Below are 72,089 nucleotides of genomic sequence, written 5' to 3'. Positions count from 1 at the left end.
TGATCCACATAACTTTGTACATGAAGACGGAGCTTCCCTATCAAGGGAGTGACTGGCACAGGATTCCCACAGAACATATGATCGGCATCCAAAGCCCTGCCCAACTCCTCCATCTTTATTCCTAGCCTCAGGGCTAGGTCCTCTAATATGAAATTATCAGTAGCCCCTGGATCAAATAAAATTAGCGCTTGTTGGTCTCTGACTTTGCCCCATGATAGCAGCAATTCTCGTTCTTTTGGGTTTGAAACATGACCCAGTATGTCAAGAATTCCTCCTGCCATTGGCTTTTGCGGTCCCCGTGGCTTCTCTGCCTCTTTTCCCTTCGAAGTTGAAGGCTTTTCTGGGCACTGGGCAACCACATGCCCCTCTTTGCCACACTTGAAGCATTTCCCATCTCTACGGAATTCAACTATCTGTTCAGGGGTGAATGGAGATTTGCCTTTACATGACTTTGAAAACTGAGTACCCCTCGACTTCTAAGGCTAAAACCCTTTCTTTTCAACCTTGGGATATTCTTTCTTTTCTGATTTTGAAAAATCTGCTTTCTTTCTTTCGGCATGTCCTGCATGCAAGGATAGTACCGTGGATGGATCTTGTAACGGCACAAGATTAGCTACTGAAGCTGAATGCATAAGGTCTTGAATGTTCTTTGCCCCCAAAGCATTCACTACTGCCTGGATTCTTGGACTGAGAGCTCCTCTGTACTTTCTCATTTGGGTTCCTTTGGAGATCTTTCTTAAAGGTGCAACCTGCAAATAAGCATCCCAAAACTTTTGGTTGTACACATCCACTGTATCTCCTACATCCATATGCAAACTGTCCCAATCTTGAAGAACATGATCTCTAAACTATTTAGGCATAAACTGCTGATAGAAGGCTTTCTTGAAGTCCTTCCACTTCTTTGGGGCTGACCCATCTGTGGTCTGTGCACTCCACCATGCACTAGCTGTCGCTGTCAAGTGCAAATTGACCATTCTTAACTTGGAGGATTCTGAAAACTTTTTTGTACCGAATGTAGCATCAAACTGCCTGACGAACTGCAATGCTTTGTCTGTATGACCATACTATCCATTGTAGGTCATAAACTTGACAGATTTACCTCCCTCTTTGAATTCCTTGGTCTCTCTAGAAGACTTACTCTTCCTAGACTTCTTGTGTTTCCTTCTCTTCCTGGATGGTTTATCTGATAAAGAAGAAGATACAGAAGTCAAGCTCGAGGTAGACGGTGAAGGACTGAGAGATCGGTGATGATGCCTCGATCTCTTCCTGCTATGAGACCGTCCCCTATGAGATCTCTCTTTCTCTGGCTGTACACAAGAGTGTGCCTTTAGCATTGGCACATCATATGGTGCATTAGGCATAGCTTCTGCTTGAAACAAATGCTGAGCCCTTGGATCCTTTCTGAGATTTCCCATCTCTTGTATACGAGTGCGTACCATCTGCTCAAATTCTTGCTGAGTTTGCTACACACTTCTCTGTCTTGGATGTACATCCCTATCTTGTGAATCCCATAGGATAGGTGATTGATCCATTTTCTCACACACACTGTGTATGCAGCTGATGCACGCTGTCTTTGCTTTTCAAAGGGAAAAATTACCTCAACAAGAGATGTCTTGCATTCACAATCTATGCCAGTACCGGGATGTCAACTCAAGGCATATACCCACGAAGTTGCCAAGGCATCAATAACTATATTGCTCCTTTTCTGGCTGTTGCAAAAAAAACATTCAGAATGCATCTGACTCATCTTTTCTTGAGCACAAAGGCATGCATATTCTTTTTCTGCAAATCTCTTATTTTACTGTGTTTCAAATACTCTCTCAGATAGGTGAAGACTGCTAGCAGAAACAGTCTCTATAACTGTCCTCTTTTTTTTTTTAGATAGTAACCAGATGGAGTAACTGGTTGGTTACTCTAACCAAACTAATTGGTTTTGGTCTAGTTATTCTGTGACGACTAATTGGACTGGTCATAGTCTGGTTACAGTGACCAAACTAGTCTGGTTGAGTCAAGTTAGGCCAGACTAACTAAACCAGAGTTAATCTAACTATGTTGGGTTTAACTTAACCTGAGGTCTGCTACCTCAGCCACCTGTCTAGCTGGCACTCCAGGTCAACTGCCACATGTCTTGCCACGTCATCCATTGAGTTGGCTACCATGTCATCTCACTTGTGTGGTCACCACGTCACCTGCCACGTGTCAAATCACACACGTGTACCATGTCAGCTCCTACCAAGACCTCAGCCAGGTGTCCTCCTGTGCCACATCAACCTAAGCTCAGAGACCTTGGTTTGCTGATCTGCATCGCGCGTCGCACCTTCTAGAGACCTCCATCGCGGGACTTCTGTCAGCGCTCAGCGTCGAATACGAAATCCTGCAAAAGTTTTCGTCTACAAAATCCGCTCATAGATTCGCTGTGTACACGAAAACTGGGACGTTGTAAAGGTAGTTGCGCTCACGCCCACGCCCCAGTGACCATTGCTCTGAGCGTGAGCATCTTTAATTTTTGCCAAACATAGGCTATCACCCCCTACCATCGCTTCTCCTCACTTCACGCCTGGAAGAGTTTGAACTGCAGGAACTTTTGCATCACAACGCACTGGACACATAAGTTTAATGGAGCTTCCGTTGTCCGTCACAAATTACACTCAGAGCCCGTGCGCTCCCTCAAAGCCTCTAAACACTTCTCCAAAGCTTCATCGGTGCACCCCTGTCAGGCCAATTATTACCCACGCAAGAAACAAGAACACTTCCACAACTATCTTCGACAACATCTCGTCAGGACTCAGGGCCCCCGTTAGCTTTTTTTTTTTTTTTTGGTTCATAGGTAGAATAACGCCCTATCCATTGCGCATAGCAAACTCTCTCCTTCCTTGCACATCCTTGCCTAAGCTACTGCTTGGATCGTCAAAGGCTTGAGAAAGCCTTTAATCCTGCTTTGATACCAATGAAATACTACCCGTAAAGGACAGCCAAAACACTTCTCATTTGCTCTCCCTATGTAATACTACCCGCAAAGGACATCCAAAACACTTCTCATTTGCTCTCCCTCTCTCAACAGAGACACTAGGGCCCAGGACAATCGTCGGGCTAGACCCCCCCCGAAGGTTTTTATTCATTAGAGAGAAAAATGAGTACAAGAGTTCAACGTGGAAGCTGTACATATCCAAAAATCCAACGTAGAATGAATCATTACATGAGCTCTAAGGCTCCCCTTCTTGGCAACAAGCCACTTGTCAAATTTCTATACTACTTTCCCAATTACATGCCACTAAGGGCAACTCTAGAGTCTTCGAAGCACTTGGTCACGCAAACCGCCTCCTAGACTCTGATTAGGCTCCCGTAGCGCTTAGGAAAATAACTCTTCCTAGTACCTGCAACAATTAATTAAAGCGCACCACCATGGCACCCATTAATTGTTGACGCTTTGCAAATAACACACTATGGACTAATTCTAGTCACAGTGAGCGTCCGCACTAAATACATGTGCACACATAACAAATGTAAAAATATATATTTATTCTATGGTTGACCGAAGTCAACGCTCTTGATCATAATTAAGGAGCTTTGACCAAGGGTCGATGCGCCTTAATTATAGCCAAGTCTCTCCAACCGAAGTTGGCACAACTTTCCAACCGAAGTTGGCACAACTCTCCAACCGACATTGGCACATCTTGGTTAACCGTGGTTAACCCTCTTGACGCATGCCAAGTCTTGTTGACTGAAGTCAACACTCTGTGACCATAGTTAGCTCTGTAGTTCTCTGGTTAACCGTAGTTAACCCTCTTGGTAATAAACCAAGTCTCCTCGACCAAGGTCAGGTTTACTTGACCAGAGTCAAGACTTTGACCGTAGTCAATTCTTTGACCATTAAAAGAACTCTTTGACCATAATTAACACATAAAACTCTTTAATTATGATCAAATAAAAGATCAACTATACTTTGACTTAGGATATTTACATTGTGGTGACATGGAGAAATCTAACGACTAATTATGGACTTACTCAAACAAATGCCACATCCGACCTAGCCGCAGCCTGTTTGGTTCAGCAATACTCCTTATCATAGTCGATGCGACTCTATATTGACTACTGTAGTTTGCAACTACTGAAATGTTCATTGTGTGTATCAAGTTGGCACACTTCACAGTAGAGCTGAGCTCGAAGTATCTCACAGCGAGACCCAAGACTCAAGCAATCATTATAACTTTACATTTCTATTAAGAACTCCAAAGTCTATAATTCATACATAACTCAAATAAGGTTTAAGAGTGAAACAAAAATGGAAAACCACCAAAATTTCATCCTTTTTTAATTTACGGATTCATACCTTGCACCCAAAAATTATGTCAAAGTGAATTATGAAAAAAGCATGCAGAGGAAATGTATGAAAGATGAATTTGTGCAAGGGTATTCTATGATGATTACAAATGCATGAATCATACTTCAAGTATTGTTTCTCATACTTTTGTGGAGTTAAAGAGGTTTTTGGAAACATTAAGTACTATAAAATATTTGTACTTGATTTCCTAAAACTTTTAAAAAGTTTTGTTAGAATTGAGGAAAGGAAAACTATCTGAATGGTTCTTGGAATGTCACATGAGCTTTTAAGGACTAATTTCTTGTGTGTGTTTAAACCTGAAGTATCTATATTCTACAATTTCCTCCTCTCAAGAACCTGGCTTTTGATGTGGCACCTAGGTTTTGACGTGGTTGTCCTATGTTCAAACTACAGCATTTCAATGGCTACCAAAAACAACATAAAGTTTCAACAATTTACGTAGGCACTAACTACAACAGCAGGTATAGCTACTGCAGACCCAAATCTTCCATTTGAGGTTACGACTAACACTTCCGACACTGCTTCAAGGGAAAAAAATTGCCATCCTAGATGAACTACATGCAAAGCATTTGTCAATGTTCCAAAATAAGTTCGAGGCTTGTAGAGAAACTGTCCATATTTGCACATCGACAAAACATTTGAACATGCTAAATTTCAAATACATGTCTTTTGAGGTGAAGGATAGCCCACCATGAGAATGCCAGCCGTAGCTATCTCACTCAACTACAATTTTGTACAAGCACGCACTTCAGTCGCTTCACAAACAGAAGTTGGTGGCAAAATTCAAAGAAAACCTTAAGAGAGACTTGCATGCTTACTAATATGAGAGGGAAAGAATGAGGGAGAAGAAAAACGGGGAGAGAGTGAGAGAGAGGGGTGACACAAAAGATGTGGGTGTGAAGTGTTGAGCCACACCACAAACTCATAGGTTTTATTAGGATTAGGCTTTCACCCTATGACTGTCTTAAGACAGTCATAGGTGTCATATCTTTAATAAAAGGGTGGCAATGTGCCTTTACCCCAACAACCTCCCACCTAAAGGCCAATGTACCTAAAGGGGAGAAAATAATAAAAATTACAGTAATATACAGTTACTGTATACAAGACCATAAAATAAGGATGGTCTCATCCTAATCCCATGATGTGGCGGCAATGTGCAAACCACTCTGTAGGCAAGCTCTTAGTGAGCAAATCTGCAGGATTATCATCAGTATGCACCTTCACAAGCTCAAGTCGCTTGTCTTCCAGTACCTCCCTGATGAAATGATATTTCACATCTATGTGCTTGGTCTTTTGATGAAAGACCGGATTCTTTGCCAACATGATAGCACTCTGACTATCACAATGCAAAACTGGCATATCTCCTGTAATGCCCAAATCTCCCACCAGCCGAGTAAGCCATATTGCTTCCTTGCAAGCCTCAGTGGCTGCAACATATTCAGCTTCAGTGGTTGACAGTGCAACGCATTTCTGCAACCGAGACACCCATGATATAGCACCTCCTGCAAATGTGAAAATATAACCGGTAGTAGACTTCCGGTTATCTGCGTTCCCTGCATAGTCTGAATCTGTAAAACCATGCACCAATGCATCCTGCCTACCATAGCATATGCACAAGTCTTTGGTACCCTTGAGATACCTCAAGACACCTTTCACTGCTTCCCAGTGCCGCTTGCCTGGATTTGCCATATACCTGCTAATGACTCCCACCGCAAAAGCAATATCCGGACGAGTGGCAACCATGGCATACATCAAAGAACCAACTGCAGATGCATACGGAACCTTGGCCATTTCAGCCTTATCATCATCTGATCTGGGGTCCTTACTGCTGAGTTTTAAATGTGGAGGCAACGGGGTACTAATAGACTTCCCCCCCTCCATTTTAAACCTTTGCAGTACTTTGTCAATGTACTCCTTCTGTGACAGAAACAAAAGTCCCTTGGACCTGTCACGAATAATCCGCATGCCAAGAATATGGTTTGCATCACCCAAGTCTTTCATGTCAAAAGACTTATGCAGTTGTTTCTTCAAAGCACTAATCTCCTGTTGAGATTTACTGGCAATCAGCATGTCATCGACATATAGAATGAGTAGCATCAAACTGCCATCCTTTGCCCGTTTGGTGTACAAGCAATGATCGGTCTCACACCTATGATACCCTTGGGACTGCATGAAGGCATCAAACTTCTTGTACCATTCTCTTGGCGCGCCTGCATGAGTCCATATAAGCTCCTCTTGGGCTTACACACAAGCTGCTCTTTCCCTTTAACAGCATATCCGTCTGGCTGAGTCATATAGATCTCATCATGGAGATCTCCGTGAAGAAAAGCAGTCTTCACATCCATCTGACATAAATCCATGTCCTCATGAGCAACAAGAGCTAACACTGCTCTCAAAGTAGTCATCTTGACTACAGGGGAAAAGATCTCATCAAAGTCAATGCCCTTCTCCTGCTTAAATCCCTTGGCAACCAATCTGGCCTTATACCTCGGTAAAGCATTTGAATCCACTTTGACTTTGTAAACCCACTTGCATGGCAAAACCTTTCTGCCTGCAGGTAGCTGCACCAAGTCCCATGTATCATTTTGAAGTAGGGAGTCCATTTCAGATTGCATGGCTTTCTCCCACTTCCTTTTCTCTATTCTTCCCATAGCTTCCTTGAAGCTGGAAGGCTCACCACAATCTGTCAGCATGATAAAATCAGCCACATTATTGGCTCCTGGAACAAACCTGTCAGGAGGCCGTTGTACACGGGTGCTCCTCCTAACAAAGTGTTCCGGATTAGGCTGCTGTCTAGCCTGTTCGTCATGCATGACGGGTGGCTGTACCACCATATTCGGCTGTTCTACAGCCCCATTTGCTGGCATATCCAGTGGTGCATCATTGGCAAAATTGTCTGGCTGATTTTCAGCCTGTATACCCTCTTGAACAGGGTTATCTGCAGCAGCCTGCTGCTGCATATAAATGGGCATTCTTTGCTTTCCGACATCATCATAAATAACCCTCCTGTATTCCACAGGTTGCACGGGTTCTTTGTGTACACTATCCTCTTTAAAGATGACATCATTGCTACGTATAATCTTTCGTTTAACGGGATCCCATAACCTGTACCCCATTTCACCTTCGTCACCATAACCCATAAAGATGCATCTGGAAGACTTAGGCTCCAGTTTGGTGCGCAGTTCTTTGCGTATATGAGCAAAGCACTCGCAGCCAAACACACGGAAGTGCTTATATGAAGGTGGCTTGCCAGACCACACCTCCTCTGGCACTTTCAACTCGAAAGCCTTGTTCGGCGACCTCTTAATTATGTGAACTGCTGTTTGCACGACTTCTGCCCAAAAGCCATGGGGCAATGCAGCATAAGACAACATACATCGAACCTTCTCCTGAATAGTTCGATTCATCCGCTCACTCACACCATTTTGAGATGCATTATGAGGGGCTGTGAGTTCCTGTTTAATGCCCTTAGCTTCGCAAAACTGTACAAAAGCATGTGACACATACTCACCCCCATTATCGGATCTGAGGCATTTCAGCCTGCGACCTGTCCGATTCTCAACCTGAGCGATAAACTTCTTGAAAGCATCTAAGGCATCGCTCTTATGCTTCAAGAAATAGACCCACACTTTGCGTGTGGCATCATCAATAAAAGTAATGAAATACTTTGCACCCCCTAGTGATAGCTGTGGCATCTCACACAAATCAGTGTGCACTAGATCAAGCGGTGCTCTATTCTAGGGAGTTCTCCTCTTATGAGGAGTCATAGAATGCTTTCCAAAAATGCAATGATCACAAGTAGGCAAATCTGAAAATGAAAGAGACGGCAGATAACCCAAACGTGACAGTTCCTGAATTCCTTTAACGGACATGTGTCCCAACCGGCTATGCCACAATGAAACCTTTGGCAGCTCGGTTATAGCAACAACATGATTACCTACACTGGAAACATAAAGAGGGTACAAGGTATCACTCTTATAACCCTCAGCCACTACAACCTGGCCATCAGTAATCACCCATTTGGGGATTCCAAATGTGGTGTGGTAACCACTGTCATCCAACAAGCCAGTGCTAATCAGATTTTTCTTGATTTGCAGCACATGGCGAACACCATCAAGCATAAATATGCGTCCATCAGGGAATACTATCTGTATACTGCCAATCCCTGCAATCTGACATGCATAGTTGTTCCCAAGGTGAACAACTCCATGAGTACCTGTGTAGGAAGTAAACCACTCCCTATGAGGAGTAACATGAAAAGAAGCACCTGAATCCAAGAGCCAGGTGTGCATGTCATGGCCATCAATAACCAATGTATGTGCAATTACAGCAGAAGAGCATAAAACATCATGCCTGTCACTTTCACTATCTTCTGCTGCAACATTCACTGCATCCAAGTCATCTGGCTTGGCCTTGCCTTTTCCTTTGCTTCCACTGCCTGCATCCTTTGCCTCAGCCTTCTTGGCTTTCTGATCCTGTATAAACTTGAAGCACTTAGACTTCACATGTCCCTTCTTGCCACAGTAAAAGCATTCAATATCCTTTTTGCCACGAGACTGACTGCAGGATTTGGACTTTCCAGCAGATCTCCCCTTCTGCTGAGTCCTGCCTCTTTCCTGTACCTGCAAAGCATTTAAAGACTTGCTGCCCGCATTATTCTTCCTGCTCATCTCCTCCATAAGGAGAGAGCTCTCCACATCAGCATACATAAGAGTGACATTTGAATTAGACAGGGTAATCTTGAAAGTGTCCCAACTCTCAGGGAAGGTACACAACAAGAAAGTAGCCTTGAACTCCTCATCAAGGTTCAATCCCTGTGCAATAAGCTGTGTAAAGATGGCATTGAACTCACTCAGGTGTGAGGTCATAGCTGACTCCCTGTAAGTCAAAAAATGACTAAATAAAATTCTGATTTCTCAGAAAAAACCTGCTCTATCAAGAGCCGGGAGCACTCACAATAGTGTTGTTTTTACTGTAAAAAAAAATCTGCAGCAAAACAGAAAATTTCCCTCCAGTCACTGTACCTTCTGACACACTGTACCGTGCTCAAATAGGCATAAAACAGTAACTTCAGAATGCTGCAGCTGTTCCATAAGTGCTTTATCAGTGCATCATCACACTGTATTGTGCTCAAACAGGCATAAAACAGTAACTTCAAAATGCTGCAACTGTTCCACAAGTGCATCATCAGCTGACGAAGCACAAAACACTGCTGTCCTGGACACTTCTCCCACCTCAGATGAGGTATTGCACTGATTTTATATGCATGAACCACTTGTCATACACTGTTTTGTTCACTGAAAAGAGGCTCCAAATACTTCAGCCTGTCACAAACCTGCAACAGAGAATGGGACAAATCCCAAGCAATCACCCTTCTGCCAAGAAGATAAAAGGCATCTGAAGGTCTCAAACAGGAACTCAAGTACTCTCAAGCAAACTCTGGGCAAAAGCCCCTTGATTTGACACCTGTACCAAGTGAAAAACACCTCAACACTGAGGTAGCATACAAAATACAACGCTCTCCTGGCACTTTCACCTGACAATGCAATGCATAAACGGCCCTGTGTACACAATAACAACACAGATCCCAACGTACAAACACTGAAGAGAATCTTTTGAGCACTGTCAACGATGGACAGTTAGGGACCGAGTAAACTAGATGCGCCCTGGCCAAGCGTGGCTCAACTGAGATTTTTCAAGGTGTCGTACACAAAATGTGACCTGCAGAAATGTCACTGAATACACTGCGGAAACAAGACCAATGTGGGCATTCTGGCTCCACACTGCCTCAAGGCATACACTGCATAAACTGCCAGGCAAAAGCCCTTTGATAGTCACCCAAAAGCTGAGATTTGCACTCAGCAAAAGCATAAAAGCCCTCTGCAAAATCAAGGCATTTAACCTTCCCGAAGCAAAATAACTGTGCAACCACCACACTGTGGCACTAGTCACCTCAAGCACGAGGACCTCAACCACACAGTTTTGAGAACTGAACAACCGGGAATGTGAAGAGCAGAGTGCTCTCTTTTTCTTCTTCCCCAAAAAAAACTGCTGTACCTGCTGTACTTACTGTACCCGTTGTACAGGCTGTACTTGCTGTACCTGCTGTACCTGTGCAGGGTACAAATCCCAAAAAAGAGATTCGAAATGCACCTTCCCTGACGCAACGGCCTCCCTGACGCAGTCCGTACGACGGTGTCCGTACGGTACGGCCACCTGTACGATGTCCGTACGGCGGTATGGACGTCCGTACCCGACCGTACAGTGACTGTACGATGCACGAAGTTGCTGCGCACACGCAGCTAGCAGCAGCTAGCTGCTGCTGCGGCTAAATCTGCCCCGCGCTGCCTGCTATGCCTCCGCGCTGCCCTGAGGCTGCCCCGCGCTGCCCTGAGGCTGCCCGTGCGCTGCCCCGCTGCTGCCCGCGCGCGCTGCCCTGCTCACCCGCGTGCTCTGCCTGCGCTACCCGCTGCGCTGCCCCGCTGTGAGCTCGCTGCTGAGGGCACGAGGCCCAAGGGGATAGGGAGGGGTAGAGGGAGAGGTAGACAGGAGTGGAGAGGGAGAGGTGAAGGCTCTGATACCAGTTGAGAGGGAAAGAATGAGGGAGAAGAACAACGGGGAGAGAGTGAGAGAGAGGGGTGACACAAAAGATGTGGGTGTGAAGTGTTGAGCCACACCACAAACTCATAGGTTTTATTAGGATTAGGCTTTCACCCTATGATTGTCTTAAGACAGTCATAGGTGTCATATCTTTAATAAAAGGGTGGCAATGTGCCTTTACCCCAACATAATATAGGGTCAAAAGATGAGAAGGCCTAAGAGTATTGGAGATATCACATCATTAACCAAGAGGGCATGTGCATATGCTTCACGCAATGAGTCTACACCATATCTTCACCATGCTGGATTATACAATTCCCAATAAACAAAATCATCAATCCTTAAGGTAAAATTATTCATTAGTTGTTGATCAGTAAACAGCACAATCCTAACAGTAGGTCACTGAAATTCAACCATGTTACACTTCCGATGCCTGCTCTCATAGACAAATAATAATACTACTGATGAAGTTGAATTCAGAAATTTGTCAATTGAGCACATTACCTCCTACCTCCTAATACCTCAGCAAAATTGGGTGTACTTAGAACCTCAATATCAAGAGCCCTTTATTAGATAGACTTTGACAATTCTGAACCTGTCCACACCCTTTCCATTGGTTGTGAAGACTTTCGCCTACCCCCGTCAGGTCCACCCACTGAACCCCAAAGTTCAAATTGATTTTGTCGAGCTCTGGCCCTCCCCTTTTCGTCCTCTGACTTCATGTGGAAACAATGGGGACAAGAGACTCCGTCTTCCCATTCAGCTGATAGCATGTCCTCATCACTTACTGGCTTTTTACATGCATAGCACAATTTATAACTACCCGGCTTCAGCCCATGCTCAACAGACACTCTTTTATCAAAAACAAAGCACTCTCCTTCCCACATGCTCTCAGAAGCAGGGACTTGTTCCAAGTATTTGAGTATCCCCCCTTCAAGATGGTAAACCTGAATAATAGAGAGGAATAAGAACAAGGTTTTGTTAGAGTTTCACGAAGAAAATTTTTACAATAATTTTACATCTAAAGATAGCATAGATGAAAAAAGAACACCAAAAACATGCGTTAAGTTTAACAATTTCCAGGTGAACAATGGACTCTCCTTTGAAACTCTCTAAGCTTATGCATTCTGTGTTCCCTCAAGGAAGGGTGTTGTGGAGACAGCCAAAACACTTCCCAAACATGTTAGAAATAACCATAACAGGGGGTATACGCAGCAAAGATTGATAGAATAGCCCAGGGAGCTGGGGTGGAATCACAAACTTCTTTACTTTATGTGCTCATCAAACAGATGTGCAAGCCAGTGAATAGACAATGCACCAATAGAGACATAGAAGCAACAAAATATATTTCACACAATTCAGAGTCCCACCAAATCGTGGTCCTCTGTCCTTAACCAAAGGATGCCGTCCTACTACCTCCGTGGCACTTTTAGATCCCTAAGCCTGCGTGCTCCTCGCCGATCTTCAGTAAACTTTCTCACCGTGCCTTGATCCCTGCTCCTTGCTCCCTGAAAGACAGCCAAGGGTGCAGCCCCTTCCTGAGCTATGTCTGCATCTCTTCAGCCCACTAGATCTCCTGGATGGTGGCCCAGATCTGCTGCTCCAATCTGCTGCCTGAAGTGCTGCCTCTGTGGATGCATAATGAGCCCCCAAAGGGCTCCTTTTATAGGGGCTGAGAGCCCCTAAATCAGCCGATTGGCCCGCCATAGTGGGATGCCCGAGTAAACTAACCCACAGCCCTATTCTTGGGCCTGTGGGGACCCTATTTGGGTCTGTGAGCTGGCCGACCTGGTTGGTCAGCCAACCAGCCAGCCCAGGCCCTATATAAGGGCAAGGGGATGGCCCATTGCTGCCCCTTTCCCTGCTGTACCTGGTCCAGAGATTGCCCTGCACCTGTTCCTCTCTGGACGACCTGTTCCATACCCTTTCCATAGCCTCTACAAGACTGTGATCTCCTGCAAACACGCCGCCACCTGTGCGCCTTCTGTTCCGGGTCATCTTGGACCTGCACCTGCCCTTTGACACTTTCCCTAGGCTCCGTACTGCTCTAGACTCGTGGCAGATCCATACGGTCCTAGGTTTCCTTGACAACCCCTTACCATCAGGTTAGAACTGAGGTGTGCTGCCCAAATAGAAGCCCATGTGGCAGCCCCCTCTTCTAGTTTTTCCCTTTGAGTTTGCCACCCACATTGCTGGCCATGTGGTAGCCCTAACCCTCAGGCTGCTCACTCATTATTTTTTTTTTGCCGAAAAAACAGTGCTAATTATATTACTTCGAGAGCAAGATACAAAAGGTCAGCTTGTAGCTGACGGGCTGCGTTCACAAATCGGACACAGCCCTAAAAGGTAACAAAAAATAAATCACTCTCTCACGGAGGGATAAGGCGAGTATGAATGAACAGCCATCGGGGTGGTGAGTAGCGCCACCGAAAGCCCTGCGAAGTCTGCTCGAAGAAGAGGCCCTGTGTGTCCCAAGCCCGGAGGAAGCGTCTCCGCTTCCCCCGACCAGCCCGGGAATCTCCCTGAATCTGGTCCCACTGGCCTCTAAGGGTATGAATAATCTCGCTTCAAATATCAGTCATGATCTGGGCAGTCGATAAGGAGGTGCCACCAAGGATCTGCGCGCAACGTGAGGTCCAAATGTGCCACCCTGCGATGCTGCTGATAATCTCTCAGAATGGCTGCCTCTCCTGAACTCCTGTATCAGCCTCTACAGGGTGCTGCGGGATACCCTCGAGCGGCCCCCACGTCCCCTGTGTGATAAGGAAAGTGGGGTCCTGCTGGCATGCCTCGAATAAGTGATGAAGACCAGGTGTGGTGCTGCACTAACAGAATGCGCCCCAAGTGATCAAACCTAGCTCCGGTGCTGCGCGAGTAAGAATCCCGAAAGTCCACCTCCACACTTCCTGGGCGCGAGTGCTGCTCCACAGGCAGTGTTTTGGTGACTCCTCATCCTCATGGCAGATTTGACAGCATCTGTCCTGGCCTATCTGCCGCAACCAGCTCCCCACTGGAAGACCTTTGTGGGCAAGAAGCCACAGGAAGTAGGAGATCTTCCGCGGCCGCCAGCTCTCCCACAAGGCCTTCCAGAAGGCCTGCAAAAAGAACCTGGAAATACCCTGTGCATACCAGCTGGGCCGCTGGGTGGGGGGGCGGCTCTGCATCCTCCCAAGAACTCGCCTGCCCAAAGTCGTGCTGTAGGCAAAGAAGGAGGTCGGCCCCTGTCCTGTCACAATCTCTGGCCAACTCCACTCTCCTGGGTCCCAATCAAGCTCTGACAAGGCCCGCCCCTCCCAGAGCCAGAGTCGCCAAAGCTGCATCTGATCCTGCTCAATGCTAGGATCGGTACGCCAAACCTTCCCCAAAATGCCTACGACCCGAACCCTCTGCCATGGGAGCAGGGGGTCGATGAGCGCATCCTCTCTCCTGAGTCGTCCATCCCCCATAACCGCGAAGAAGGAAATAGAGGAGTCGTCCATACGTCCTGCGACCACCAGTGGGATGCCACGGGGGGTGAACTGTCCCAGCCAACGGTCGTCACCAGGCATGAGGATCTGAGGCTCAGGTGGAACCAACCAATCAGCTGGGATCGCGCTGTCGATCTCCGTGCGTCTCGCCTGGGCTCCACGTGCACCTCCAGCTGCGTCTGCGAGATCAGCCGTCTCCAAATGTCTGTACGTGTCCCTCCAAACTCGAAGGGACCGGGCTGGCCCCCTCATCCAGCCATCCCACCTGATATGTGATCTCTCCCCCAACTGAAGGCCCTTGGCATCTCTGACCTGATCATTCCAGATAAGCGGCTGGCGATCGATCTCCTCCTGACAGCTAGGAGGGGACTGAATGAGACTGAGGCGGAGCCGCCTCCAAACCATGAGGAGGCTACGAACGAGTGGGGAACGGGGCTGAGTGAGCGGGGCGGAGGTGAAGATCCACCTGAGGGACGGGAGCCACTCTCCACCTCGGCGCGGGACACAAGAACCGACCCCCTGCTGAAGTAGCATCTTCCACGTCTGCCCCCCCGGGGTCAAACCGCAGATGACTAGCTTGCCTAACAAGGCCTGACTCTGAAGCTCTGGATCGATGACCCCCAGGCCACCCTCAGCCTGCGGAAGAATGACTGTCTGCCAAGCAACCCTGGCTCTGGTATCTCTGAGGCCATCCTCCCCGGACCAAAGGAAGTTCCGAACCAGCCTCCTAAGCTGTGCCACGCTGGATCTCGAGAAACACCAACAGGAAGCCACATACCAAGCCGTGGCTAGGAGAACCTGGTTGACTACCAGGGCACGACCTGCAAGGGAAAGCTTAGCAGTGCTCCAGAAAGCCAGCTTCCGTCGGATGGAATCTAGCACCGGGAGAAACTGCTGAGCTGGCGTCATGTCCAGGCCGACCTGAAAACCAAGGTATCTAGCTGTCTGTCCCCGTGGGATCCACCTGAAACCCAAAAACCTCCCCCACTAAGAACGCGCCCCGGGGTCTGTGAGAAAACCAACTGATTTGTTCCAGTTGATTTTCGCACCAGCAGCCGAACAGAAGACCTCCAGGGCCAACCTCACCCTCTCCAGCATCATCTCATCGTCCTGGACATACAGGGCTGTGTCATCCGCGTACTCCGAGTCCAAGAGCTCCGTGTCCTCCCGGAGTGGAAGGCGAACACCCCTGATCCCTGTAGACCTCGCCCGAAGGTAGTAAGTCATATCCTCGGCGAAGAAGAGAAACAGGTAAGGAGCAAGGGGGCAGCCCTAACGCACTGATCTCTCCAAGCTAAAACGCTCACCCATCCTGCCTCCAATGATGACTCTGCTAGAAGCTGTCCTGTACAAAGCTGAAATACCCTGAATCCAACCTGCTGGGAAGCCTAGCCGCTCCAGATTCCCCTCCAGAAAGGACCAGTCCACTCAATCGTAGGCCGGCTGCTCACTCATTATGAGGGGGACACCTGGAAGATGGTGGCATCTGGACTGCTCGAGTTTGAAGGCAGAAACGTGACTGAAGGTAGTGGTGCCATCTAGTGCTACCTTGATGGACTTGTATACCAGGATAATTTGCTTCACACTGAACGGTTCCAGAGGGCTGCAACCTGCAACACGCGAGCTACTGGAGCATCTTCATGGACGAGGTGGCATCGAACCAAGAGGTGTCGGTGAGGGGGGTGTTGGAAGAGTCACCACCCCATTTGTAATCCCCCATATGAGGAGAGCATGGGGGAGGTAGAGCCTTCCAAGCACCATGCTCTCAGAGTCTGTTTCAACCCATCCTCCCTTTGCCAAGGTCCGCAACAAAAGAACTATCTCGAGAAATGATATCCCAAGAATATCTCCAGATAGCATGGACCATGAGCTCCCACAGAGCTCTCAAGCAAGAACTCCTCTGGCTTCAGTACACCTTGTCCATGATCACCTTCCAACAATCTCCTTCCAAATTTGAAGCAGCACCCACATTTCCGCTTCTGCCTTTCAAGAAGGCACATTCCTTCCAATCTCGTATTTCCTGAGACACATGAAGAGCAAATTCTTCCCACAGCATGCTATAAAGGCTCAAATCAATTACATAAAGTATATACTAGAATGTCGTCTTGCCTATGTGCTTGCTCCGAAAGAAAACCATGCACCTCCTATAGGCACATTCAACTACCCTGTGTACTCCCGTAATACACCCTTCTGAACCACAACATCCATCTGACCCTAAAACCCTAGGCCACTCCATGGAATCTTCCCTTGTGTCAATACTATCAGCTAACCACGTGGAAGATTCCAAGCACTCCATTCACCTTCACAAAAGGTTATGACTCCTCTTCTGCCCACATCTCAATGTTAGACATCCTCAATGTGACTTTTGGTGGGTCTGCATATCTTACCGTAGTAATACACAGAGATGTCACCAAGAATAATTCTCCACTAAGTACCACATTGGTAATATCTGACTTCCCTAAATCTGAACTGGACCCCTTCTTGTTCTTCTGATCTACCTTTTTCTTTCTGCAATCCTTCAGAATATGGCTTGGTTCATCATAATAGAAACACTTCTTCTTGTGCTTCCTCTTTTTCTTGTTTTGTATAGTGTCCTCATCATCCTCAGAGTCATACTTCTTGGGCTTGCCACTGCCCTTGCCGACATTATCTTTGGCCAGCAACACCTAGTCATTACTCCCAAGCTCACCCTGTAACAATAAGGGACCCAATTTCTCAAAATTCAGAGGTCTGTGTAAGAAATCCTAGATTTACTATATTTAGAAATGTGCTAAGAAACACAAAGGAGACTGAAATAGCAGAGAACAAGGAATAATTGTATTGCTTGAATGTCTGTAGCGTATCTGTTGTGTGTCATCCATACAATTGGGCCTCTCTTATATAGAGAGTGAAGAGTCACACATGAAAAAGGTGTGTACTCATGAAAAAGGTGTGTACTCCAAAGTGTATGTGCATGAAGAGGTGTGTACTCCTTGTGAAGGGTGTGACCCTTGATGAGAGGGTACATTACAATAGAAATGTCTCTTCAATAGAGTGTCTCTTGTGAAGGGTTGTGCCCCATAGGAAGTGTCCCGTCGAAAGGGCATAGGATTGTGTCTCATAGGAAGTGTCCCGTCGAAAGGGCATAACCTTCCACAGGTGTCCATTCATCAAACCATCCATAAGTCTAGAAATAGAGAAAAGAATACGTCACAGATCGTGACATCCCCTCCCACTCAAAATAAGACCCTGGTGGAGATAATGAACTGATGTAGAAAATATCACTGTAAATTCTGAAAATACTGCTGTAAAATGTCAAGGTACTGCTGTAAGTCCTCATCAGATTGCCAAGTAACGTCGGAGTCGTCCAGATCTCACCAAAGAACAAGGAATTCTGTGATAAGTCGATGTCGAGTCTCTCGTTGTCGATGGTCCAGAATACGCTCAGGAATAAGGAGAACATAATCGTCTTCGATTTCTGGGACATAATCACCTGCAGGAGGAACTGCTTCATCGCCTGGAATGTATGTCTTTAGCCAAGAAACATGAAATGTTGGATGGATTTTACCCCATGATGGTGGAAATTCCAATTTGTAACTTAAAGGTGAATTTTTATTGACGATCCGGAAAGGTCCATAGTATCTTGGTCGCAACTTAGGAAACGAAGACTTAACCGTCTTATAGCGATGTGGGGCTACAAATAATAGCACCATGTCACCAGTGTCAAATTCCAAGTGACGTCTATGTTTGTTAGCAGACCGTTGATACCGCTCTTGCGCTTTTCGCATATGATCCCTGACATGGAGTAGAATGTCTTGCATTTCTTGAACCAGTTGATCAGCTAGGGCCACTCGATGTTGAAGTACAAAATTCGTTGGTACAATCGGAGTGTGTCCATAAGCTGCTTGGAATGGAGTCATGCTGATGGCACTATGGAAAGAGTTATTATAAGCAAACTCAAGGAGTGGTAGATACTCTTCCCAAGCTGCTAGGCGTGACTGAATATAATGTCGAAGCATTTCTTCCAGAACTTGGTTGACTCTTTCAATCTGGCTATCTAATTCTGGGTGGTAGGCTGAACTGAACAATAGAGTTGTACCCAAAGATTCGAACAGTGAAATCCAAAAGTGACTGGTAAACTAGGATCTCTGTCGGATATGATATTCTTGGGCAATCCATGGTGTCGAAAGATGTGTTGTATGAAGAGTTTGGCGATGTCCGGAGCCTGTGCACTGCTTTTGCAAGCAACAAAGTGTGCCATTTTGGACAATCGATCAACAATTAACATAATCTGAGTGTTACCTCTGGAACATCGTGATAGTGTTGTAATGAAATCCATGGAAATACTTTCCCACCTTTCAGTTGGAACTGGAAGAGACTGAAGAAGTCCTGCTGGAAGTCGTCGGCTTGCTTTCATTTGTTGACAAGATAAGCAAGATGTAACCATTTTGATGACGTCGCTTTTCATCTGAGGCCAGTAGTATGTTGCACTGAGTAACCGATAAGTCTTGTTGATGCCTGGATGGGCAACATAAGGAACTACATGATGCTCTTTTAACAAAAGACGTCGAACATCCTTGTCATGTGGTACATAGACGCGATCTTGATAATACAGAAGGTCGTCCGTATAAGAATAGGATGAGAAAATCTTCTGTTCAGAAATCGAAGGTTGATCTTTTGAAAGAACTTGCACTGCTGTGCCAAAGTCTATATCATTGAAATACTTTCCTTTGAATGAATTCGGAACATCCACAGATAATGTAGAGATTACCATAGCTGATGCTAGAGATAACTCGCTGAGAGCATCTGCAACTACATTGCGTAGTCCTGGAATGTACTCAATGGTCATGTGAAAGTTGGCCAAAAACTCAACCCAGCGTGCTTGTCGAGCGTTCATGACTGGCTGAGTAAAGATATACTTTAAAGAGTGATGGTCTGTCTTGACCACAGAGTCGGCTCCCATGAGATAATGTTTCCAAGAGCGATAAGCATGTACAACGGCAAGAAACTCCTTATCATAAACCGGGTATCGGGTTTGAATATCAGAATGTTTATGGCTGTCAAAATCAATAACTCTGCCTTCTTGCATCAAGACTGCTCCTGTAGCGATGTCGGAAGCGTCGGTCATGACCTCAAATGGAAGGTTTGGGTCAGCAATAGCCATAATTGGTGTGGTAGAGTGCTTGCTTGAGTTGTTGGAAACTATACTCTGTTTCGGGAAGCCACTGAAAAGCTGCTGTGCTTTTCAATAATTTGGACATAGGAGCTGCGATTTCGGAAAACTGATAGACCTTGGTATGGTAGAAGTTTGCCAATCCGAGAAAAGAGCGGACATCATGAACATTCTTAGAAGTAGGCCAGTTTCGGATTACCTCGACCTTCTTGGGATCCACAGAGATAACTTGAGCTGAAATAACATGTCCCAGATATTCGAGTTGGGTTTTGAAGAACTCACTCTTCTCAATGTTGATGTAGAGAGAATTTGCGTGGAGAACTTCAAAAACTTGGTGAAGATGTTGTTTGTGCTCATGTAGGGATCTGCTGAAAACGAGGATATCATCGAGGTAAACGATGACAAACTTATCGAGGAAAGGCCTGAAGATGTCGTTCATGAGTGTCATGAATGTGGCCGGGACATTGTTTAACCCAAAAGGCATGACCAAACATTCATAGTGTCCATACTTTGTTCGAAAAGCTGTCTTGTACTCGTCGCCTTCGTATGCGAATTTGACGATAACCTGAACGAAGATCAATCTTTGAGAATTATGTTGCATGTAGAAGTTGATCGAAGAGGTCATCGATGCGAGGCAATGGATACTTGTTTTTTATAGTGAGCTTGTTGAGGGCTTAGTAGTCGATGCAGAGGTGCATTGACTTATTCTTTTTTTCCACAAGTAGTACAGGAGATCCGAAAGGGCTGCGACTGGGCCAAATGTGACCTTTGTCGAGTAGCTTGGTGACCTGTCTTTGGATTTCTTCATTTTGAGTGTAAGAAATCCGATAAGGAGGTTTCGACGGTGGATTACTACCGGGAATAGGTTCGATTGGGTGACCCACTGGTCGTCGAGGTGGTAACTGCTTTGGCAATTCCTGTGGAAAAATATCCAGGTAGGGCTCGAAAAAAGGTTGGTTGAGGTATTCAGAAGGATCCTTTGTTGGTGTCTCCTCTACTACCGTAACCAACAGAAGTGAAGTCTTTACTTGACGTTTACGAACCCACTTCTTTACTTGTAGGGCAGAGGCAACTGGGTTGAAGGAGAGGTCAACAGTATCAAAATACATGCGCATTTTTGCGAGCCATTGGTCAACTGTTCGACGATTGCGTTGACCAGTGTAGGCTTCCGAAGTTTGATGTCAAGTCTTTTAGTTTTGGAAGCTTGAAGTAAACGGTAGAGGGCACGTAGTTCAGTGTTTTCTACCGCTGGTGGGAATGAATCCGCATAGTCGTCTAGGTGCGTCACGTCATCCTCTGTATGTGTGATACTGCGAGAATCTTGAAGTTGTTGGACTTTCTGGACCAAGTAGGAGATGCTGTCCTGAAGCTAAGAAATTTGAAGTTGCAATAGTGATTCGCCTTGTACGTTGACTTCAAGGGTCTTTTTTGGACTGGAGTCTTTGATCGCTGGAGAGGCTTCACGCGAGCGTTGCAACATATCGGAGATCCCTGTGAGAAAAGCGCGAACTTGCGCTCTAGTTTGTACCATTCCTGGAGGAAGATTCGAGCTGCTCCCTGAGGTTGCTCATGTTGGAGGGGATAGGCGAGGCAGGATGGAACCACCCGTGGAAATTTGGTAAAGGAGGTCATGTCTGAGGTAACACTAGTGATGCCGAAAGTAGTGTTACTGCTCATGAGAGGACAGGAGTAGGTTGCAGAGTCCACGGATCTGAGAAGGGGTAAGGAGCTGCTGTCGGAAGTGGAGGATATCCAGGAGAAGGAGTGCCTTCGGAGTGTAAATACTGTCTTGGGGAAGGTACAACCTCTATAGGAGGATATCTCGGAGCTAAAGGAGATGGAGAGTACCCTGGAGATGCCGAAGGTGAGGGGTAAAATTCTCTCCAAAGATGGACAGCAAACTCTTGAGGAATATCGGGTTTTGGGTATCTTCGTGTCTCGTGGAACACAACCTAGACTGTGCTGAGGAAGTAATGTAACCGAGGTGCCTCACGCAGAAGATATAGGATGTGGTCCAAATCACTAGGAGGGGCACGTGACACAGAAGACCAACGATGCAAAAGCTCCGAAATGGGCTGGTTGTGCAATCTGAACACGATATTGTGTGGTAGATGATGCCTGAGGTGTCCTTGAAATGCCGGGTGAATTACCAGGGGTTTCCATGCTTTAAGGGAGCGTCTTTCATTTGCTGTAATTTGATAATGACAAGAGAATCCTTAAAAACAGAATGGAAAGACTCCACCTGGCAATGATTTAATCTGCCAAATTGTTGTGTAGAAGATCGCAGATCTGGGCCTGGTATTTAACAAGTTGTCTTCATCGCGATAGGAGGCTGAAACTGCTGCTGATCTGGCAGGAAAATGTAGCGAGCCAAGGAGAGCAAGCTATCAATGGCACAACAGGCTGCAGGTACCCGATTCTGGATCGCAATAGGGGCTGGCGCACCAGGCTGCTGCTGTCATGGGAGACTAGCGAAACAGAAAAGGGCTGGCGAGGCTGTCAATGGCGAAAATCTGGTTGCAGGCTGTTTTGCGACCGAAGGGCTGGCTGGCGCTGTGCTCACGTTGCAGGCTGGAAAGGAGCAGGGCTGCAAAAACAGCGGGGCTGCAAGGGCAAGGTAACTGGCAGCGAAAAAGGGGCGTGGGCTGGCAGTGAGATGGCGAGGCAAAGGCGGGCAGCGCACCTGCGCGGGCTGGCAGCGAGATGGCGAGGGCTGAGGGCTGCTGCTGCGTGGAAATCCGTACGGTGGAGGCGAACCTGCATGCAAATCCGTACGGAACGTCAAAGGGTGCGCCCCTTTTTCGTTGGGGGCTGCCTAGGTTGGGTGGTTGCCCAAAAATTAAATGGTGGGTTTAATTAACCCTAGGGTAGCTAGGATAAACCTAAGGTTTGGGGCTGGGTTTTCCTTTTTAACCCCTCTAGGTACCCTTTTTATAAGTGCTTGGTGCCAAAAGGTGTGCCTATTCGAAGGGGTGTGACCCTTGGAATAGGTGCACCTTTTCATGAAGGGGTGTGTCCCTGTTTTTAAAAGGGGTGTCCCTACAGGAATAGGTGTGTCCTTTTGTCCACGATGGGGTGTGTCCCTTGGGTGAGGAGTCGAGACTCTTCATCAAAAGGTGTGTCCAATGGTGGAAAAGGTGCGTCCCTTGGTTTTGGGACAGCCCAAGCACCTGAAAAGGCACAATTTTTGTCGTGTCCATTCACATCAACTCATGATGTGTGGGAGATGGAGAGGCCATAGATGACTTTAGGCAGGATTGGCACGAAAATTTTTTACGCTGATCCTCTCCATCTCTTCCATGCACAATGTGCACGGATATCCTTCTAGCGGAAAAGATGTATCAGATCGGCGCTAGAAGGTGGGGGGCATTTCCTACAGGCAGGAGCGAATTTTGCTCTGATACCACTGTAAGAAATCCTAGATTTACTATATTTAGAAATGTGCTAAGGAACAGAAAGGAGACTGAAATAGCAGAGAACAAGGAATAATTGTATTGCTTGAATGTCTGTAGGGTATCTGTTGTGTGTCATCCATACAATTGGACCTCTCTTATATAGAGAGTGAAGAGTCACACATGAAAAAGGTGTGTACTCCAAAGCGTATGTGCATAAAGAGATGTGTACCCCTTGTGAAGGGTGTGACCCTTGATGAGAGGGTATATTACAATAGAAATGTCTCTTCAATAGAGTGTCTCTTGTGAAGGGTTGTGCCTCATAGGAAGTGTCCCGTCGAAAGGGCATAGGGTTGTGCCTCATAGGAAGTGTCCCGTCGAAAGGGCATACCCTTCCACAAGTGTCCATTCATCAAACCATCCATAAGTCTAGAAATAGAGAAAGGAATATGTCACAGATCGTGACAGTCTGTTCCTCTCTCCTACTGTCAGACTTGTAACGAAGCCCTTGAAACTCCATGGTAGCATCCAAGTACCAGCAAGGCCAACTGCCTTGAGTCCACATTCCAAACAACTAAGGCCAGCTAATCTCTCACCACATTCACCTCAATGAGATGGTCATGGACCGTATCTCCTTCATTCATGCTCATATTGAACAACTAATGATTCAGAGCTAAGATCCGAAATTGTCCATCTCGTATTACTCCTTCAAAGGGACCCACACCAGAATTGCATAGCGATCGCCAACAACCACATGTTTCACGCACAGACGAAGCACATTGAGGTCCACTACCACTTTATTCATGAACTCATCGACAAAGATGTCACAGAGTTGATGTACCCCTTGACCGACGACATCTTGGATGTCCTCACGAAGGCGCTTCCTAGGGAGCAAATGGAACGCCTCATTCGATGCATGGGGATTGGCCCACAGTTGTGTCATTGAAAGGGGGTGTTAGAAATGTCACTGCCCCACCTGTGAGCCCCCGATTGGAGAGGACAAGGGGGCAAGAGACTATAGAGGGATGGGGCTGAGAGTACCCGACTTTCAGAGGCAGCACCCTGCGTGGAATTGCGCCAGCAGACACGGGAGAGGCTGGAGCAGCATGCAGTACACTTGGGGGCCTGGCATCAACAGCCCAAAAGGCCCACAGAGGGGGCCTACTTATAGGCTAGAGCAGCCTGGTCTGGTAGGCCCAGATTCAGCCCCAAAAGGGTGTTAGAAATGACCCAACAGAGGGTACGCACAGTGGAAGACTGATAGTATTGCCCAGGAGCTCACACAGTGTGGTGTCGGGTGTGGAATCACAAACTTCTTAAACTTCTGTGCATAGATGTCCAAGCCAGTAAATAGACAATGCTCAAAGACAAATATAGAAGCAACACTTTATATTTCCGTCCGTCCACAAAGTAGGACAGGATACAATACCAAAAGGTTCTCCTAGATGTCAAGCACTTCTAGATCTCCGAGCCCGCATGCTCCACCTCGAGCATATGTAGACTCTCTTTCTAGAGTGTTCTTCTCAACCTTGCTGCCCTGAATGTCAGCCTAGGTACGCAGCCCCTGCCAAGCTTTGTCTGCAGCACATAGGTCCTCTTGGTCCTCCTGAATGTAGGCCCAAGAAAGCTGTTCCACTGCTCCAAACTGCTTGTGAATGGCTGCTCCAGAAGATGTAGAATGAGGGCCTGGAGGCCCTCCTTTTATAGGCCCCCAAGGGGCTGTCATAGAACCGACCAGCCAGCCTCATCCTGGCCGACCAGTGTGCTTGCTGGCCGACTTGGTTGGCTGGTCCAACCAGCCCTATATAAGGCCCTAGCCAGGCCCTTTTGGGCTGCTGCTAGGCTGCCCTTTGTTGCTGCTGGAAACCCTCTTGCAGGCTGTACACCTGCCCCCCCGCCTGCAGCCCTTTGCCGGCACTTTGTCCTGCCCGTACACCTTCCATACACTGCCCTGCAGCAGCCCGTACAGATCCGTACAGTGGCTGACATCATCGCGCCTTTGTTTCTGGCTGGAGATGCTGCACAGATCTGCTCTGCTCTATCCTTGAAAGTCCCCTGGCCATTTTCTGCCAGATCTGCCCTCGAGGCAAGCTTCCTTCTGCCAGGTACTCTCCTCTCTTTGTGTGAGGTGCTGCCCATGTGGCAGTCCCCCTCCCTCTCTTTTCCTAGGTTCACCCCCCCCATGCTCTCCTCATATGGGGGCTTACAGATGGGGAGGTGACCATTCCAACAAAGGGGCCCTGAGATGGTCGGTATAATTGAGTGAAGCTGACTCGCCAGGTATCATGTGCACGGATTGGTATCTAATGTGTACTGGGTACACAAGACAAGCTCAGGTAGCCTAGGGAGGCTTAGGGCTAGGCAGGCTTGACACTCGGGTTGAGTGGCAAGGGTACGAACCAGTTAGAGGTCTTCACTATTTTTTACGCATGGGGCCCGAGTCTATATAAGGCGCCAGAGGTTTAGATCTCAGAGAGCCGAAGGGAGCAAGTCTCATTCCCAAGTGCTAGGTCTATTACCTTTTGGTTTGACCAATGCTCCTGCTACCTTCCAGCAAATGATGAGCGATTTGTTCCGAGATTTTTTGGACAAATTCATTGTCGTGTTCTTAGATGACATCTTGGTATATAGCCGAACGCTAGAGGATCACATTGGACACCTCCGGATTGTCTTAGTTATACTAAGACACCATAAGCTCTAAGCCAAGATGAGTAAATGTGACTTCTTTATGAAGGAGATCATTTACTTAAGACACAAGACTTCTTCTCAAGATATTAGCAATGATATGGATCGTATCCATAAGGTTTTGGAATGGCCTATTCCTCAGACAGTGAAACAACTTCGTTCTTTTCTAGGATTCACGGTTTTTATACAGAAGTCTGTGCTTGATTATTCCAATATCATGGCACCTTTGACCAACATATTGAAAGGTCGTGGACGCAGGTCTACCCAGCCGATCTCTTGGAATGATGCATTGAACAAGGCTTTTGAAACCTTGAAGTTAACTATTAAGAAAGCACACGTTCTTGCATTACCCAATCCTACCCAACCTTATGATTTAGAGGCCGATGCGAGTGATTTTGCAATTGGGGCAGCTTTATTCCAAGAGGGCAGACCTGCTTTTGAGAGTAAGAAGGTAGACGACACCCAATAGAACTTTATGCAATTGTGTATGCTCTGAAGGTTTCGAGACACTACTTGTATGGTTCAAAGTTTCTTGTATTCACAAATCATCAGTGAATCAAGTATGTGTGTGACGGGTCAGAATTGAGGGGAAGAAAGACTAGATGGGCAGAGTTAATGCAAGATTTTGATTTTGAAATACGTTATCGAAAGGGTTCGATGAATAGTGTGGCGGATGCCTTAAGTCGAGTCAAGTTTCTAAATGCTATGTCATTTACGAAAATATCCTCAGACCTATTTCAATCCTTGAGAGGGCTTTGCAATTTCAATCCTTGACAGGACCAGTTGCATATAAATTGCCTCCTGATGTTAAAGTACATCCAGTATTTCAATGAGCTGACTGAAAGAGTTACTGGGTGTGAATGATCTATTAAGCAACTAACAATCCCCAGTTTCTGGGGCAATCTAACAGCTCACAGGCCAGCCAAAAGGCCAGCCACCTCAGCCAAACAAGTGGCCAGAAAGACCAGCTGGTCTGGCCGACCAGAACTGGCCGACCAGCTGGCTGACCAGCTAGGTCTGGCCTATAAAGGCACAAGTCCCCACACTCCTACCTGTGGACAGGACCTGCAGCTGCTCCTCTTCTCCTCCATGCTTTGCTGCAGCCCCGCCTGCTCCACTTCTACCTCTCCTCTTCAGATCTGCTCCTTTCTACCTCCTGGCTGCTGCCTTCTCTCTGCCTCTCCTTCCTGCCTCCTGGCTGCTCCATCTTCTCCTCCAGATCTGCCCCAACTTTTGCTCCTCTGCTCCAGATCTGCTTCAGCTCTGTCCCTTCTGCTCCACATCTGCTCCTCTGCTTCAGCTCTGTCCCTTCTGCTCCTCTGCTTCAGCTCTGTCCCTTCTGCTCCAGATCTGTCCCATCCTGCTCCAGATCTGTCTCTTCTGCTCCTCTGCTCCAGATCTGTCCCCTCTTGCTCCAAATCTGCTCCTTATCTTCATCATCATCGAGCCACACGGAGGACTGCATTACGCTCCCTCTGCTGCTATCTTTTCTACAGTTTCTCTACATGGAATCATCTTTCTGATTCACCTCAGCCACGGTCCTTGAGACACGACAGCTTGAGGTTCTTGTATTCAGTTTTTCATATTACCAACAGGCAGTATGTTTTCTGAGTTCCGTTCTTCAATTGTGTCTGAGTATTGTCTACTTTTTGATCGCTCCACTGCAAACCCTATCGTTTCTCTATATGATATCAGAGCCATGGTGATCTAAAGACCCCAGATCTCTGGTGATCTAAAGATCCTGCTTCTTCAAGGAGGCCATAGGTACGGGGAGCATCACTCCTATGAACATATCAGTTTCCTCTTCATTCCGCTGCACACTACGGGAGAGAACTCCATCTTCTACTCCCATCCCTCCCTCCCTTTCTGAACTCCATCTTCTACTCCCATCCCTCCCTCCCTTTCTGAACTCCATCTTCTACACCCATCCCTCCCTCCCTTTTCGGTTTCCGGCTTGGTCATGATCCTTCACGTCTATCAGATCTCCATCGGCATCGACTTCCAGGATCTACAAGTTCTCCCGAGGCCGGACCCTTTCTGTTCAGATGTGTCTTGATGACTGTGGTTTCGAATTCTTCTACATTCATGGAGGCCCTCTCTCCTGAGGTTCAAGATCGGGCACACACTAGATCACTGTTCAGCTACGACCTCTTCCTTTGGTGAAATCCTACCATCTCTGGATTATCAGTGCTGCTTTGACATATTTGTTCTTTACCTTTGCTTTTCCCTCCAGCTTTCGGTGTTGAGAGGGGGTGGCTTATTCTCTCAAGCTTCACAATGTTCTTATTTCTATATGGCATCATACGTGTAACTCAGACACTTGAGGAAGTGAACAATTCCCTTGCAAGGGCACTCCTCTTGTGATCACCTCTTCGGCATTTCACAGGGATAGCCAGCACCACTGTCGACATCCCTACACGAAGCTCCAAGCACACAATGTCTGCCCCTCCAAATTGGCAATTGGGAGGGGGTATTAAGCAACTAACAATCCCCAATTTCCGGGGCAATCTAACAGCTCATAGGCCAGCCAAAAGGCCAGCCACCTCAGCCAAACAAGTGGCCAGAAAGACCAGCTGGTCTGGCCGACCAGAACTGGCCGACCAGCTGGCAGGCCCACCGACCAGCTGGCCGACTAGCTAGGTCTGGCCTATAAAGGCACAAGCCCCCACACTCCTACCTGTGGACAGGACCTGCAACTGCTCCTCTTCTCATCCATGCTTTGCTACAGCCCCGCCTGCTCCACTTCTACCTCTCCTCTTCAGATCTTCTCCTTTCTGCCTCCTGGCTGCTGCCTTCTCTCTGCCTCTGCTTCCTGCCTCCTGGCTGCTCCATCTTCTCCTCCAAATCTGTCCCCACTTCTACTCCTCTGCTCCAGATCTGCTTCGGCTCTGTCCCTTCTGCTCCAGATCTGCTCCTCTGCTTCAGCTATGTCCCTTCTGCTCCAGATCTGTCCCATCCTACTCCAAATCTGTCTCTTCTGCTCCTCTGCTCCAAATCTGTCCCCTCCTGCTCCAGATCTGCTCCTTATCTTCATCATCATCGAGCCACACAGAGGACTGCATTACGCTCCCTCTGCTGCTATCTTTTCTACAGTTTCTCTACATGGAATCATCTTTCTGATTCACCTCAGCCACAGTCCTTGAGACACGATAGCTTGAGGTTCTTGTATTCAGTTTTTCATATTACCGACAGGCACTATGTTTTCTGAGTTCCGTTCTTCAGTTGTGTCTGAATATTGTCTACTTTTTGATCGCTCCACTGCAAACCCTATCGTTTCTCTATATGATCAACTTGTTTCTCCTCAAGAAATAATATAAGTTACACATTTGACTTTTATTCCACACGAACCTAAGTGTATTCTTGAATTTCATGAAAGACAAATTCGTAATAGAACTATCACGAAATACAAGATCAAGTGAAAGGATCGTGTTGAGGAGGATGCAACATGGGAGACATTACAGAACCACCAAAGGATATTCCCGATTTTTTTAGCGAGCTCAGGAGTGAGTTCTTAGAGAAGGGGAAGTATGTCATGTGCACGAATTGGTATCTGATGTGTATTGGGTACACAAAACTAGCTCAGGTAGCCTGGGGAGGCTTAGGGCTAGGCAGGCTTGATTATCGGGTTGGGTGGCAAGGGTACGAACCAGTAAGAGGTCTTCGCTATTTTTGGCGCATGGGACCCGAGTCTATATAAGGGACCCAGAGGTTCAGTTCTCAGAGAGCCGAAGGGAGCAAGTCTCGTTCCCAAGTGCTACGTCTGATCCTAGATTGAGTCGCAAACACACGCCTACATCATAGAGTAGCCCAAGGCCCAGCAGCAAATCCCAGGCTCCACGGTGCCACCTAGTGGTATGGGACACCAGGTTCGTTAGGATCTGGTTGGGAGTTCGTGCCAGTAGCTCAGATCATGGCTCGGGGGGGACATCTCCGGATTCGGGATCGCATCCCGTAGATGTCATGGTTGGGTGGTGAGCAGCCTGCTCAGATTCCTCACGTTGGTGTGTTCTTCTGTTTGCTTGCAGATTAGAGGTTTCAGGAGTGCTGGGGTCGTGTCACCAGGTCAGCCAGTTTGAGGACTCCAGGCCCTCCTATAATCCTCCTTGATTTCTCATCACCTGCACAAAACAGCCTTGCACAGGCAAGCGCGCACGGAGAGGAGTAGACTCAGGTTTTGTTCCAACATCACTTGGCTGGTTGTATGCTCACCTCTGAGCTTTTGTCTGCCCACATCAGTGGATGAATATATATCTGAGTTTTGCTCTCTCTCTCTCCACTTCTCTTTGAGTGTTGTTTGAGCTGCGATCGGGAGTGTGAGGTGTGAGTGATTCTATCCTCTACTTTCCAACAGAATATTGCGTCAGCACCATGGGCCCATAGGGGGGCATATACAGCATCACTTGTACCAGCCAGCAGCAGCCCAAAGGCCCAGCATATGGAGCCAAGAGGCTGGCCCCAAAAACCGACAAGGGTCGGCCATTTTGACCCCTTCAGGGTCCGGTGCAGCATGGAGAAACAGACTCACCAAGTCGGCCAGTCTGTGGGCATGCTGCCCACCTATATAAAACCCCCTTCCCCCACTTCATTCTCCATCACCTACACTGACAACCTTGCACCAAGCAAGCATGCTAGGAGAGGAGAGTGCTCAGCCTTTTGGTGGCAGCAACACTTGCTGTCTTCTCTGCTCATCTCTGAGCTTTTGTCAGCCCACATCTTGTGGAAGAACATATCTGAGTTTTGGTCTCTATCTCTCTTTAGTGTGATCATCTACAGAGTGTTGTATGAGCTGCGCGGAGTGAGAGGTGTGAGAGATTCTATCCTCTACTTTCCAACAGGGAGGAACTCTGAAACCATTCCTCTTTATCCAGCTCCATAACGCACCAATTCTTCCCAAGTGAGAGTGCTCATCCTGCCATAAGTGCCTCCTCCTCTGCTTCAGTCCTCGTATCAGGGGTTTGACGACCTTGATTCTTTCCCGACTGCGGAGCTGCCAAAGCATCGGAGCCACCACCATGGGAGGAACTCCGAAACCACTCTTGATCCAGCACCATAGGTGCCAATTCTTCCCAAGTGAGAATGCTCATCCTGCCACTAGTGATTAGCGAAAATAGAAGGCAGAGTACTCGGAAGTGAGATGAGAAAGCAGAGTAATGGCCATATCTTTAGACGATATTCCCTTCCCGGCTCGAAGAATCTCCTGTTGAAATTCCTGAAGCTTATTGATATGTTCCCGCATAGAGGAAGACTTAGCAGCATCCAACATCCTCATTTGAACCTCAAGAGAAACCCTCTTCAGGGAAGTCCTGTTATATTAGGACGCCAGATGCTCCCAAATACTCTTGGCTGCCGTCATGCACTTTACATGATTTATAATCGAAGGAGTACAGTTCATGAAGATAAAAGAACATACCCTTGCATTGATGCGGTCCCAGATCTGAGCCAGATTCTCGGCTTCCTTCTGATCCAGAATACCTAAACTTTCTTCAAGGGGATCTGGCCTTTTGACACATACCAGAACGAAGTCTGCCAAGTCGTAGGATTGTAATACCGACTCCATCATGATACACCAAACGCCTAAATTGTTCCCTTCCAGTTGACGGTCGACAGGGAATGTGGGCAATATGGGAATCTTCACCTTGTTTTCTAGAGAAGCCATTGGGACAGAAGTAGAAAGAGCAGGGAAGATCGGGGAGGAGGGTAGCAGAAGGGGTATGAAGGAAGAAAGAGAGGATGAAAGATGGAAGACAAGGTTAAGGATTGAAGAGGATTCTTCCTTCGGCCTCCAAGAAACTGGCCTTCACACAACCCACTACTTCGATGAAAACACCCTCCAAAGTAAAGCTCTTCTTTGTACTCCAAAAAACAGCAAAAAATTTTGTGCGCACGTGCGTGAGAGAGAGAGGAAGGGGGAGAGGTGCCATACAGTGTCAGCTATTTGATAAAATAAGTCTCGCTGCAGTGATAGGAGCATTCTCTGCTCAAAAGTGTTGCATGGAGGTAACATTGTTTCTACACAATAGATGTATGGAAACAAGGATTTTCTACCTACCTCAGAGATTCGTTGAAACATACTTAAAGGAAGGAAACATAGATATTTTACATACCTCAGAGATTCCTTTGCTCATCAAAAAGCTTGTAGCTTTCTCGCACCTTATACCACCAGTACAGTACATAGCAATTCTCTGTGGCACAGATGTGGCCATTTCTCCTTCCAGGCCGTCTACCAGGTTTGAGTTGATAGGACAAGGATGAGCACACTCCATCTGCTTTAGAAGCCGGTCCTCTACCCAAGAAGGAAACTCCCTGAAGGAAGTCGTTCTTGGGTCTAGCGCTCCTTTGAACTTCCCTATCCGAATCTCATAAGAGTTCCTCACATCCACAACCAGCTGCAGGTTTCATTTAAAGAAAAGAATTACAACGTAAAACCAGCCCTAGTAAGCATACATATGATGTATCATAAGATTGGCCAGAAAACTATTTCCGTAGCAAGTTCCAAACTAATGGTAAGATGTAAGAAAATGAGGAGATTCAGCCCGTTGTTGATGCCCCAGATATTTTTGACAGCTTGATGCCTTTGTTTCCATCCGATGCTCAGGATGATTTAAGCAACAAAACTTCGAGGGAATCACGAACTGACCGTGCCCGGTTGTTGAATCAAAGAGTTCCAATCTTTTGGCTTGACGTACTTTCCCACAACCTTCGCAGGAGATATTCCAGCGACGCCCAAAGGCACGACCTGTAAGGCGGCATTCGCAAAATAGGCACTGAATTCGTTGCGGACGCTTAATCAAAAAATCGATCCAATGCCACCCAACGTACCTCGTTCTTCAGCTTGACTCGTACATGACCCCAGCGAAAAGGCGCGTCGTCCCCGGCTCCCAAGGGCGACCTTTCAGTGTGACCATGATGAATCTCCTCTTCCTCCTCGGTTGCAGGTGACTCGGTCTGTCTTAGATTCGCAAGCCTCTCATCAGCTTGAATACTCCCCAAAACCCTTCCAACAGCATCCCTGCTGCCGCATATGCTACCGTTGATGCCTTCAGGTGCAAGGATGATGCCTCCTGAGACACGCTGCTCATCATGATCATAATCTCGTGAAAGTTCAAGCAATTTCCAGCAGGGAAAGAACCCTTTTAGTCCAAACAAAGGAAATCATCAAGGCAATCGATTTTGACTAGCAGAGCAGATACATTTTCGGCATGCAATCAAATGACACCAATCTGAGATTTTTGGATCCAATCTGAGATTGTCATGCGTGTGGCATATGCCACAAACGTGACTCTCCGCACAAACGACTCACCAGCTTCTGGCAGAGGTCCTTGAGCGGCTCCCGTTTGTCGACATAATCGGGGAGATCTGCGAATTTGTAGAAGGAAATCACGACGAGAGGAGATGGATTTGGAGGGGCAAGGGAAGCTGAAGGGTCATAAGGGGCAAGGGCAACGGCCATGGAATGCAATCTGCATTGGTGGTGCTTGAGATGGGAGTGGGGGAGCTGCAGAAATTGGGGGAGGGGATGGTTGGATCCTTTGAAAGAACAATGGTGGAGGAGGGGAGTGAGAGGTTGAAGCTTTCTCAGAGCTGTTAGATTCATGGTGGTGCTCATCCAACACATGCCTTCTCATTTCCTCTTCTATTCCACTCCTAGAGATACTAGTAGGGCTGCCAGCCTACCCGGGCGGCGGCCCTCGTTCGATTCCCGATGGGAGTAGAGGCAGAACTTCGTCCCCTCGATATGTCCTTCGCACACACATATATCAATTGATAGGTCACTAGACTATATCAATTGGGTACTACACAAGACTATATCAATTGGGTGCGAAGGACCTATGTGTGCGTGCCCCTTGTTTAGTACCCAATTGATAGGGGCACTAGGCACCTGTGTGCCCCTTTGTTTAGGACCCAATTGATATAGTCTCGTTACCACTCTCACATGTGAAGTATGACTCTCATATGCTAGGTTTATTTAGTACTATTTAACACTATTAAGGTTCTATTAACTACTATCAGATTAGATTGGGCACATGTTCGCCTTCCCTACTTATCGAACGCCATCCACAACGTTCCAAAAATAAAATTCAAGGTATGAGTTGTGGAGGTGGGAGTGTGAGTGTGAGTCGGGTGAGGGGTGAATAAGGCAATTTGAGTGGAGAACTCTAGAAGAAATCTAGAAAAGGACACTTGTTAGGGGATCGAACTATTTAAGGGGGACGAAGCCACCTCTGGATTTCTTAGAAGCTCTTTCTCTTTTCGCTCACTCTCCCTCCACATCTCGTAGCCTCTCTCCCTCCACATGTCTCACCCCTCTCTCGCTCTCCTCCCATCTCCGTCTCACTCTCCTCATCCTCTCGTTGTCCTCCCATCTCAGCCTCCCCTCTCCCCTGTTCAGCCCAGCCATCCTCCACCTCTCTTCCTCTCCATCTCTCCCTCTTCATCTCTCAGCCCATTGAGAATTTTCAACATAAAATTACGAATAGCTAGCAATTGATTCAGGTTGAGAATAGCTAGCTATGAATTTTTGAAATTAGTAGTAGGTCCCCCCAATGAGAAAAAATCATGTATTAGTGTTTGTGTATGGTGATTGTGGGTGGGGATTAGCCTAAGGTGTGTGTGTTTAATTAAGATAAGGTTTTTAACACTAAGGTTAACAGTTGCATGTGTGAAGAGTCGAGAAGGGCCACATGCATGTGCATCACGTGTCTGTAGTGGTTGGATTGTGGAGTATTTAGTTGTTGGAGCTCTCCATTGGTGGATCGTTTGCACGGGATTGCCGAGATGGAATGTGGCATTGTGGGACGAAGTCTGGGATGGAGTGTGGTGTAGTGGATCCTCTTGTATGGTGCCTCGGGATGGAGTGGGCAGTATTGGAGCTTTGGAGCATTGCAACAAGGTTTATAGCCAAGAATGGTTCCACGAGGGGAGACCGGGATTCTTGATGAAGCTCAAACATCTGGCCAGATGTCTAGACGGCGATTTCGATCGTGTTGCTAGCGCAAGGGACTCGAAATGTGTCGTTGGAGCTCGAGTAATGGAGAAGAACCACGAGAGGAGATTGGGATTCTTGTTGGAGCTCAAACATCTGGCTAGATGTCTGGAGGGAGATTTCCACCATGTTGCTGGTGCAGGGGACTCGAAATGTGTTGTTGGAGCTCAAGTAGTGGAGAAGAACCACAAGGGGAGATTGGGATTCTTAATGATGCTCAAACATCTGGCCAGACGTCTAGAGGGCAATTTCGACTGTGTTGCTGTTTGGAAACCCAAAAAACTAAACTATTGCCTGTTCTCTTAGAAGCACGTCGTAGCAAATCAAGAATCCAATCCACTCAATGCAAAGTAGAAGCTGACAATCAATAGGGGATTGAAGTATGGGTAAATTTCATAGTAGAAAAGAGAGTGATAGTGTCAAAGGATGAGTAGGCATTAATCTTGACATGAGTCCAGCCTCCACCCCTGCGTAGATTCCATTTCCCATTAAGATCCTCTCCCGAGACTCTCTTCTTCCAGCAGCTCTCTATAAATCACCTTAAATGCTCAAGGGGGTCACTATGTATAAACCCTCTATATCATGTGCGTTCAAGGCTTATTTCTAAAATCCCTTATCTGTAAATTTTTCATCAATAAGATGTACCCTTTTTCTATACAAATCTGTAATTTTTTTCTTCTTCGCTACTTGAGCTCATTGGAGCTCAAGTAGCGAAGAAGAATCAAGAAGTGGGAGGAGGAGATGGGTTTGTCTATAGTTGTTTGTTCTAAGTTCCGTTTTGGTTCTGAGTATGTGAGGGTCTTTGTGGTGAGACGGGAAACAAGCTTATTGTAGGCCTGAAGTTATTGGAAGCAAGTGTGACCGTTAGTGTTGGGCGTGCAGACATCAATGTTGGTTTGCTCGCAGTTATGGGAAAGTTTTTGCATGAGTTTTGTCTTTCACGCTTGTGTCTGTTGGAAAGGGAAGGGTCATTGTTCCATCTTCAATTACAAATTGTCAGTCGAATTGTCTGTGAGTGTTCAATCAATGAATAAGGCGATAGCCAAGTGTATTAGATGGGACAAGAAGAGGCCCCCAGAAAGGATGATTATGTGCAAGGCCCTAAGGCAGAAGAACATGCATTCCTATCACGGTATGCTTGGTTATTGCATGAAAGATGTGGGAAATACAAGCTCGACTATTGCCGACTAGGGATGCCTCTCACTAAGGGTTTACTTAAGATGTTGCAGAGCGGTGGATATTACCCATGTGCTTCTTGGGTGATCCCTTACCATAGGCGTGGCATGGATATGCTTCGGGCACCACCACGACCGCCCACCATGAGTTCTCCTCTAACTAGGGAAATAGGGTAAGTAAGGTAACCACCCTCGTCAGCTCTATAAGTACAAGGGAAGAGCCCCCTTCAGGTCCCAAATCCCGTGCATCCAAAGGCAAGGCAAAGGCCAAAAAGTCCACTACCCCGGTAGAAAATGAGAAGGAGATTGAGGATAAAGAAGACTTGTGGCAGGTGCCAGCCCACTACAAGGCCTATACTATTCAGGATCACAAGATCTTATATCAATAGGCCAAAAGAACCCAAGAGATGGTTGTTCTCAAGGAAGTAAACTTAGCCTCGGAAGGCCAAGACCCACATCCCATGTTTGTTGCCGATGACCTCACTCCCAGTGAGGAGAATGCCTTAATAGCTCTCCTACGGGAATATAAGGATTGCATGGCTTGGAAGTACACGGACATGAAAGGAATACCGATCACAGTAGTGCAGCATACAATCCCCATGCCAGGCCAGTACGGCAATGCCCCTATGCTATGAATCCTAAATACGCACTCATAGTGAGGGAAGAAATCCAGAAACTCATAGATGCAGGATTCATCTACGAGATCGAGCATACAGATTGGGTATCACCCATTGTGATAGTCCTAAAGAAGAATTGAAAAATCAAAGTATGCATGGATTTGAAGAAGGTTAACATAGCCACGAGACCTGACCACTACCCCTTGCCATTCACGGAACATGTTCTAGAAAGGGTAGCCAAAAAGGAAGTGTATAGCTTCGTAGATGGATTTTCGGGTTACAACCAAGTCTCAATCACCCCCCAAGATCAACGTAAGACCGCCTTCGCAACTGAATGGGGAGTATATGCAGCCAGGGTTATGATATTTGGTTTAACCAATGCCCCAGCTACTTTCTAACGTATGATGATCACGATATTCAAAGAATACCTAAGGGACTTTCTCGAAGTCTTCTTGGATGATATCTGCATGAACTCGAAATGGCTCCCACGTGCTAGGTCGATGATATCATCAACCTGGCGTGCATTTGATTGATGATATCATCGACCAATAATGTTCTTGGTCGATGATATCATCGACCAAATGTGCGCCACGTCGATGATATCATCATCCAAGAACATTCTTGGTCGATGATATCATCGACCAAACGTGCACCAGGTCAATGATATCATTGACCTAGCACATGAGAGTATGCTTTTCCCTCTGGGAATTTTCAAAAAATCGTCGAAGGTATCCGTGTTTGCAGTTATTTTTAGGGTTTTGGGGCCTTTCGAGCTCATTTCTAATGTCAAAAGTACCAAAATATGAATCTACAAAAAATTTCTTTATTTTTTTTTGCAAATAATTTAGAGCTTTCAAAGGTTTTGGCTCACTCAGTCAATGATATCATTGACCAAGCATATAGCTTGGTTGCATAAAGCAAGCAAGGTAGAGCTTGGTAGATGATATCATTGACTGAGCAATTGGGTTAGATATTTTGATATATGCATTTCAATTGAGACAAGCAGGGCAAGTGCCAAAGGCGACACAATACATAACATTATCCCGAAAGATTCCAAAGACATTGATTGGATGTAGTGCACAAGTTAAAGCCAAGACATGCCATGCAAGAAAGAGGGTGGCATCTCAACTTGGCTCGGTTGACTAAGAGAATGTTCTAGTGGATAGTTTGGAGGAGGAAGGCTCTTACAACTTTTACCCCACAAAGCTTTAGCTCTAATGCATTTGAAGGTATAGGATCCAAGGATGAGTACTATTCTTTGTAGAATCAATGGCATGTATATTTGTGAAGCAATGTAATTTCTAGCATATTAGACTTTTGAAATATGTCATGCCATGGTCCTTTTATTTGCATTGGATGCATAGGTCCATATTGTAATGGCTTTGAGACATTATTGTATTTTATGTGGATTTTTTATTCTAAGTAAAGGTTTTCATGCCTGTTTTCTGAAAAACCATTGTCGAATTTTTTTTTAAAAAAGATGGTTTTTGTCTTTTGTCAAAAGACATTGTGCAAAATGGCCATCTTTTTAAAAAATATGTGAAATTTGTTAGATATCAATGCTCCACTCTCGTGTAACTGTGTGGCCTGATGGCTGGATGGCTTTAGATAAAGTTGGCACACTGCCAACTAGGCTACATGCAAGTGCAGGAAGGCATCCCATGACTGATCGCACTGAGGGTAGACGGAGCATTTCCCGGGACAGCCCACTCTTGGGTTGTGGGGCCCGTTTGGAGCCCCAAATGATCCCGGATGGCTCTGGGCCGAACGGATACTGTAGGTTAGTTGCTCTATTCTATGCCATGGTTCTAACATGTGGTCGGTGGCCTATTTCGGGATCGACCTCCAGTTAGCCGTTTTGGGCCGATTGGGTCGGTCTCCCAATTGGGTCTAATCGACTACGACTGGTGCTCAACTGGGGGCTATATAAGAGCAAGCCCATAAAGCCCATCATCATCACTAGCTACAGCAACCCTGATTCCTTAGCATCTAGCCTCCGTCCTCTACTGTTTCCAGCACGCCATCAAAGCTTCTCACACAGGAGCGCACGGCTGGGAGGCAACGCCATCTATTGTATCAGTTTTACAGTAATCAATTTTTTGATTCTCCATACTATCTGCTTTTCTCTCTTGCATATGAGATCCTGTTATTTGTTGAACACAGACGTTGTGTTGTTTTCTTACAAAATTCACATGAAAAGAAGGGAATCTTTGAAAGATTCCTCTAGAATTCTCATTTTGAGGTTATAGTTCTCGAATTAGATGTTACACTATTCTATCTATGAGAAGATGGGGTCGAATGAATGGCAGTTGTCGATGGTTGCCAATGTTTGATCCAGTTATTGACATTGCTTTGTGAATCACCCACTATGGCATGCTGCTACAGGGGAGCTGATTTGCTTGAGATTGTCATTGAAGATGTGTCATCCAACGCTCTAGGCACAATTGGTTTTATCGCTCCTATCCCCACATTCACCCTGACTGCAGTGTCGAGATTCTAGATTGTTAGTCTATTAGCTCCCCAGTCATGGAGGACTGATGCTTCCTGTAATCAAGGACATCCCAATACGATTTGATAGGATTTTTTGGGGAGATCCAAGATTGTGAGTTGAAGGGAAAACATTAGGGGAGAATTGGGGTCTCAAAAGGGCCTCCAATTAGTGTTTCCTAATTTCAAGGGATTAGAGAGTGATTTGAGGTGTACTAATGAGAGTGCTAGAAGGTGTGAGGCAATGGTATGTTGAGGTGGAGGGTGGGCAGGCCTGCAGAGAGCCCCTATTGGTTGCTCCCCTTACACTAGAGACCACCCAAACCATCCCCCCCCTCTTAACCCATGTTTGACCCTCCTACTAGGTGCACCTCCCCCACATGAGCCCAAAACTACCTTCAATGGGATGGTAGGGCCCTTCTGGCGAATTATAATTCTCCCCTCCCTCTTCCTAGGGCCTCTGTCCCCCACTGTTCTGGTCCAGCCTGCCAAATCACTCAGATTTGAATCAAATCCCATGTATTTTTCCTCTTCCCCCTCTTTCTCTGCTCCCTCCTACTCTGGCCTACTTGCAGTAGCTCCTCTCTCTCTCTCTCTCTCTCCCCTCTCCCTCTCTTGTGCCTCTGTTGGAGCTGCTCTATCCCTCTCCTTCTCCCTCTCCTGTGCCTCTATTGCTATTGCTATTGCTCTATCCCTCTCCTTCTCCCTCTCCTGTGCCTCTATTGCTATTGCTCTGTCCCTCTCCTTCTTCCTCTCCTGTGCCTCTGTTGCTGCTGCTCTGTCCCTCTCGTTCTCCCTCTTTTTTGTGCCTCTATTGGAGCTACTCTATCCCTCTCCTTCTCCCTGTAGGTTAGCTATGTCAATGTAATTTTTAATTTAATCTAGAGGACTTTGATCTTCCATTACATCACCTTGTAAATTTTCATTTTCTTTGTTTATCTTGCCTTTGGAGCCACCTTTTAGGTTGGCTATGTCATTGAAATATTTGATTTCATATCACTAAATCACCTTGAAATAATTTGATGCATTACATGAGAAAATATATATTTTGAAGAGGAATCTAAAATTTTCATTTTCTATGTTCTCTTAGTCATGGAGGTTGGCTAAGTCCATGAATCTTTTATTTTAATTTTTAGGTTGGCTACTATATCACCTTGTAAAGAATTGATGCACTTCATGATTTCCTATGAAGAAATATAGATTTTGAAGAGGTAGATGGAGTTTGACAACTTCAGCCATTTTGATGTCCATTTTTGGCAAATAAAGGAGGAATTTGACCACAACGTAGAAGGCAAAGTTGGTCAAGACATCATGGGGTGTCCAAAAATGCACAAACCCGCCATGGTGCAAATTTGGCCATCTGGACACCATGATGTGTCCAAAAATGCACAAACTGGCCAAGGCATGAATTTGGCCATCTGGAGGGTGTCCAGATGGCCAGATTCACACTGTGGCGAGTTTATGCATTTTTGGACACCCCATGATGTCCTGACCAACTTTGCCTTCTGCGCCGTGGTCAAATTCCTCCTACATTTGCAAAAAATGGTCACCAAAATTACCAAACTTGGTCGAGAGTATTATTTTGACTTGGAATATTCATAATATTTTGCTAAATTAATTTTATAAAAATATATATACAAGTAATAGAACTTAATTGCATGGAATATGAAGAGAATAGTAAAATAGCTATAACTTTTGTGCTATAATTCCGATTGCAAATTTTTTAAGTTCAAAATCAAGAGCATGAGTAGCTCTATGATATTTGACTGGAAAAATAGGTGTTCGACCCTTTTTTTTTTCCCCGAATGTTGAAATTCAATGTAGAAGTCCTTCAAAAATCAGTCACAAGTTGAGGGGGTCATAAATTTGTGATTACTTTGGATACAAATGAAGGAAAAGGGACAAGTTTGCATCTAAAAGGTTCACCTCTCTACACAACAAACTTGGAGGTGGTGTAGTCAATACTCTACAATTCAAAGCGACATTACCTTATATTGAATTAACAACACATTCAAAATTCCAACCATGATGACTCAATCAAAATTATTGCTTATGACATGGTATCTTGTAAGGAAGAGAATGTGATAAAATGTACATTTTTGTATTATAATCTCTCCATTAAAATACAAAGACTCTTCATAGCCTGTACCTCCTCTTTGCTACCTCTAATACATAGAAAAAAGAGGCTTTTGAAATCCCCAAGTAAGATCCTAATACTAATACCATTAAGGCTCTCCTCTCAGGGTAGCCAGGCACAAAGTTTTTTACACCATTGCCAATGGGATACAATGCAATAGGGGAAGCCATGTGATGTTGATCACAATGATCAAGCTGTTGATACTTTGATGAACTTTAGTAGTTAAGTAGGCCATTCTAAAAATTGGATGTGGAAGACCACAACGTATCCTCCTGCTCGACTAATATAGTGCACCAATGAGAGATCTCAAATGCCTCCTGCATCAATTCAACAACCATTACATTAGCAAACCTAAGAAAGCACATTACATTAAAAGACCATAAAATATAAATCAATACATAGGATGCTTACCATCATGGCATTGTCTTCTTTAATGATGCAAGCAAGGCAAATAGGTATAAACTGTAAACTTTAGACATGAAAACTTTAGGCATGAAAACTTTATACATATTACCTGAAAACTTTGGACACGAAACCACACAATAAAACCATCAAAATAAAATTCATCAATGCTTTTAATGTCCTTCAAGTCATGAAGAAAACGTATGCAAATTCCAAAATGCCCAACCTACAATTTATGGACAGCTTGTACTAGACAAACACATTGTTCGATGTTGCACGAGGGATAAAATGGACATTTTCATGCATTTATCTAGATTCTTGCCTGCTATTTCACCATTTCAAGTAAAGTTGAAGGACTATACATTTTGTTTTCCATGACTAAAAGGTACTCCTGCACATAACTCACAGACAGTCCATTGTCAACTATATCAAAGATTCCACTACTTCCCACTCCTATGTTAAAATAGGATCTTGTAAAGAAGATAGGCAAGGAAGGTACATAGTCTAAGAAATACATCCTTCCTCTTGGGAAGCTTATGTGGACCCTTGGAAAAACCTTCCATGACTATTTAGTTAGTCAAGCTGTAAGTTCAAGTCATCCAATGCATTTTTCATGTTCTAGGACACACTAGAGCTTACAATATTGTCAACTTCTATCACTTTCTTCCTGACCATGCCTCTAGAACACACTAGAGCTCACAATATTGCCATCTTTGGCCACTTTGGTCACTTTGTTCCTAACCATGCATCTACAACACACTAGAGCTCACAATATTGCCAGCTTGTGTCACTTTCTTCCTGACCATGCCTCCAAAACACACTAGAGCTCACAGCATTACAACCTTGTGTCATTGTGTTCCAGACCATGCCTGTTGGGAAAACAATAGCTGTAGGAGAGGAGAGAGCAGTTGTATCCTCCACTCCTCGAGGTTCGAAGGGAAAACATCTGCCACCATGAATAAGAGCTCTTAGAAGCCAAACACAAAATTTCCAAATGGACTCATTACACTGACAGGTGAAAAAGGTACATAGATAGAAACGCTCACATTGTGATGGTATCCTAGATTGATTGAATGATGGAGGAAGCTGCATATCTTTTCCCATGTAAATGTGTTGCACTTTTGCGAGCCATCCTTTCTTCCCAAACTTGAACTTCAAGATGCGCCCCTTCCACTCATGCAAGATGTCACCTCTCTTGCTCTTGGGAAGCTTATGTGGACCTTTGGCCGATCCTTTCATCACTATCCAGTCTTTTAAGCTGTAGGTACAAGGGATCCACTCATCCAATGCATTTTTGGTGTTGTGGAAGACATAAGAGGTCACAGCAATGCGTGGTCTTGTAGCCTTTCTCCTCACCATGCTTGCAGAGGTTGCAACAGCAAGAATGGGACTCCTACATAAGGCAATGCAGCTCCAACAAAGGCACAAAAAAGGGAGAAGGAGAGGGACAGAGTAGCAGCAATAGAGGCACAGGATTCCTCCAAAGCGCAAGAAATTATATAGAGAATATATTGCCTAAGGGTCTTACCAGAGCTGTGCTACAAGGCACATAAGTTGTCATATTGACCAACCGTCATTTGCTAAGTTACCTTGTATATATTTTCTTTTCCATGTTTATCCATGTTGAAGTTGATGCATCTATAAAGACACATGGATTTCAATTAGGTAGATGAAGGAATTTGACTATTTGGGCCATTCCAATGTCCATTTTTGGCAAATGTTGAAGAAATTTGACTGCGGCACTGAAGACAAAGTTGGTTGGGATGTCATGGGGTGTCCAAAAATGCAAAAACCCCACCCTCCAAATGGCCAAATTCATGCCGTGGTGGGTTTTTGCATTTTTGGACACCCCATGATGTCCCGACCAACTTTGCCTTCTCTACCGCGGTCAAATTCCTCCTACATTTGCCAAAAATTGACATTGAAATGGCCAAAGTTGTCAAATTTCTTCATCGACCCCTTCAAAATATATATTTCTTCATAGAAAATCATGAAATGCATCAATCGTTTACAAGGTGATGTAGGAAAATCTCAAATTTTAGTTTTTAAACACTCTATCTAATCAATGTGGTGCCATAGTCAAATCCCTTCTACATATGTATTGGAATGGCCAAACTTGGCAAACAACATTTTAATGACTTGTAAGTTACATCAAAATGTGATATAACTTTTGTGTGTAAGGTTTTTAAACACTCCATCTAATCAATGTGGTGCCATGGTCAAATCCCTTCTACATATGTATTGGAATGGCCAAACTTGGCAAACAACATTTTATTGACTTGTAAGTTACATCAAAATGTGATATAACTTTTGTGTGCAAGTTGATATAAAAAAAGATGCAATATTAAAAACAACAGATAATTAATATAGACATAACAAAAGATTCACCATTTGGCCATAGATACATGAAATTTTTTTGCTTTAGATAGAAGAATATTATTAGAAATAGGTGTTTGTATTTCAAATTGTATTACAAAGAGGCTTCATAGCCTATTTCTCTTCTTCTTTAACTCTAATACACCAATAATAGGGTCTCTGAATCCTCGACTAAGTCCTTAGAAAGACCGCTATGCTATTTGGAATCTCACATTCAACTCGTAAGTTCTTATAATCTCATGTACAACACATTGGAATGGATCATGTAGATTGCCTTGGGTCAATACTGAGAATTATCCATGCCTTCTTGTTCCAAATGGGTAGATTCTCGATTCCTGCTTGCTACTACACACATGAAGAAACATCATTTTAGAAATTTAAATTTAAATAAATGTAATGCATCATGTGAATTCTTCTTCTCAATAAACTTTTGAACTTCAAGTCTTATATTAGTGGCATCACAAGCTCCAGGAATCTCGTTTGCATTACCATTCCCTTCAAGTCCTGCATCACCTCCAAAACAACTTGCTCATGCATGACTTTGTGTCTTTCAATATGAAGAGTCCATATGATCCATGCCCACCATTCTCATATCATCCTCCATGAAGGTCCTGAAAGAAGAACTAAGGGAACCTTAGCAAAAGCAATGCACCACTGTGGATAATCCAAAGTAAGAAATTACATTGAAACACTACGAAATTAATATTTTATCTCATATTCTCCTCTTTAGAGCACCTATTGAGGTTCAAGATGCTTCTTTTCTTGAAAAAAACAATCATGGATCACATATTGATCGTGCAACTATACAGTCACATGGTAACATGGGAGATCTCCTCAAATGGTGCCATCAATAGTCATAGAGTTTACAGAGACTATGATAGGCCATGATAGAAGGTAGGTGATGTTTGAGGAGGGATGACAAAGACCATGAATGATTACGAGAGAGGAGAAGCAAGCGAAGGACTAGGTGTGAGGATGAAGGCGGACGAATACGCATGAGTAGGAGGAGTAGAAGCAACAGGAGTAGGCATGAGCATGAGGAGGTAAGAGGAGCTTGCATGAGTAGGAGGAAGGAGGAGTAGGCATGAGCATGAGGGAAGACGAGAATGGATGAGCGTGAGGGAGGAGGAGGAGCTGGAAAAAGCAGCAAGGGGGAGAGGAGGAGGACGCATGTGGGAGGAGGGAGGAGGAGGAAAAAGTAGTAGGGGGAGGAGGATAAACATATATATCTATACAAATTATGAATACGCACATCCCACAGATCACTGTGATCACGTCCTTTTGTTGGCCTTTTCTTTGATCTTACATATTATAATGCATCAATAATTCTCAATAACTTTGTCATGTGACAGAAATTCATTGAGATGACAAAGATGAGCCTCAACAAGCTCACATTTAAACACGACATCCACATGATCACATCCTCAGAAGATATCTTCGAAAAGTGGATGACAATAGCAAAATGTACATAGCTGGCCAACTTCCTAACACATTGGGAAAGATTGAGCCACTAAAAGAATATATAAAATAAAAAGATGTGATCAAAGAGGGAGAGGACTTCGCAAAGGGCAGGCAAGCACCACATATAGCTCCTATTTGTGGAACATTATTTCGTTGTTTGGAGGGATTTTCTAAAGACAACATTTGAGAATTACAAGACAAGATAATGAAACATAGTGTTGTCTTAAGAAATTCAGAAGGAAGAGCAGTTGATAGATATGCAAGATGCTTCAAGGAAGATGAAAGTAGACCAAGTTCTCCAAGGAGCAGTTACATCACATTTCGGTACACTTGTCAGACGTAAAAAGAAGCAAAGTTGGAATGTTGTCCCATCTACTTGTGCAATTACGGATGAAGAATATAACAAAATAAGTAGATGGTATGAGGAGTGGATTAAAAATGCACTGAGCAAGACAAAGAGACCTGCACCATTGCCTGATCTAGTGATAGATATGATCACCTCATACTATAAGTGACACATTGGATCTAAAGAACCACTTGATAAAAAGATGCCATGGACAGTGTCTACAGTAGGATCACATTTTGAATGCATGGATGGTTTAAATAAGTTGCCATGCAATGTTCTTTTGGGCCTTGTTGTCCTCGACATGGTATTTGAAGAAGAATCACATCGATGGAGTCAAGATGACTTTTCTCACTTATTCACACTCTTGGATTCAATTAATAAGCACGATCAATTTTTCCTTGTTGCATTTATCAAGGATCATCAGGATGTTAATTGAATGTGCAAAACAAAAAAATTGGAATACCATCATAGCATGGGTTTCATATGATAGAAATGCCAATCGGACATCTCACCAATACATGGTACTTCACATCTTCTTTTACAAAGGAGATGATTACAATCGTGGCCAATTCATGCCATCAAACTACGAACCTAATCTCTCTTGGGTTCAATCGAGGCAACTCCAATAACAAGTGTTGAGCTTCTAAAACAAATATACAATGAAGCAAAGAGACCTCATCCAACATCTCTAAGCATTCCAGATGATGAAGGATGTAGAGATAATGATACAAAAGACTTAGTATAGAGGACTCAGACGATGATGGTATATGAAGTATTTGATATTTATTTTTGGTACATCGGAGGATTTCTAATTTTTCTTAATTAGATTGATATTACTTGTTGTTATTGCTTTATGTTTGATTTGCCTATGTTAGCATAGTAATTTTAAATTGAATGTTTAACTTAATTATGTGTTGTAAATGTAATTATAACTAATGTAATTGGTGGCTTGAGAACACCTGTGATGGAACTCACAGCGAGGATTGGAGTAAGTGTGAGGGTACTGATCGAGGTGTCACAATGCATCTTTTATGGACATGACCCAATTTTGTATTTCTTTAATATTGCAAAGTTTGAGCAATATAGTTTAGAGACGACATAAATCAATTTTGGGCCCAAAGAGGCTATGTAAAGAAAATCCCTTATTTTGGAAGAGAGGAATAATTTTGGCTCCTTGTGCTTTTATGAAGTATTATAAATACTCTAGATGACGACCACTCATCTAAGGGGGGGAGATTGTACCTAGTCTACTTATCGCTATCAATCTGTGATTGTGTTCTTCTCCAATTGAGTTAAGTGGTGAATTTGTATGGAAATATCTCTGTTTTGGTTTCACATATAGTTAAGTCACAATCATTGGATAACTCTTTAGTATATGTAGAAGGTTGTGATGGATTGGGAGTATATTGAGTCTCTACTTCCTTGAGAGTCTTTGATGTAGACTTGGGTGCATCAATTACTTTAATTGGAGATTGAGTAGTTATGAATCGAATGGTATGAGCCACAAATGTATATAGTTCTACATCGGAATATATAGACATTGAGGATTGTGAGCCCTTCCCATCAAATATTTCATCAAGGAGCAACTTGCACTTGTAGCACACTCTCCACCCCACAGTTGTATGGATCATTTTGCTCTACTACGTCGCACAGTTGTAAGTCCATTGCTTCTTGCAAGTCACCATCATAGTTGTGACTTGTTCAATTGCACTTATTAACCTTGATGTGGACCTATCCATCATAACATACAAGGGAATGAATAAGTGCATCACAAAAGATACATACCATGAAAGTTACAATGCATTAACAGTGAGTGTACCATGAAAGTTAGAATGCAGTAAGAGTATACTTACGCTAACACATTGCCATGATATCTTGGCATTGAATTGGAAAAATAGCATTTATTGGCTTGTAGGTCCAAAGCTACCAAACTCCAATGTTTCCTGCATGGCCAATTCAGAATCTTTATTATTTGACTTCATTTTACAGCTTGCAAAAGTAAATATGAGGTTGCGGTGTCACTTACGTCTCATTATATGGAAAAATGATAACTCGTACGTTGTCCATATTGAGAGTTTGCAGCCAGATGTAGATATCTCTATTGACTTTTTATTATTATTGAGCCATGTAGAAAGAAGGGAATCTACGATATATACACACTTTGCAAAATTTACAAGAAACTAAGATATCATTATACTGCATAAAAAAATAACCAAACATTAGCTCATTAGATTTAGTCAATATATAAATACTACACCAAGATAAAGAAAATAACCAAACATTAGCTCATAAGATTTTAATCAATATATAAATACTAAGCCAAGATAAAGTTTGTATCAAACCTGAGGGTGACCATTATAACTTTATCATTAACCTTTTCCTCAATCACAACTTGAATATCAAAGTTGCTTCCCATTTCTTGTAGCTTGGATAAATATTTTTAATTCTATATTTTCTCACAGAAAAAGATATCCCTATTGTTCAATGCAATATTTGTAAAGATAGTGGGAGAGAGGGAAGGAGTCTCACTTGCGGCTTTCTCACATGCACAATGGGGGAATACGCACAAAGGTGGAGGCTGAAAACAGTTCTCCTCTTCTTAGTTGTGAAAGCCAAAAGAACTCAAGTGCAAAGAAATAGAAGAACCCTATATGTGGGTCTCAAAACAAACTCAACTAACTAAGGTGGCATACTAACTGAGCCACAAACTAGAGTAGATAAGGATAGCTGTCATCCAGCTATTATTCGTGGGCGGTGTACCAACCTCATCTGCAGCTAACAAGTCGGTGACATAAATGCACAATGGTCACCCTGGCATATCGCGAGTGGAGCTCGATATCTCAATACTCCCCCTCGAGCTCAATCCCAATTCCTGCACACCAAGCAGGTCTCTGAACTTGCGCAGCTTCTCTGCGCCCAATGCTTTCATGAATATGTCAGCTACTTGATCCTCTGTGCTGACATAAACTAGATTAATAAGACCTAGTAAAACCTTCTCCCGCACATAGTGATAATGCACCTCAATGTGCTTTGTTCTAGCATGAAAGGCTAGGTTCTTTGCCAAGTGTATACTGCTCATGTTGTCACAATAAATGACAACTGGTGATGCATATCATAAAGTAGCTTATGCAACCAAGCTACCTCACATGCAGCCATTGCTGCACCCCTGTACTCAGCCTCCTGTGCTCGACAAGGCAACTGTAGGCTGTTTCTTGCTGCTCCAAGTGACTACAGCACTCCCAAAAGAGAACACATATCCACTGGTAGATCGTCTATTAGAAATGCTACCAGCCCAATCAGCATCAGTGTATCCATGCAACTGTATCTGAACCCCAGCCTCATAAAATAGTCCATACTGCAATGTGGACTTCACATACCTGAGTATGCGTCTAGCCACATCCAAATGCGGCTTCCTTGGAGCCTGCATAAACTGACTCACCAATCCAATAGCATAGCTTAAATCTGACCTGGTAATAGTCATATAAATCAAACTTCCTACTATGCATCTATACATAGAAGGGTCTTCCAAAAGCTCACCTGCATCTGTGCTCAGCTTCACATTCTGCTCCAAAGGAACTGACATAGGCTTACAGCCTGTCATCCCATATTTGGACAGCATGTCCAATCCATACTGCCTCTGCAAGAGCTGTATCCCACTTGGTGATCTAATCACCTCAATGCCCAAGAAATAACGCAGCTCTCCCAAATCCTTCATCTCAAACTTTTGCCTCAATAGCATTTTCACATGAAGGACATCTTCATCACTATCACCTGTGATGATCAAATCATCAACATAAATGACAAGCAGCATAATCCCTTTCTCTGTTTTTCTCACATAGAGTGAGAAATCTGCCTTGGAAATCTGAAAGCCAATAGTGACAAGATATTGTCCTATCTTGTCAAACCATGCTCTAGGTGCTTGCTTCAAGCCATACAAGGCTTTCTTCAACTTGCAAACAAACTCAGGATGAAGAGCATGAACATAACCTGGTGGCTGCTCTATAAAGACCTCTTCTTGCAAATCACCATGCAAGAAGGCATTCTTTACATCCATTTGATGTAAAGACCATCCCTTTGATGTAGCCATAGTAATGGCTACTCTTACGGTTGCCATCCTTGCAACCGGACTGAAAGTTTCTTCATAATCAATGCCATATGTCTGTGCATACCCCTTGACAACTAATGTTGCCTTGTATCTATTTACAGAACCATTTGCATTGTGCTTGATCTTATAAACCCACTTACAGCCAATTGCATTCTTGTCTTTAGGCAAAGGCACCAATTCCCATGTAGCATTTGCTTCCAAGGCATCCATTTCTTCATCCATGGCTTTCTCCCATTTTTCATTTCCCATGGCTTGCTCAAAAGAAGTGGGTTCTGGTTCCTGTATCACTTTAACCATATAGGCATAGTGAATGGCTATAAATCCATCATATTTCATCCTATCCACAGGATACCTAACCCTGGTAGACCTGCGCAAAATAGGCTCACTTCTAGGTGCTCTCAAAACATCCCTGGTTTTCCTTACTCTAGGTGTAACAACAGAAGGAATACCCAACTCATCATCAATGCTCTGTTCTGAGCCACTGGATTCACCATCCACACACGAGTGACCTGCATTCACATCAAACATGGGCTGATCTACCTTCTCTTTTCCTTTTCGTGATACCTGCATACCACTCTTTGCATTGATTTGAGGAGATTCTCCTGATCTCAATCTGCCTGTCCATGGCAAAGTATGTGAACCACTACTAGAGGACACTGTAGGTCCACTGGTATTTTGTGATTGCTGCTGTGAATTCTGTGCAGCATTATCATTTTGTGCATCTACATCGATCATCACATTTACTGGTTTATACCAGCTACTCATCTCATCAAAAACAACATCTCTACTCACTGTAAATTTACGAGTAGAAGGGTTATAGCATCTATACCCTTTCTGCTGCAGAGAATAACCAATAAAGATGCACTTCTCAGCTTTTGGATCCAACTTGGATCTCAACTCATCTGGCACATGAACATAGGCAATGCAACCAAAAATTTTCAAATGAGAAATGTCTGCTTTCCTACCAGTATACATCTCCTCTGGCGTCATGCCATGTATTGCTGCAGTGGGAGTCCTGTTCATTATATAAACTACTGTAGCAACTGCTTCAGCCCAATAATAATCTGGTAGATCTTTTTCATTTAGCATGGCCCGAGATACCTCTCCAATATGCCTGTTTTTCCTTTCTGCAATTCCATTTTGCTGTGGGGTATGACTGCATGAATATTGTTGCTTTATACCATGCTCCTGCAAGAACCTTGCAAACTCATTTGAGAGGTACTCTCCCCCTCCATCTGACCTCAGGCATATTATTTGCAGGCCTGTTTCTTTTTCAACCATAGCTTTAAAATCTTTAAAGTGTCCAAACACTTCACTTTTCTTTTTCATAAAATACACCTAAAGTTTTCTGCTGAAGTCATCAATAAATGTGACAAAATAGTTACAGCCTCCAATAGATGTAGCTTTAGTAGTCCACACATCAGAGTGGATTAATTCCAATGGCTTTTTACTCTCTTGAACATGCCTAGGAAAAGGTTTCCTTGCCTGTTTCCCAAATTGACAGGTTTCACAAACCTTGTGCATTTCAACAACCTTGAATTTAGGCAATCCTGCAACAATATTTTGGGCTTGCATTGATTTAAGTCGCTATATATTAACATGACCAATGCGTTTGTGCCAGATATCAATATCTGCAACTACACTGGTCCCATGTGCAAACATTGCTGCACTTAATTCAGGCATGTCCACATCCAACGTAAACATCCTGCCCTTCTTCTTTCCTTTTGATATCAAGCGACCGTTATTTTTCATATCCTCAACAAAGCATCCATGAGGATTAAATCTTACCTGCAAGCCCTACTCAACCATTTGACCAACAGAAACCAGGTTCTTGGTGATGTTCGGGACATGAAATACATCGGACAGGTATTTCTTTTTCCCATCCTGCATAGACAAAGGAATTTTACCAATCTACACAATAGGGTGTGCAGTATCATCACCAGTCTCCACAAATCCTGGCTTTTCCATTTTCCTTGCATCCTGCATCCATTTTGCATGACCTGTCATGTGGTTTGATGCACCTGAGTCAACATACCACACATCATTTTGTTCTTCTGCACTTGTCACAGAATTGGTCATATGCTGCACCATAAATAGATGCTCATTTCTTTCATCACCCTATCTACTGGAAGATGCATAATTGCCTTGCTGCAATTTTCCATTCATAATGTCATTGTGCTTTTTGTAGCAGTCCTTAGCCATATGACCCATTTTACCACAATAGTAGCATTCAACATTGCTGTTTGCATTTTGGCCTCTCTGCCATCCACCACGGCCTCTTTGGCTCCCCCTGCCTCTAGAGTTACCACGTCCTCCTACATAGGACTGGTTTTCTTGAGTTTGCTGCATATTCTGATTTCTACCACGGCCTATAGATCGGCCTCCTCTACCTCTACCTCTACCTCTTCCAGCATTTGAGTAGAAGACAGTTTCTTTTGAAGTTCCTCCTGAAGAAGATGCACCCCCATTTCTCTGCTCTTTAGAAATTAGAAGAGCAAACAACTCTTCAAAATCAGGAAATTTTTCATGGATGGCAATGGATGTCTGGAACTGTGCATAATCCTTTCCTAGACCATTCAAGGTCACAGAAACTAGATCAACATCTTCCACTGGTGACCCAATGGAAGCAAGTGCATCTGCAATTTTGTTCACCTTCATGTGGTAGTCATTTATGCTCAAATTTTCTCTCTGCACATTGTGCAACTCCTGTTTGAGCTGCATTTTCCTGGCTTGCATATTTGTGCTGTACATTTTTGCCAAAGTATCCCATGCCTCCTTTGGCATACTTGCATCCTGAATATGCACAATCATAGAGTCCGAAATACTGATAGACAGCGAGTACATAACTTTTCTAGCTCTCTCATGCCATCCTTTAAATGCCTGCATTTCCTATTGATTGGGAACATTAGGAAGAACAGGTTCTTCTTCATTTCCTGTAATGAACTCCCAATATCCTTTTCCCATAAGGAAAATTGTCATTCTAAACTTCCATGCCTGGAAGTTGTTCTTGTCAAGCTTTTCAGTGACAATCTGTGAAAGAGAATCAGATGGCATTACAGAACACAACAAAATATTCTGTCACTGCAAAAAAACACAGCTTTTGCCTCACACGGGCAGATCTGCAAAACTGACGAAAGTGGTATTTCACCACACAGTCACTTCCTAGTGATGATTTTGCATCAACAGGCAACAAGCATGATTTTGCAACTCCGAATATCTCTGCACACAAGCATACGATGCAATTTCTGCGGCAACTTTTCACCGACTAGCCGAGCAGTGGTCGCACAGCAAAAACAAGGCTTTTTCTGAGTGCCTGCAAAGAAGTTCTGCCTTCAAAACAGGCCCCAAAATGGCCTTGAATCAGAAAAATATACTACGCTCTCGCCACACCGCGAAGGGCGTCTCAATCTGAGACAGTGCACTCTTGCACTTCTGGCTGTGCTACCTGCAGAGATTTGCTCCCAAACTCGAAATAGGAAAGCAACACTGGTCCTCTTACTAGGACACTACGAACTTGGTTTGCTTTCTTGAGCTCCTTATCACGAACAAGGCTCTGATACCATGTGAAGATAGTGGGAGAGAGGGAAGGAGTCTCACTTGCGGCTTTCTCACATGCACAATGGGGGAATACACACAAACGTAGAGGCTGAAAACAGTTTTCCTCTTCTTAGTTGTGAAAGCCAAAAGAACTCAAGTACAAAGAAATAGAAGAACCCTATATGTGGGTCTCAAACCAAACTCAACTAACTAAGGTGGCATACTAACTGAGCCACAAACTAGAGTAGATAAGGATAGCTATCATCCAGCTATTATTCGTGGGCGGTGTACCAACCGCATCTGCAGCTAACAAGTCGGTGACATAAATGCACAATGGTCACGCTGGCATATCGCGAGTGGAGCTCGATATCTCAACAATATTGACCCTAGTATTGTGAAGAATATAGCTGCTTTATCCACAACTAAGGAAAAGGCATGGGAACATAAGTGGATAAAGAATCAAGAAGATGGGCCTGAAGTAGTCACCTCATTCATGAGAGCCTAAATGCCACCACAGGTGATTGCGTATGTTGAAAATATTGTGAATGAGCATAAAATGAGAATATCAAGGGATGTCAACCATGGCTTTCAAATCAATGTGAACATGACTTCAAAATCGGGAAAGGTTGTAGTGTACAGGGGCATTTCAAATGGACTTTTTACTTTATGATACAAGTTGGGATAAGCCCCAAGTATTCTTTATTGGTGAGTTTTCTTCCAATGATATTCACCAATTCATTGATAGAATACTATATACCACCATTAGTAGAGTTGCAATTTGCAATATTGTCATTTTTGTCAATAAAGAAGACAAGGAAGAGATTCATAGCACTTTGGAGAAAGTTTATGCCTATGATTTCAAGATCTACAATGGTGTGTGTGCAACCAAGACAAGCAAGAATGAATGTGGATTAAAGATCTAGTGCCTTGAATCATTCCTCTTATGCATGCGGAGTCCATATCCTATCCACTCCCTACAACATAACATAAGGGGGACTTCCAAGATGTCTCATGATAGAGGAGGAAGAAATATCATAGGTCCTCTCATCATCATGTGCACTCCAAAATCTACAAATGTCCAACAAAAGTGGAAGTCTTTTGATTACTATGTTGGAATACTCGCAACCGCCTAATTGGGAGGTCACCTTATTATGAGTGGGATATATTTTTGATGATTTTCTCAAAAAAGGATATTCCACTAATATTATTGAAAGAAAGGCTTGCATGGCACACTTTCACTTGCAAGATGATCTATCTATTGACTATGAGAAAGAGGTGGAACATAAGAGGATTAGAGATGGATCACATGGATGATCTTGATGGCTCGCAGGATAAAGAGAATGAAATAATGATGAAGAGGATGCATGTAATGATGTAGAGATGATCGCAGATGATGACATGGATGATCTTCATGGCTCACAAAATTATGCAAAGAAATCATGGACGTATATCCTAGTATGACAATTTACTTTTCTTTTACAAGAATTATATTTAACTATAACCTATTAATCTCACAAGCTTTTGTATTTTTTATAGATGGCAGAGGGGAAGGACAAAGAAATGATTGCACGTGGATCTGAAGTCGGGAAGGCCACATTTTTTCCTTCAAGTTTAATCAATATGGTGATTGCTAGAAAAACTGAAAAGAAAACTCATGGCTCAATAATAATAAAAAGTCAATAGGAAATATTTGCACCTGGTTGCAATCTCTCAATATGGACAACGTATGAGTTATCTTTTTGCCATATTATGAGGAGTAAGTGACACAGCAGCCTCATATTTACTTTTTCCAGAATTAAGATGTAGTCAAATAATACAGATTCTTAATTGGCCATACAGTTCACAATGGAGTTTGGTTACTTTGGACCTGCAGGCCAAGAAATGTTATTTTGCCAATTCAATTTCAAGATATCATGGCAATGTGTTAGTGTAAGTGTACTCTTAATGCATTGTAACTTTTATGGTATGTATCTTTTGTGATGCACTTATTCATTCCCTTATATGTTATGATGGACATGTCTACATCAAGGTTAATAAGTGCAATAAAACAAGTCACAAAGTATGATGGTGACTTGCAGGAAGCAATGGACTTACAAAGATGCAAGGTTGTAGAGCAAAATGATGACACAGCTATGGGTGGAGAGTGTGTTACACATGTCAAACTTTGCAGATAAGTCTTGTTTCAGTTTTCTAATAAAGCTATCCTTGCTTCCTATCACAATCAGATCATCTACATACAAAAGTGCAATAGTAATGTCTTCCCCCTGAACTTTGTAGTAGAAAGTATAATCTGCATTGGATTTGATGTATCTCAGATCAGCAAAATACTTGTCAATTCTACTGTACCAACTTTTAGGTGCTTGCTTTAAGCTGTAGAGACTTTTCTTGAGATGGCAAACCTTATTCTCCTTTCCTGGTTCAACATAACCTGCTGGTTGTTGCACGTAGACTTCCTTGTCTAGATAACCATTGAGAAATGCATTCTTGACATCGAGCTAGTATACATTCCATCTGTTGAGTATCGCTAATGATATCAAGAATTGTATGGAATCCATCTTTGCTACTAGAGCATAAGTCTCATCATAGTCCTGACCATATTGCTGTGCAAATCCTTTTGCAACTAGTTTAGCTTTGTATCTTTGAATACTATCATTTGGATTGTACTTCATTTTGTATACCCATTTATTTGCTATGGCCTTCTTTTCTGGTGGAAGGTCACATAATTCCCAAGTATTATTCTTATATAAAGCATCCATTTCTTCATTCATAGCAGTTTGCCATTCTGGCTTGTCTACTGCATCTTCAAAGTACACTGGCTCTTCTATAGCCATGATCGTAGTCATAAGAACATAGTTGGTGGTTTCCACCTGAATTGCTTTGCCTCACTACTACACACGGATCCTATTGCGATGTTTAAGTACCGATGTTTAGTGCGTGCTTAGTGGTTTCCACCTGAATTGCTTTGCCTCACTACTACACACGGATCCTATTACGATGTTTAAGTACCGACGTTTAGTGCGTGCGGGGCGCTAATCATCGGTATTGGAAGTGTGCCTCATCAAGGGTCGCTATATAGTGACTTAAGACAAACGTCGCTATATAGCGACGATTTTTAAAGTTGCTATATAGCGACTTTTATCAGAATTGAAGTGTCACTATATAGCGACACTGAGATACTTTTTTATAGCGACGTCATTAGGAAAAAAAGGAGCTCATTTTGGGGCCTTTTAACGGTTTGGAAAAATAAGCTCTCAACCAATCAATAGAGGGCCAACATAACGTTGGAAATTCATGAAAATAAGAGAAAATAGAAAGAAAAAACAATACTTTATGTAGGTACAAGCATGTACATTAATGTGGAGATTGGTTTTTTATTCTCACAAGATCTTTGGACAAGAAGATAGAATCTAGTTTGACATTTTATCTGAAAAGGGCCTTCTCGCTTCCACCTTCCTTTGAACTTTGAAATGTTGTGCCGCATTTCCTTCGAAAGGTCTACCATTCTACACCACTGCCTCATTGTGCAGCAGCCTCTTCTTTTCCAAAACTGCTCCCTTGATCCTGTTTGGCGTAGAGTAAGATGTTTCTTGTCAACTGTCTGTCTGCCCACTTTCTCTTTCTTGAAACTTCAATTTGTTATCTTGTTTACATTACTTTGCTATTGTTACAGATTCAGAAGGTCTCCATGGTGAATAAAAACCATGGCCGTTCTTGTGGAAGACGCTCTATGGATGATAATGCTATGAAGGCAGAATTATACCACACATCCTTACCCCATCGACCTGCTTCTTCTATTTATTTGGTAGAGAATTCAAGTACAGTCAAAACGGAAGGAACTTGGGAAAGGTTTAGTGTTTCGAAAGGAGCATGGGTGCTCATGCAACCTAGCAAAAGAAAAAGACCCCAAACAAAAAACATTTTCTTGGTGTCATGGAAGGGAAGAGTACGAGATTTTAAAATCACCAGAGGGAAGATATTCGTGAAAGAAGTTTTGATTCAGCATGTGTACATGCATAAAGAACTTGTCTTGCGAGACTATCCAAATGATCTTCTGCAACACACGCCTAATTGTATATTTTTCTATTGTGGTTTTTTTCTTTACGAGGTGTATGGATTTTAAAGATGAAGCTTTTTATTTTAGATTTATACCCTTCATCATATGAGACATGGCAAAACATCGATTGTATTCTGGGATTTATAGATGTTCTACATCGATCAATAGGAGAACAACAATACCAAGGTCGATGTGCAACAGAGCTAGCTCAATCGGGTAAATTTTTTACTGATCATTTTTATCAGTTGCTAGACAATGCTAACACACATGGTGTGTTAAGGAAACAAGACCTTCCGACATGGAATTCAGTGGATTGGCCTCACCCACATTCTAGTGTTACAGAGGCATATAGGGCCAAGCTTTTCAAAGAAGTACAGAAAGCTCTGAGGCCCAATATTGCCACAAGGATAATAAAAATTTCTTTATGCATGCCTCTCACATTTTTTGTGGACTTGTTTAATACCTTTCCAGTGAAGGTTTCAAAAACAATGTTCACAGTTAAAGCAACAAGTTCGGCATGCATGCCACAATTTTTGGATAAAGGTTGGGATAAGAAGACATGTAGTTCAGTGTTTTGTGAGGTTGTCCAACCTTCTATGCAACTGAAGTACATGGTTGCATCACAAAATTTTATTTTTTCTTTTTATTATAAGCGCAGTCGAATGCTAGGCACAAAACTAGTCCCAATGGATCAAGATGAAGATTCTTTTGGTGCAGAAAATAAACTTCTTGATATTGATGTTGTTGAGAATGGTGATGTGCTAGTCAATATCTCATTAAGAGAATGTTGTTCCCTAGCTCAATTATGCAATGACATTCTGTTTGAGACAGAAGGTTCTATTTCAAACGACTTTTTATTTATCTACAACAATAAAAAGGTACACCATCTGATTTATCCTAGTCTCATTAAGCACTGCTATTAGTTTACTTTACCCTATTGATTCATATTGCTTTTTTGCAGGTGCTCAAAAGAAGAGAGAGCTCAATAAAATGCTAAGACATTGAAAATTTGAAAATTGAGATAACACAGACTCCATAAACAAAGTTTTTGTATTCAATCAAGTAAAATTTTGTACAGAAGTGTTTAGTTGTACATGTAGAACATATTCTTGACAACCATTTTCTATTTATCTACAGCTTGATCTAGAGGCTGCTCTACATGGTCCAAGCTCTCCCTATCATCATTTTTTGGAGAATCTATTTTCTGCTGCTCCATCCTGTCCTGTACAGTATGTTGGTGCTGCTCCATTGTCTCCTCTACTGCCCCAGGAGCATCTGCTTGCTACTGCTCCATCTTCTCCTCAACAACATCAGCAGCAAGTCCTTGTTCCTGTGGCTTCTCCTCGTCAGCACTAGGTCCTTGTTCCTGTGGCACCACATCAGCTTCATCTGTGGCATCAAGGTGTATGACACCTTCTCGTACTTTAGAGCTCTCACCCAACTCGACAGTAGCTGGTACAATAAGTTTGGGGGAGGCATAGCTCAAAAACTTCCAAATTGTATGAGCTCTGAAATTATATACATAGTTTGAGCTGAAGCTATCTTCTTTCATCTGCAATGGCATATGATGATTTAGAACACTTTGTATCACTATCAATTATCTTCAAGCTAAATGAAAATTATTTTTTCTTACAAGGTCCGGATGTTCTTTCTCAAAATAGCTTGAAAGTAGATATTTGGCACTGATCAGCACTCTCCATCCACAGCTACTTGAATCATCTTGTTGTGGTGTCTGTACAGTTGGAAAGATATGTTAGAAACTGTTAACATCTGAACAAAACAAAATTATTCAATAAGTTCAAAGGCATAGCATGAAATAGACATCAGTAGAGGGAATGACTTTTTACCTCTAGATTTATTGGCTCTATTGAATCCAAAAGAGAGACATTAGGAGGACAGCGATCCAATGCATCTAGAAGCCTTCTAATACAACTGCAATACATATAATTTAGTTAGTATGATATCAAAATAATGAAATTTTAAGTTCAAAAAGCACACCACTTACAATTTCAGAGCTCTGTGTGTTTTTAAGAGAGTTGAATATAAAGCATTGGTTCTGCTAGATGTCAATAGAAACAAAACTCCAGTGGTCACTGCCTAAGGAAAAAAGCATTAAGAAATAAAAGGCTACAAGAGTTCTCAATCTTACAGAAGAATCTCAAAAGAAGCAGTCACCCACATACTTGTTATGGTATGGAAGTAGCAAAACATCGATAACTTCAAAATTGCAGTGTCTGAACCAGTTGGAAATACTGATGGGAGTTTCCTTTGCATCTCTTAACTTAGAAGAAATGGAAGGATCAATAATATGGACTATATGCTGTACAGAGGGGTGAAGCCAGCTTCTCATCATGCTACATAGGACCAAAAAATAATTAGGGTAGGGTATAAAGGAGGTACAAGGAGGATTGTTTTGCAAAAAATGTAAAATAATAGACACTTACTAGAGCATTGCAAGAATGATAGTATCTAAGCAATACTCATTCTTATGAGCCAATGCTACCAAGCATGGTTTTGTCAAGTCAAAATCATTCACTGAAAATTCATCCTCAATATGGACAACTATATTAAGGCCCAGCTCTTGCAACCTTCTTTGTATCTGCAGCTCCCTCTTTCCAGTCTCCACATCTATAACAGATTTTGTTTCTTTTATTTGCTGCTTCAGTGACTCATCATAAGCAGCCTTCCCTCTGGTGTTCTTTGAGTGGGTTACTTCAACAACCTTAACCTCATCTACCTTCAACTTCCTTGTAGGTGGAGTTAATAATATGTCTCTCATCTTTATGTCCTGCCATTCCATAGGATGAACAAGCTTGTCATACCTCCATCTCACTCTGGACAAAGTGTTGAAGTCTTTGGCCATCACAGTCACCCTGTGAGCATGGGCTGCTACCAGCATTGCAACTTCAAAATATTTTTCCAAGTAATCCTCTGCCATTTCCTGTAAGGAAAGAATGGCAGTCCTGTTCCACCTGAACCCAAGGTGCCAACTATCACATATTTCTTTCACCAGTCTTTGAAAAGGTGCCTTGGGGATTGCAAAGCCTATCGCTTTCTATTGCTTCCTGATCTCCCTTAGCACACCTGCACCATGTGATTCAATCTCTTGGCCTTTTGCTGGAGCAGGCTCATTGGCTTACCCTTCCTGCCATGTGCAGCTCTTCCCTTTGGAGGCACACTAAATTTCTTGGTACCTGCCCCAGCTACTGTTGCTGCAAGCCCTGGCCCTTTGCCAGCTTTCCTTGCAGTTGACTTGGTTCTTGCCATCACTCTTACAAAATGCATACAAAGCAATGGAAAGAGATTACAGCCATGGAGAACATGGTATGACACAAAAAGACAATCATAGGGGTGGATGAAGCAACATTGAAAATTTTGCAATAAAATGCGATATGGAGAGTTTGAAATTCCTAATAGGTCGAAATCGCATTTTCCTGCAAATACCTAAAGTGACATGATGGTGCATTCCTACAGTGATTTCTCTATCTTTACAACTAAATACAATATGAATGGAGTTTATGCAAGAAGAGTACAGCCATGGACAACTATGGAAGTCACAAAACCAGAATGACAGGGGTGGATGAAGCAACATTTCAATATTCGCAACAAAATGCAATTTCGGCTGTTTGAAATTCCTGAGGCCTTCTCCTCGCGTTTTCCTGCAAATTCATGAGGCAGCATGCTGGAATATGCCTTCAATCATTTGAAGGTATTTGCATGTCCATGCAGGATGGATTGAGTCTATGGAAGGCAAGAAGTGTGCACAGACTAAAGGAAGAACCCATAAGTACAGTTTTACCCTCACATGCAATTATCACACTTGAAGATCTGCATTCCTACAGTGATTTCTCTATCTTTACAACTAAATAAAATATGGACTAAGTTTATGCATTTCCATGCAGGATGGATTGTTTCTATGGTAGGCAAGAAGATTGCAGAGACTGAGGGAAGAACCCATTAATACTGACCTGAAATCTATTTGTGGGTGTGCTATGCTGCTGATGAGTACCCTGTGCTCGGGATGACCTGTGTTGCTGGTCAGGATGCTGATGTTGTAGAGTAGGGAGGTAGGGAGGCAAGAGAGCTAAGACTAGAGGGTAAGAGGGCTGAGACAGGATAGATTAGATAGGAGGGAAAAGATAAGTGCAAAATACAAACAAGGCAGCTACTAAATCCCACAGTGTGGAATGTAGTCATTTTTCACACGTGTGGATGGGACCCAGATCTCTTGGAGTTTGAAACTTGGCACATATGAAAGGTACACTTTATGCCTTGGAACTTGTGCCATTCATGATTTCATAATCAATTCCACAACCACTCTTCCCTCCCCTGCCTCCCAATCTTTCATCCCTACTAGGACCCTCGCAGCTTCCTTTTCCTTCTCTCTCTGATCCCTTTCTACCCAGCACACTCCATCCAAACTACAACCTACCTGAAGACTACTACCACTGCAAGATCTCCAGGTTACCTAGAGTGCAGAGTTCAAGTTAAGGAAAGAGCAGGAGATTCACTAGTGCAACTCCAACAGCATGGAAAAGGAAAAAAAAGGTCAGAATTCTAGATTCTTTTCAATGTTTTTTGACATATATTTCTTCCATCCATTGGATTCTTGATGTCCGAATGTCTTCACTCAACTCCACCCTTCTTGTTACATATTCAATTTATACTATCCAAGAATGTGGTAAATCACCCAAGAATTTGATTGGAGATGGATATGAATAGAACCTAGAAGTTTGCAACAAAATGCGGGGAGAGTGCTTTATCCATCTCTAGATAGCCCATATCGCATTTTGTTGCAAATTCCTATTGTTGACACATTCCTCATGAAAAGCTTCACTCAGCTCTAGCTTTTCTCTTGCATATCAACTCATACTATCCAGGAATCAATGAGATGAACCTAGTGTTTGATTTGACATGGATATCAACAGAACTGGAGAATTTGCAACAAAATGCAAGGAGAGTGCTTTATATTTTCCAAATGGTCCTACATCACGTTTTCTTGCAAATTCCTGTGTCTCTTTTGGTTCTCACTTCTACCTCATTGTTTTGCTATCTTTGGCCATGTGGAATTCTCGCTTGATGATGAGAAATGTTTTTGCTTTGGAACAGTTGACTCCCAGGCCCCTCCTTTCAAGAGGAATCTAGACTTTTCTACTGCTATTATTAGACCACAACAATCACCAAGTGAGTCATGAGAGCTCATGAAGGAATTATCTAGTGATATCCTATGCATTCCCTGATTGCATATGTCAGCATATAGAATTCAATGTATATAAATTTTGGAACAGGCAAAAGGAAGAGACTGGAGCAGAATGCTGATTCTTCCATCTCAAAACAAAAGGAACCAGAAGAGGACAAGTCTCCAGATTTGCTCCCATTTGCATTTCTTCACAAGTGCAAGGCTCAAAGGAACTTCCACATATACCATAGTATTTTCAACATGGAGTTCACAATGAGCTCTATATTGGAGCATCACAAAGATTTTTTTTCAGACCATTGGGATACCTTCAAACAATTGACAGAGGCAGGAAGAATTGTGGAAGGTGAAAAGGTTTTTGTGCATATAAATCATATTGTCTCCATTGACAGGCTGAGGTACCATGTGAATAGAAGATTTGACAGCTTGCCTGATCAATATAAATTCAACTGTAACTTGCACACCAGAAAGTGTAGAGTGCTTGAGGAAGCCATGGCATTCCTTATGTACATTGTCTTCAGTCAGGACTCTCTAGATGAACAAGGGCAGGAGGCTGAAGAAGAAGACACATCTAAAGCAGAGGAAAAAGAGGATGTTCCTTTGGTAACAGAAATGGTAGAGCAAGAAGAAGATATCAACCTCCAGGATGAGGGGCTGCAAGTGGCTGCTCTTGACCTTGTTCAACTGAGGACAAAAACTCTTAGGGGAGCATAGCCAATTGAAGATTTTGATGTTCAGAGCAGCAACTATGCAGTGCCCATGCTTCCAGGTGTCTTGATTGGTGGAAAAGATTATGTTTTCCTCCATGATATAGAGTGTATGTTCAATTTGAGGGAGGATTATGCCATTTCCCTTATTGCCCAGGCTTCAAGGCTTGACAAGGAGGTTGGCATAGAGGATGATTATTCACTACTGGCTTTGGAAACAATTTTTGATCCTACAAAGGCCCTTACTTTTTGTTTCAAAGAGGCTGAAAAGTTTCAAGAGCCAGGTGAAGCTGCCTTCCAGCTCACACAGGAAGCTATGAATCTCTCAGCACCATACACGGAAAAGCTTAAAGAAGAGGCTGGACTGGAGGGGAGAGGAATAAATCTTTGGAAAGATGAACTGCTTATTGCTGATGAAAATGAGAAGGTACGATCTTGTTACTTAAAATCAAATACTTTGTCTTCTGCTTAAATGTTTTGTAGGTTGTGTATTGTCTCACTGCAATCTTTTGATATGTGGCAGCTACAAATTGGGGATGACACATTCCTCCAGAGATCAAGTGGAAGCAGGCTGGCTGGGTTTCGCAAACTGTCAAGCCTAGCTCATTATATTCATGATCTAGGCAGTGCTAAGATCTTGATTTACCATAGGCAGTTGAGCAACAATGGAGAAGCCATTGTTTACTTCTTAAAATGTTTATCCAGGGTTTTAGGTGGACATGATCTTTCATGGCAAAAGGAAAAGATCATTTTGATAGAGAGGTTGTCTGCCATAGATATATTTGGAGATTATGTGAATAAGCAGGCCTCTAGGGCCTCTTACTTTTTGTCTTACACTTCTTATGCATTAGCATGTGGTGTTAAGGAGCCCAAATGTCTGGAGGGCTATGGAAAGCACAAGCTCATAAGGTTTCGAGAGCCACCCATGATTGCATCAAGCGACACAATCTAAGAAGAAGAACACGTGGAGATAGCTGAAGAAAAGGATACCCCTCCCAGACAAGCAACAGAGGCAAGCATTGATAAACAGACTGTCGACATTAAGCCAATAAGGAAGAAAAAGACTCCAATCAAGATCAAAAAGAGAGTTTCGATCGGCAGGCCTGGGAGAAATAGGATTTAGTCATCAAATATAGCACAAACATTATATTGAAGTTGAACTGATTTGTACAAAGTCTTTGATGTCTGATATGATCTTGTATAAATGAACAATAAGTTGAAGATGAAATGATTTGTACATTTAGATAGAGTGGTGTCATTAAATAGATAGAGTGGTGTCATTAAATATTAAACAAACAATATATTGAAATTGTGATCAAATTGTATTACGTTTAGATCACATGTTTCACAAAAGAAATACTGTTGATGGAGTCTCAAATCAAATAGGCATAACACCAAGAGTCACTTGTTCCATAAAAAAAGATTCTATTGATTGAGTTGAAAACATGTGGACATAACACCAATAAGTTACAAATGAGTCCTATTCATGTTTACTTGCCCATTTATGGTTTCTAAATATCTTCGATTCCCTCCATTGTCTATGTCTCTCTGCTGCCATTGAATTATCTAGAGTTTGTCTTCGTCTTTGCTTTTGGCCTAGAAGAAAAGCAAGCTTGATTTTGGAGCTAGCAACTTTTCTTTTAGCATGCAGCCTCTATAGTATGCCTCTGTAAAACCATTGGAAGACTTCCTTCAGACTATTTGCCTTTTGACTCCCTCCATAGTGTTGTATGTGTCTGAAAAAGGCATTACTTCCCATGTAGTGAGACTTCTCCATGCCTTGGGTAGACCAAATTGCTGGGCATCCATACTTTTTAACAAAATAGGGAAGGTGGTTGTAGATGATATGCTGTAAGACATAAGAATGCATAGTAAGTAATAAAAAAAAGAGGATCACACTTAAGTAAAAGAAGAAGACAGAACCTTACCATGTAGTGAGTTATATTGTAGGCTATCCATGCATCTTTCATTGACTTCCCAAAATGTTTAATTGCCTCCTCAAAGTTCTTGTAATCACTCTTTGTCCATGTTACTTTGTCACAGAACATGAAGAGTTAATCAAGAGACCTCCACACCTCTGCCTTCACATTTCGTGCTTCCCCATCTGCCTCATGATCTTTCCCAGCATTATGGGCTTGCTTCCACAATCCATAATTAATCTTTGAAACTGTTCTACCTTGCCTTACTTGCTTACTGTGTTTGGGTTGAGAGAAGAATCTTCTTGCCTTAACACCACCAATAGAGGGCTTGATTGGTACCTCCTTGCCATTGGTAGACTTTTTAAAATCCTTTGTGATTTGAACATCTCCTCCATGCAAACCTATATCGAATAACACTTTTTCCAATGCTTGAAGAGCATCCTTTCTATTTTTTTCGGGACGGAGTTTCCAAGCAAATCCAATATACAAAAATACCAATTTCTCAATAATTCGACATAGACCATGCAACGTGCAGATGTGAACATTACATAGTGGAATGTCCAGAATGGCCTTGAAGTCAGGGTCAATTTTATCTCTATTAGGTGCTCTCTTCCACCATTTGGAATCCATTACTTGGGCTGATTCTTTGCGGTAAAGACAAGGAGACTTTGAGTTGCCTCCTTTACTAACGTTATACATGCACTTAAGTGTTTTAAGATCCTCGGCCATGTGCCACTCTACTTGAAAATCACCTTTTCCTGCAACATGGAGATTCTCGCCTTGCACTTGTCTTTTGATTATTCTTGGTATTTCCATGTGGTGAAACACCCAATCTAGTGTTTCATGGTCTTCTGTCTTCACCTGCCAGATTATAGAAAACAAAAGTCTTACTATAACAGATTTGAAACTTAATGACCAAAATCAAGTACAAAACAAAAAATGATCATACCTGGAACAAGCCTAACCACCATATGTGTTTCTCCGACTGCACACTAAAATACTTCGAACTTGCTTCAGTCAATGATGTATCAAGTGCTCCATTCATCAATGTAATAGTAACTCTTTCCATTTTCTTTTCCTTTACAACCTCACACTCATCCAGTTTGATAACAAATTTTAAAATGCCTTTGCACTCCTCAAATTTTATTCCATAAAACTCAACCATTCTTCTTTGAAGTTGTTGTAGATCTACAAATATATTGTTCCAAGGATCATACACAGTGGTTCCTTTACCACCATGAAATATTTCTTCAATATGGGTATATTGCCCAATAAATTCATTTATACTTTCATTCAAATGACCTCTTATCCTCCACACGGTTGCTGGATTTAGCAGTAAAACTCGTTTAATCCTTTGATCTTTCAAAGTTGAGGATATCGCATGGAAAATCAAACTATATCCCTTCCTGCTAACTCCACTAACATCTAGAGCCTCTTGGATTGTAGTGCCATCAACTTGATTATTGGATACAAAGTCCTCTACAACATTGCGTTTGACTATTTTGTATTTTTTTTCCTCAATCAAACCTTTTGCTACACCACAAGAAAGTAATCCTTTCATTTGTTTAACAGGAAGAAGGTTCGGATCCATATTTTCTTTTGCAGGCTCCAATAATTTCCTATAGTAACAACACAATATGCCTATATAATTCAGCACCTCCATTCTTGTTTTGCGGTAATGGACGAAATAGATATATTCATTTGAGAGCCTTTTTGAGTATACAAAATGATAAATTTAAATCTAACCTTGCTTCCTAAATTCTTCGCTTGCATCCACCAGTCCTAGCCTTCAAATTTGCAATGTTTTTAATCTTCCTGCTATGTAGTCTATCTCCAAGCACGGTTCTCTTCTTTCTTGCTCTTGTCAACCTTTTTTACTCTTTGAATGCTCCTCAATTTCATTCTGCAACTGCTGCTCCAATTTTGCATGAATGGCTATCTCCTGCATCTTGGCCCCCTTTTCTTGTAGGTACATCATTTTCTATGTTTCTGCAAATGCATACTACGCTGAAATATAACCAAGAAGTCCATTTTGTCCATTGCCTGCAAACCTCAGTAATGTGGTGGGATTGACAAATGGAGGTGTGGAGTTTTTTACTTGACATTATGGATATATGCTTCCATCGCACCATAAGTCAATATGTTGAAGCCCTTATCTTCATCTTCTTCGCTAGATTCATCTGGATCAATTGGTAGTGGCATCTCCATATCCACATCTCTATCTTCAAAAATTTGCTTACTTCGTGGTTTGGATCATGTACCACCATCTTCGATCAAAATGATCCGGATGAAAAACCACCTATATTGAAGATGGGTGCCAAATGTTGTCAATTATATATATGAAATTATGCTTAAGTACATGTATCAATGGATCTTTAAAAACAAAAGCTTCGATAAATTAAATCATTAGTATGCACCTACTCACAGTGCTCGAGAAGAGCAAAAGTATCACTTTCATCGGTCCAATGTTTGGTGGAGTCTATTGCAAAGAAACCGCTACTATCTTTTCTCACTGTCGCATGGGGACCATTGTAAATAGTTCTAAACCATTTTACATCAAGAATGAAAATACTAAATCGTCTGAAATCAACTTCATAGATTTCGTGTATGGTTCCACTAATCCAACTATGAGGAGAGAAGATTGGTATCCGATGCACTTGCTTGGCTATCTTGTGTGAAGTTAGCCATGACTTCACAATCATACATGACTCTCTTTGAATCGATGCGTTCCACGTGAAAATGTCGTCCATATGACCATAATGCACTGTACTTTTTGTACTATAAAAGAGCATCATTAAAACAATGAAGATGCATCTATTTTATAGCGTATATTGCCACAAATAATTACTTAATTATGTCAACATGTAAGAAACTTACATGCATCATACATCCAGATGATAACTCTCGCTCGCACTCGTTTATTGTCTCTCCATCGTGTTCGTCTTTATGTAGAGCCAGTTGTAGCCAATCAAGTGACATGTGAGTGGGGAGAAGAGCCAGATCCCGTGGGTATGGTTGCGATCGCCTATACATTACTTTGAATCTCCTCCTTGTATTTATTCTTTCTGCTTTGACCGCTTCATATCTCTCAATCCAGTTCTGCATCTCCTTGCTATTGAGGATACAAAACTTATTGAATTTCTCCATTTGCTCTTCGCTCATCTTTCTTTCAATCCCTTTTTCTTGGGGAACCTCGCCAATGATGCGATCATCATCCTTGTTATGCCAAGCTTGTGGAATCTTGGGATCCATGGATGCAAGAAACTCCATGATATATACTAATGAATCTTGCACAAGACATCCCTCTGCCATGCTTAATTCTGGTCTTGCTCTTTGTCTTACAAATCCCTTCAAAGTTTTCATAAACCGCTCGAGAAAAAACATCCATCGTAGTACCTGCAATAGCCACCTCATCAACTATGTGCACAAGCAAGTGGACGAGAGTTGTCATAATGCTTGAGGGAAAAGTGCTTCTCAACAAAAAATATGGCTTCAATGGATTCCACCCTAGCCTTCTTGATGCTCGATATGGAGATCTCTTGTTGAGATATCCACCTATTTCACATGCCCATGTAAGATATTTACCACTAATCTTGAATATAGCATTTCTAACATCTTCTTGTAAGCACCCTTTTATTGTAATTGGGAGGATGAACTATCAAAGCAACAAAGAAGTCATGTCAACAATATAACATAATCATAATTACACTAACACATCACGATTATCGGTATACTAATTCTACAACTTAGAATACTTGTAAGACCTTGTGCCAATCATGGGACTTAAGCCCACTAAGCTTTTTTTCCTTTGAAAATGCTCCCTTCAAGCAATGCATGTACCCTATCAGTGTTTGAAAAGAGGCAATGTCCGCCTTGACCGTTGCCTCCTCCCTCGTAGAGAGGATCCACATTGCTTTCGGGAGGACAACTTTTCCCGAAGCATGCACTTGGGGCCACAAACGAGACATCCTATTCATAGCATGCAAGTCTTCTTGCACTCGTTTCAAGTCTTTGGAACCAACCAAGTGTGCCCAAATAGTAGCCCCCACATTCTTGAAGATATGCATGGGATCCAAGAGATGATTGATTTGTAACTGACCCCAATAAGAAGCTCATGAAAGATCGATAGCCTCTTCATACCAGAAGGAGGTCCCTCTCCATTTGCCCTACAAGCCTGAATCCAGTCACTTGCCTTCAAATATGATGGTGGTGGATCAAGCTGACCTCCACGTGTGAGATGGTCCAGTGGAAGGTATCGAGCATGACCTTCATAAACACTTTTCCTCATATGTTTGGAGTATCTTGCAAGCAATTTCAAACCCGGTCTACAAATAGGACAAGCATGGTACCCACTTGTAACAAGTCCTACACGCATGCATGAATGTGTTAGTATAACCCATGCATGTGAAAGAGAGTCATAAAAGCATAATCCTATATTATACATGTAGAGACACAACCACGTACCTGCGCACTCTCCATATCCTGGGTAGTCATGCATGGTCCACATCAAGATACCCTTGACCAAAATTTCCACTCTTTCAATCTCTTTTCCTCTTTCCCTCTCTCTTTCCCCCCGTGTTTCCCCTCTTTCAATCTCTTTTTCTCTCTTTTTCTTTTATGCTTAAGCTTTCTCTCTTTTTCTTTTATGCTTATATGCTCATGCATAAGCATGAGCATATGTCTCCTTCTCCTTCTCCTTCTACTCTTTTCCTCCTTTCCTCTCTCTTTCCCCCCGTCTTTTCCCTCTTTCAATCTCTTTTCATAAGCATATGTATTTGCCTATGCATAAGCATAAGCATATGTCTCCTTCTCTTATGCTCATGCATAAGCATAAGCATGAGCATATGTCTCCCTCTCTTATGCTTATGCTTATGCATGAGCATATGTCTCCTTCTCCTTCTCCTCTTTTCCTCCTTTCCTCTCTCTTTCCCCCCCTCTTTCCCCTATTTCAATCTCTTTTCATAAGCATATGTATTTGCCTATGCATAAGCATAAGCATACGTCTCATTCTCTTATGCTCATGCATAAGCATAAGCATAAGTATGAGCATACCTCTCCTTCTCTTATGCTTATGCTTATGCATGAGCATATGTCTCCTTCTCTTATGCTTATGCTTATGCATGAGCATATTTCTCCTTCTCCTTCTCCTTCTTCTTCTCCTCTTTTCCTTCTTTCCTCTCTCTTTCCCCCCCTCTTTTCCCTCTTTCAATCTCTTTTCATAAGCATATGTATTTGCCTATGCATAAGCATAAGCATATGTCTCCTTCTCTTATGCTCATGCATAAGCGTAAGCATAAGCATGAGAATATGTCTCCTTCTCCTTTTCTTCTTTCAATCTCTTTTTCCCCTCTTCCTCCTTTCCTTCTCTCATGAGCATGTCTCCTTCTTCTCTTTTCCTCTCTCTTTCTACCCCTCTTCCCCCTCTTTTGATCTCTTTTCATAAGCATATGTATTTGCCTATGCTTAAGCTTTCTCTCTTTTTCTTTTATGCTCATATGCTCATGCATAAGCATAAGCATAAGCATGAGCATGAGCATAAGCTTTCTCCCCCTCTTCCCCCTCTTTCGATCATAAGCATTTGTATTTGCCTATGCCTATGACTATCCCTATGCCTATGCCTATGCCTATGCTTATGTTTGTTTTTTATTTTTTGTTTTTGTGTTTGTGTCTACGTTAGAAATGGGATCACGTCGCATGTCCGACGAGTACGGACAGCCTCACAGGAGGAGATATCACGATCTCTATGCTCCAAAGGACTTTGATTCCTCTCAGGCGACACCCCAGGGGCCTACCCCTGTGACTACTCCTCTCGAACGTAGCACTGTGACTACCCCTCGGGAAACGCCTTTGCTAGCAGGCCATGGCTTTGTCGGGAGTCCTGACGAGTTTGTAGCATAGATGACCGATGAGGAGGCAGTGAGATTCTTCTCTCTTCTATCTCAGAGGACCTCAGCAATTCCCTCTCCTACAATGATGGCTGGACCTACTGCCCAGTCGTCCCCTCGTTCCCTTCGATCGAGGGTTCATCACCTGCATGTTCCTATCATAAGGGAAGGAAGAGTAGGAGGGGCCGCTTATGTTGTGCTGACTCGAGAGATGTAGACCAGTCAGCACACTCACATCCCTACAGGTCTCCACTTGGTCCCGAGACAGTATCAGTCAAGTCCCTTGCCCTCTCCTACTCCCACTGCTACTCCTTGCTCCGAAAGCGCTCGCACAGCTTCCACTCGCTCTGACTCTGCCACTACCATGAGTCCTCCTTATCCAGTCGAGGACCTCTCCTATCAAATCATTGTAAAGAAAGAGGGAGAGAGATAGGAGACTCAAGTTCAGCTTTCTTCACAACATACAAAAGAGAGAGGACACAAGGTTGGAGGGTGAAGCCTTTCTTCACTTTTGCACACAACAACGATACAATAGAAGAGGGAAATACCCTATATGTCAAAACCTAGAATACGTGGTTCATATGTGAACCCAAACCAAAACATACGTGGTAGTCTAACTACACCACGAGTACAACTAACATAGGCGGTGACATAAATGATAGTCATCCAGGAGATATGTCGGGGATAGAGCTTGATATCTCAACACTCCCCCTCAAGCTCAAATCCATCTCACGTACACCAAGCAAGCTCCTAAATCTGCGAAGCTTCTCGGTACCCAATGCCTTCGTAAAGATATCAGCCACCTGCTCCTCAGTGCTGACATAGACAAGATCAATCTCACCAGCTAGAACCTTCTCTCTCACAAAGTGATAATGCACCTCAATGTGCTTCGTTCTAGCATGATAAACTGGGTTATTAGCAAGCATGATGCTGCTAATGTTGTCACAATGAATGACAACTGCTGCATGAACTGACTGTCCCATATCTGCAAGTAGCTTCCGTAACCAAGCTACCTCACATGCAGCCATTGCTGCACCCCTGTACTCAGCCTCTGTGCTCGACA

General features: G+C 43.4%; 1 protein-coding gene across 1 annotated transcript; it reads right to left on the bottom strand.

The window, feature by feature from the left end:
• Positions 1-11,487: 11,487 nt before the first annotated feature.
• LOC147896952 (Rhodanese/Cell cycle control phosphatase superfamily protein) lies at positions 11,488-33,288 on the bottom strand. The gene is made up of 5 exons (XM_087381431.1): positions 32,939-33,288; positions 32,458-32,709; positions 32,276-32,374; positions 31,743-32,024; positions 11,488-11,889 (listed from the first exon to the last, which is right to left on the bottom strand). The coding sequence occupies exons 1-5, from the start codon at positions 33,251-33,253 to the stop codon at positions 11,512-11,514; spliced, it is 1,326 nt and encodes a 441-aa protein (XP_087237557.1). The 5' UTR covers positions 33,254-33,288; the 3' UTR covers positions 11,488-11,511.
• Between the last annotated feature and the right edge of the window lie 38,801 nt (positions 33,289-72,089).

Source organism: Dipteris shenzhenensis, chromosome 11, assembly GCF_047967505.1.
Source record: "Dipteris shenzhenensis isolate YYH24624 ecotype China chromosome 11, Dip_SZ_1.0, whole genome shotgun sequence".
NCBI classification, from domain to species: domain Eukaryota; kingdom Viridiplantae; phylum Streptophyta; class Polypodiopsida; order Gleicheniales; family Dipteridaceae; genus Dipteris; species Dipteris shenzhenensis.
The sequence above is the reverse complement of the archived record's forward strand: the minus strand, read 5'-3'. Positions and strand labels throughout refer to the sequence as shown.

Coding starts and splice junctions, on each gene's coding strand:
- LOC147896952 (XM_087381431.1), bottom strand. CDS start 33,253: ATGTGTTGGATGAGCACCACCATGAATCTAACAGCTCTGAGAAAGCTT. Junction 32,710..32,938: donor AGGACCTCTGCCAGAAGCTG/GTGAGTCGTTTG, acceptor CATGATGAGCAG/CGTGTCTCAGGAGGCATCAT. Junction 32,025..32,275: donor TGATTCAACAACCGGGCACG/GTCAGTTCGTGA, acceptor TGAAACCTGCAG/CTGGTTGTGGATGTGAGGAA.